General features: G+C 36.5%; 6 protein-coding genes and 1 pseudogene across 16 annotated transcripts; 2 read left to right on the top strand and 5 right to left on the bottom strand.

Annotated features, from left to right (window-relative positions):
- Positions 1 to 3954: 3954 nt before the first annotated feature.
- LOC148691439 (uncharacterized) lies at positions 3955 to 4644 on the bottom strand. The gene has a single exon (XM_088684026.1). It carries the CDS (start codon positions 4642 to 4644, stop codon positions 3955 to 3957), a length of 690 nt encoding a protein of 229 aa, XP_088540152.1.
- A 7336-nt stretch (positions 4645 to 11980) lies between these two features.
- Positions 11981 to 17163, bottom strand: LOC148691438 (uncharacterized; annotated as a pseudogene).
- A 4427-nt stretch (positions 17164 to 21590) lies between these two features.
- On the bottom strand, positions 21591 to 27980 carry LOC137713527 (exocyst complex component EXO70A1). The gene is made up of 11 exons (XM_068452837.2): positions 27651 to 27980; positions 27279 to 27374; positions 26964 to 27169; positions 26054 to 26290; positions 25128 to 25266; positions 24782 to 24994; positions 23765 to 23970; positions 22977 to 23171; positions 22789 to 22888; positions 22060 to 22289; positions 21591 to 21967 (listed from the first exon to the last, which is right to left on the bottom strand). Exons 1-11 carry the CDS (start codon positions 27807 to 27809, stop codon positions 21850 to 21852), a joined length of 1899 nt encoding a protein of 632 aa, XP_068308938.2. The 5' UTR covers positions 27810 to 27980; the 3' UTR covers positions 21591 to 21849.
- A 5446-nt stretch (positions 27981 to 33426) lies between these two features.
- LOC137713764 (uncharacterized) lies at positions 33427 to 41909 on the top strand. Of its 10 annotated transcripts, none has more exons than XM_088684434.1 (11): positions 33439 to 33578; positions 33679 to 33765; positions 33856 to 33921; positions 34224 to 34309; positions 34404 to 34480; positions 37207 to 37268; positions 38400 to 38472; positions 39110 to 39227; positions 39354 to 39513; positions 40030 to 40148; positions 41589 to 41909. In XM_088684434.1, exons 9-11 carry the CDS (start codon positions 39429 to 39431, stop codon positions 41700 to 41702), a joined length of 318 nt encoding a protein of 105 aa, XP_088540560.1. In that variant the 5' UTR covers positions 33439 to 33578; positions 33679 to 33765; positions 33856 to 33921; positions 34224 to 34309; positions 34404 to 34480; positions 37207 to 37268; positions 38400 to 38472; positions 39110 to 39227; positions 39354 to 39428; the 3' UTR covers positions 41703 to 41909. The 10 variants fall into 10 exon arrangements, with proteins under 10 accessions (XP_088540564.1, XP_088540560.1, XP_088540561.1 ...); XM_088684435.1 differs by having other exon boundaries at positions 33818 to 33921; XM_068453115.2 differs by having other exon boundaries at positions 33446 to 33585.
- A 575-nt stretch (positions 41910 to 42484) lies between these two features.
- On the bottom strand, positions 42485 to 43725 carry LOC148691437 (uncharacterized). Its single transcript, XM_088684432.1, has one exon. It carries the CDS (start codon positions 43662 to 43664, stop codon positions 42906 to 42908), a length of 759 nt encoding a protein of 252 aa, XP_088540558.1. The 5' UTR covers positions 43665 to 43725; the 3' UTR covers positions 42485 to 42905.
- Positions 43726 to 50797: 7072 nt separating this feature from the next.
- On the top strand, positions 50798 to 54645 carry LOC137712800 (mediator of RNA polymerase II transcription subunit). Of its 2 annotated transcripts, XM_068451963.2 has the most exons (8): positions 50798 to 51167; positions 51268 to 51433; positions 51738 to 52191; positions 52893 to 52952; positions 53036 to 53104; positions 53207 to 53250; positions 53326 to 53495; positions 54207 to 54645. In XM_068451963.2, the coding sequence occupies exons 1-7, from the start codon at positions 50879 to 50881 to the stop codon at positions 53477 to 53479; spliced, it is 1236 nt and encodes a 411-aa protein (XP_068308064.1). In that variant the 5' UTR covers positions 50798 to 50878; the 3' UTR covers positions 53480 to 53495; positions 54207 to 54645. The 2 variants fall into 2 exon arrangements, with proteins under 2 accessions (XP_068308064.1, XP_068308063.1); XM_068451962.2 differs by lacking the exon at positions 54207 to 54645 and having other exon boundaries at positions 53326 to 53625.
- A 2700-nt stretch (positions 54646 to 57345) lies between these two features.
- LOC137712632 (receptor protein kinase TMK1) lies at positions 57346 to 61276 on the bottom strand. Its single transcript, XM_068451744.2, has 2 exons — positions 58475 to 61276; positions 57346 to 58113 (listed from the first exon to the last, which is right to left on the bottom strand). The coding sequence occupies exons 1-2, from the start codon at positions 60840 to 60842 to the stop codon at positions 57605 to 57607; spliced, it is 2877 nt and encodes a 958-aa protein (XP_068307845.2). The 5' UTR covers positions 60843 to 61276; the 3' UTR covers positions 57346 to 57604.
- Positions 61277 to 71334: the final 10058 nt, after the last annotated feature.

The following is a 71334-nucleotide window of genomic DNA, read 5'->3' as shown; positions in this document are numbered from 1 at the left end:
AGGAGTGTGGGGTGAGCATAACAACTCTCTTTACAAAAAAAATAGTTCAAAAAATCAATTTCAACTAAGATAATAATTTAGGAAGTCAAACGGCTGTTTGCTCTTAGACAATTTGCAATTGCAAAATCCTTCTACATTGAACCATTACATTACAACCTCTAATTAAAAAGCTAAATCTGGCCTCCCAGCTTGTGCCACCTTAAGAAAATAAATAAATAAATAAACCTATTTGGGCTATTTGATTAAGAAAAGTCTGATTTAGTCAATTAGCACGGGAACCGAGCACATCATAGGCCCTCCACTAATCCAGCTTCCGAGCACATCATAGGCAAGAAACCAACCCTCAAATCCAAACATTGAGGGTTCATTATAACAAATTGTGTTCCCCACCAACCAGTCTTGTACGTCGCCCAAGCAAACATTTCCATGCTTAATTCCACAGCCCCATCTTCACGTTGCCTTTTGACCTCGTCCAACACCCATTCCTCCACAACTGGTTGATCATCATCTTCTAACGCCATTGTCGGTATCTTTACGCGCATCGTTCTTTGCTGCTTCAATCCCAACACAAATGGCTCCAACGAGTATGTCAGGACAACGTTATCTTTGTACGAAATTGAACCATCTAAGCGGTTAAAGCGCACCCATGAAACCAGATTAGGGTTCTCTATTGTGAAGGTTACGTCAAAGTGATGAAATTGAGGTTACACCATAAAACCAATTGGCAATATGAGGAGTAGTCCAAGATCATATAAGCACATAGCAAACCTTGTCCCTCACCGATGTGGGACAACTCTCAACACGCCCCCGCACGTGTGGCGGATTTTCAAGCCTACACGTGGACAACAACTGGGTGACGTGGAGCGCGTGTGGCCGTTTGGCTTCACACGAGGACAACCCGCTCTGATACCATGATGAAATTGAGGTTCCACCATAAAACCAATTGGCAATATGAGGAGTAGCCCAAGATCATATAAGCACATAGCAAACCTTGTCCCTCACCGATGTGGGACAACTCTCAACACAAAGTTGGCACCAAGCATTCCTCTTGAGATGTTAAGTTTGGACACGAAGAGCGAGTTGAGTCGGATTTTTGGGGGTTGTGGAACGAGGGATGTGGCCATGATGACGCATATCAAGGTGACTATCCCTAATGCGAATAACAAAACACGGTGAACAAGTACTAATTTTGATGCCCATCTCGATGTAATAGGCTGCGATATGTAGGGGTTTGAACTCGAAGGGCTGTGTGAAACTGGCAGCAGCTGAATGGTGACTGAGCGCTGCGCTGTTTTACTAATCCCCATGGTTAATAGAAGTTTATGCTTATAATATAATCTAGGCGGTTAGTAGGGATTTTTTGAGAGAAAGAGAGATGGGATTTGATGAAGAAATGGTCCAGGGAAGGAAAGTTAATATAAAGGAGAAAAGGAAACTAAATAACTACTAGATAGTAGAGGTCGTTATAAACTGAAATTAATTCGAACCAAAATTTACCAAAAGGGAGTAACAAATAACTAGAGGAATTTCTACACATGAGTCATTTGATAACAAATAAAATGATTAACTGCGCTACATATCTCGAAGTAGAAGGTTGCTGAAATATTGTTGATCCACCTACTTCATTTTATATGAGATAAAATCTTACCAATATATTTTTACATGACATGATCAGTTGTAAACGATGATATAAATTCATTTTAAACACTTTACATACAAAAGATCTGCGCATATGAAGTACAAGCTATAATCAATGTTTTAAAAATCACTAGGCAATAGTTGGACAGCGTGAAGGTCTAGCGTTTAGGGGTCTAGGCAGTTTTTATTGTTTTAATGAAAGTTATTGTACAACTATTGTCCTAAAAATTATACAGCCTATGTGGTGCGCAGGTTGAGCAACTAAGGAGCTAACTACATCCTTTGGTGGTATGTTATTGCACTCGATCCAGCGAATGTGTTGAATGCGATGGATGTGGTGTAATGCGCTTCTGATTCCTGAATCTAGCGATTTCGACTGAGGAAGTAACATTCTCAGCCTTGGATTCTGTAATTTGAAAACAAGGTTATGCAAATCACTGTGAAGTTCTGGATCTTGTGCACCGAATTCGGTGGCCTTGACTATATTGGTAAGAATATAAGTCCACTGAACTATATCAAACTATAGGGACAAAGATACTCAAAGAAAATGAATGTTTTAATTGTAAAAGTGATTCCACTGTCTGAAGGCCAAACTTTGAAAGTGACTTGAGAATATCCAATTATAAAATGCTCAACTTCTCCTAGAAGGCTAATGAAGTGATAGTTTTTGGTGAGAGAACCAAAGACTCTTTTCCGATGGAGAGTTGAGATAGTTAACCCGTCAAACTTGAAAAACTCGCCCTCTAACCAGACAGTCAAGACTCTTAAGCTAAACTAGTTCTACAACTCTGGTCTCATCTATCCAGATAGTCACCTTTGCTAGTTGCCTTTGAAAACCTCATTTAACCATGCAATGGTCGCCTTTGCTAGTTGCCTTCGAAAACCTTGTTTAACCATGCAATGGTTGTTCGGTGGCTGTAGTTAGTAAAGTAGTTAGGGTTTTTTTTTCTCAAAAGGGTTGAGAGGGTTTGCGAGCGTTGGTTTGTGTGTTGCGTTGAAGGTCTTGTCTACGTTACAAACCCTCTTGTATTTATATGAACAAATTTCTTTGACTCGAACTAGGGTTTATCTAACAACATTTGGATTTATCTCCATGAATAGTTTTTCCACCGGAATTCTACCGTTAACTAGGAATTTGAACCTAGTCCTTTCTCGTGATTAATTAATTCATTCCTCACCCAGCCACAAGTTTTGACCCTTACACAATTCAATCCAACGCTTATCAAAACCATCGTAAGTCCTACTCTAACCAGGACTCGATCGAATCGTGATCCATTCCTGATCACTAACAATCCCAATTCCTCTCGGACTCAGTTGAGTCACCAACATCTTGCTACTGGGCCAAATATTTCACCATTAAGCCGAGGTTCGCAGTCTTGTCTCTAGGCTAACTCCTTCTCGACCCAAATTTGGGATATCAAGCCTAAACAATAATGTATAAATTAAGGGCCTACTTATACTTAAAAAAAATTAAAAAAATATATACTTGTATTTGTAAATATAAAATGCAAATGAAAGGATATATAAATTATAAAGTATACAAGCTTCTAATGTTAAGAGTTGATCAACCTCCTTATGAGTGTGGTAGTTTTTATGTTTCCTATGGTTTTGTGTGCATGATAAAGAACTATGAGGAGGAAACTCAATTTTTGTAGAAGATGACTCATAGCAATACTGCTTTTCGAGAATTACAAGGTCATGAAAAGGGTGATGTGGTCTTTATCTCGTGGTGCCTTTACAGATAGTTCTACAACTTGCAAAGTTTAGTCCTCGTGAGTGTTATCTTTCATGTTGGTTGGAAGTGGATTTTCCATAGCTAAATTTATCATATTCCTAATGAATTTTTAATTGCGAAGTTGTGGTGCTTCTTTTGGCATGTTTGACCACTTGATTATGTTTGGCATGACTTGTTAATTTGTATGTTTATTAGATGTTTGTGTATGAGTTTTTGAATCATCAGCAGTTCATGTATGTATGAAAATGCAAGAAGAATTAAAAGTTGATCAATTGGTTAGCTCTACTGTTTAAGGATCTTATGTTTATTTTCTCTGTGTAGTGAAACTTGGTTTAATTAGTCCCTAATTAACTATATATGTACAAAGTATAGCCACAAATGTTCAATGAATTCTTTTTTTTTTTTTTTCCCTCAACACTTGTAGGATTCTTTCAACATATACACATGGTAAAGATTAAAGAAGGTTTACCTTCAACTTTGATACGTACGTTCATGATTTACAAGAATCTTCTACATCCATCAGATTGTACAATCTCAACCTATACCCTAGTACTAACTAAAAAAACAAATTTCCGATTTAATCAACTAGCATACGAACCAGTCGAGCAAGTCATTGGCCCTCCGCTAATCCAGCTACCAAACCCAACTTTAGGTAAGAAGCCAACTCTTAAATTCAAACACTGAGCCTCCATCGTAACATCTTGTGTTCCCCACCAACCATTACTATACGTAGCCCATGCAAACAAATGCATGTTAAGATTCATAGCACCATCTTCTTGTTGCCTTTTGATCTCTTCAAACAGCCCCGACCGACCTTCGTGTGACACCGTTGTAGAAAACTTCACCCGCAACCTTTTATGTTCCTGCAGTCCCAATTCAAATTGACCAACAGGGAATTTCGAGAGGGGATTATCTTCATATGAAATGGAACCTTCTATGCTCTTGAATTGAACCCACGAAACAAGATTAGGGTTCTCTATTGTGAAGGCCACGTCCCAATTTACCCCAAATGATGTGTTTGAGACGTTAAACTTGGACACAAAAAGCGAGTCAATTCGGATTTTGGGAGATTCTGAAATTATGGATGTGTACATGAACACACATAGCAATGTGAATGTACCTAATGCAAGTAATAAAGAGCGGTGGACAAGCACTAATTTCGCAACGCAGCGTGACGTGATCGAATGGGATAGAATGGGGTTTGCAGGGTTGTTTGAAATTGGGAGCAATGGCATTGTGGCTGAGTGGTGAGCTTTTGCAGTATTTTCCATGGTTGGTTCTTGTTAGGATTTTTTTTTTTTTTTTTTTTTTTTTTTATGTAAGAAAGAGAGATGTGAGTGAAGAAATGAGTAAAAAAAATTAAATTTAAAAGGGAGAAGGTGAAACTGAATACCTACTAGAGTAAGGTGGACATAACCTGAATAACGACTAAATTGAGATGGGAATAAAGAAATGTGTGGAGACGATTTGTGATGTGTGGTCGTTATTACCTGAAGTTAATTTGCAAACTAACATTTGCTAAAAAAGAGTAACGAATAACTATTATAAAATTTTATAACCAAAAAAATTAACTACTATAATTTCTAAACATTGTTAATTGTTAATTACTTAATTAAGAAAAATTAATCTCAACTATATAATTTTCTCTAAATGCTAAAATAAAACAAAAATAAATTCATGCACCTTAAAGCACAATACCCTCCCATGTATTGAAAACAGTAAATACACGAGAGAAATAAAATAGGACACCAAATTACGGTGAGATTACATATAAGCTCTACAAGTTATTAGAAGTACCTAACCACCCATCAAATTAGAACAAAGATATAACACATGCCCAACTTACAAAACAAGTTTGTGAACACTACTAAAAATAGCCTTAGTAATTAAGCATATTCAACTAGTTGATCTCTAGTCCACACGAAAGGAATAGTAATAGCCTCAGCATCTAACTTCTTAATACAATGACGATTGATCAATCTACATGCTTTGTACCAAGAGTGATTTTCATTCCGATCAAATCGGAAACAAGCACTCTAAAGCCAATTCATAAAAAAATTCAGGATAAAATATTAGTTCGAGTTTTGAAATTTTGGATTATCGAAATTTATTGGAAATTTTGGATCCGGTTTTTATTTTTCAGAATTTTAGAAACATAAATAAAATTTCCTACATTTTGCAAGACTTTGAAGACTTTCAAAATTTTATGTATCCACCATTGAATATCATTTTTTTTTTAATTTGTTCGATGTTTTTATGTTGTTATGTATGTGTATGACATAAAGTCATCATATTAGACAAGATAAAATAGTATGTATGATTATACTCTTCATGTTTAATATATAATAGTATCATTAAATATAATAAAATACGAAATAAAGCATATCTAAGCCTAAAAACATGATAAATAAGAATATGCATGGTTTTTTTATAGTACTAAGTTTGAGAAATTTTGGACCAAATAGGTACAATTCAATTGCCATCCAAATTTTTCCAAACTTTTTGGAATCGGAAATTTTCGAATTCCAACAGAAAATTTCGGTTCAAATTGGAATATTCAGTCCAACTTGCACACCTACTTCGTACTATTATGTTGTACTAGTTTATGAGAAATCTCAACAATTGTCTTGTTATCACAATGTAGACTCATAGCTTTCTTTGGTCCAAACCCAAGATCTTGCAATACTTTCTTCAATTACAACAATTCACAAACACCATGAGACGTGCTACGAAATTTAGTTTCTACACTAGAGCTTTACCAAAAGTAAAGTATTCAGATCTGAAACGCCTATCAGTAATTAATTAAGCCAAATCCACATTTGTATACCTTTCCATTGTTGGAGTATGCTCGAAAAGTAATTGACGTGACAATACATAATTGATTATTTGTGGCAACCCAATGTCAAGTCATCGACGACAAGGGCAACTTAGAACATCCATCAATCAAGACGTAATAGCGGATTAGGAAGATTCATTGTGAGTAAGATGATTCCAAGGAATACCTTAAGTTGTCGGGACAGGATTGCAAAGAAGTTTCAATCCCAAATATTGACCAACCATAGAAGTGTATGAACGGAAGATTATCTATTTATCACACTTCTGAGTTGTGAATGCAACTAGTCCTTAGATCTGAGAGATCACTGATCATCTCATGTTAATAAATGTGATCTTTGGCATATACACAGGGTAAATATCATAGAAGGTTTACCTTCACCTTTGATACGTTTATGATTTACAAGAATCTTTTACATCCATCAAATTGTACAATCTCAAACTACACCCTAGTACTAACTTAAAAAATAAAATAAAAATCTCCGATTTAATCAACTGGCATACGAACCAGTCGAGCAAATCATTGGCCCTCCGCTAATCCAGCTACCAAACCCAACTTTAGGTAAGAAGCCAACTCTTAAATTCAAACACTGAGCCTCCATCATAATATCTTGTGTTCCCCACCAACCATTACTATACGTTGCCCATGCAAACAAATGCATGTTAAAATTCATTGCACCATCTTCATGTTGCCTTTTGATCTCTTTAAAAATCCTCTCCTTCACCCCTGGCCGACCTTCGTGCGGCACGGTTGAGTAAATCTTTAATCGCAACCTTTTATGTTCCTTCAGTCCCAATCCAAATGGACCAACAGGGAATTTCGAGAGGAGGTTATCTTCATATGAAATTGAACCTTCTATGCTCCTGAATCGAACCCACGAAACAAGATTAGGGTTCTCTATTATGAAGATCACGTCCCAATTTACCCCAAGTGATGTGTTTGAGACTTTAAGCTTGGACACAAAAAGTGAGTCAATTCGAATTTTGGGGGGGTTCTGGAATTATAGACGTGTGCATGAACACACATAGGAATGTAAATGTCCCTAATGCAAGTAATAAAGCGCGGTGGACAAGTACTAATTTTGAAACGCATTGTGACGTGATCGACTATGATAGAATGGGGTTTGAAGGGTTGTTTGAAATTGGGAGCAATGGCATTTTGGCTGAGGGGTGAGCTTTTGCAGTATTTTCCATGATTAGTTATTCTTATTAGGGTTTTTTTTTTTTTGGGTAAAGAGAGATGGGATTAATGAAAAAACGGGTGAAAGAAAGTTAATTTAAAATGCAGAAGATAAAACTGAATAACTAATAGAGTAAGGTCGAAATAACCCGAATAACGACTTAATAGGAGAAATGGGAATGAAGAAATGTATGGAGGCCATTTGTGGTGTAGTGATCGTTATTACCTGAAATTGATTGCGAACGTAAATTTACTAAAAGAGAGTAACGAATAACTATTAGAATTCTATAACCAAAAAACATAACTACTAGAATTTCTAAACATTGATAATTGTTAATTAAGAAAAGTTAATCTCATCTATACAATTCTCTTTAAATGCCAAAATAAAACATAAAGAAGTTCATGCACCTTAAAGCACAGTACCCTCCCATGTCTTGAAAACAATAAAGACACGGGGGGAAAAACACTAATACTTTGTAACTTTATTGATGAGAATTGTGAATTGTAGTATTCTCTTAGAGAATACAGGTATATAGAGGGATTTATAAGCCTGCTATACAAGTAATTAGAAGTACAACAGGAAACCTAATTAAGGTAAGACTATAAATATGATCTACATGTTATTAGAAGTACCTAACTCGCAATACTACTCTTCAAATTGGAGTAGAGATATTAAATATGTCCAACTTATCAAGCGCATTAGAGAACACACTGCTAAAGACAACTTTAGCAATTAAGTAGGGAATTGTTATTGGCACTCCAAATTTCTCATTCTACACTCCAAACTTTCTATATTTAGAAAGAAAAATACATTTGTGAGGTGTATAGAATGAGATTTTTAGAGTGCCAATAACACTTCCTATTAAGTATATTCAACTAGCTGATATTCAGTCCACATGAAAGGAATAGTAATAGTCTCTGCATCTAACTTCCTCTTAATATAGTAACGATCAATCAATCTATCTACATGCTTCGTCCTAGGGGTGATTTTTTGTTAGATCGAATCAGAAACAAGCATATTCCAATGCCTATCCAAGAACGTTTCGGAATCAAATATTAGTTCCAATTTTTTAATTTTGGATTATCGAAATTTTCCAAAAATTTCTTAATCGGTTTTATTTTGAAATTTTTGAAGCATAATTCGGATCTCCAATATTTGGTAAGACTTTGAAACTTTTCAAAAAAAATTTGTATCCAACATTTAATATTTATCTAAATTTTTTTGCGATATTTGTATGTTGTTACCTATGTATATAACATAAATTATATTAGAAAAAGGTAAAATTGTAACTTTGATTATACTCTTCATGTTTAATATAGGGAATTGTTATTAGGACTCCAAAAATCTCATTTGGCACTCCAAACTTTCTATTATTAGAAAGAAAAATACAATTGTGAGGAGTGTAGAATAAGATTTTTGAAGTGCTAATAATAATTCCCTTAATATATAATAGTATGATTAAATATACAGATACAAAATAAAGCATATCTAAAATAAAACATAATAAATTAAGAATAAGAATGGTTTTTCTATAGTACTACGTTTTAGAAATTATGGACTGAATAGGTAAATTCCAATTGTCATCCAAATTTTGTGGAATCAGAAATGTTCGGATTCGGAACAGAAATTTCGATTTAGATTGGAATTTCCAATCCAACTTGCACCAACTACTTGAACTATATGTGGTTCCGGTTTATGAGAAATCTCAATATTTGTCTTGTTATCACAATGTATACTTGTAGCTTTCTTGGGTCAAAACCCATGATTTCGCGATAATTCTTCAACTACGACAATTCACAAATCCCATAAGACGTGCTACGAAATTTAACTTTTACAATAGACCTCCACCAAAAGTAAAGTACCAAGACGTGAACGCCTATCAGTAATTAATTAACCCAAATCGCATTTGTATACCTTTCTCTTGTTGGTGTATGGCCGGAAAGTAATTGACGTGATTAAGATGAGTCCAACAAATACCTTAAGTTGTAGAGATAGGATTGCAAAGAAGTTCCAATCCTAAATATGATGGTAGAAAGTAAGAAAAAAATATGACGGTAGAACGTAAGAAAAATTGAGGGTTTTTATTTTTATTTTTTTAACAAACGATATTATCTTCATTAAGAGGGAGAGGATGGGCTTAGTCTCACAATAGGCTAGCAATAATATAGTTCAAATTCGCCTTTGGCGAGAATCGAATATAAAACCTCTCACTTACAAGTGAAAAAGAATATCACTAGACCGTAATACTAAGTTATAGAAAAATTGAGTTTAAAGGGGAGTGAAACTTACTGTTATACTTAAACTTCAATATACATTACAGTTTGCATTGCTGATTATACGAGCCAATATTTTTTATAGTAAAAGGTCATTAAGAGCAACTCCAAGCCTTCCAATCCCCATTGCAATTAGGTGGTTATCAATCCACTTACACCAACAAAAAGTGCTCCAGCCCCCCTAAATCAATGGGCCTATTCAGTGGGCCCAACCCCCCAGACTAAGCAATCGGGCCATTCTCACTCGCTTGACCGATTGAGTGAATTTGACTTCAAACTGACGTCAGCCACATTTAAAATTTTTTTTTCTTTTTTTCTTTTTTTTTTTGTTTTTGCGCTAGGCATGTGGCCTCTATGCATGAGTGGGAGAGAGTGACGAACCAAAATGTGTCGGTGGGACATGTGTTGCAGGCCCACTCAGTTTCTTTTTATGTGGGCCATTGGATTTATTAGATTCGACGGTGCACATTTATCTGACTTTTTAATCAGAAAAAATAAAAAGAAAAAAAAATTGAAAAAGGTTAAGTCCACTTGACACAACTTGGCATGTTGGATTGCAAAAAATTGTAATTCAATGGTGACATGCCCGACCCTGATATCCTCCAAACACCAGGGTAGGCACGTGCTGACCGACACCCCGAATGTGACAAAGCCATACTAACATGCACAAGAACTATGAAGAAAGAACGAACATCAATACTACTTGTAAATTTAACTATAACTAATATGCAGTTGTGGAATGTGTTCAGAGCATACAACTAATCCAGAACATTTAAGAAGGAATTTTATACAAATATAAGAACAAAGGAAAGGATCCTACACCAAGAGAACTCGAAGATATTGATGCGGGAATGCCTTGACGTTTGGATTGTACGCCTCAATTCTAAGTCTTGAGGGGGCACAAAACAAAACATGAATGGACCAAGTTTATATATAAGTAATACTAAAATTGTTATTCTTCAACGTACTAACCCCAATTTAGAAAACTCATATAGTATAATAAGTAATAGGTTTTCCAAAAACCCTAGCATGCCATAAAACCTTGCATAAAGCATATATCATATATAATATGCTTAGTAGTGGTATCACAAGGCATAAATAAATCTTCATTCGCCCGAAGGCAGTTTCATTCACCCGTAGGCCCTACATTGCCTAACCAAAGCCATATAATGATATCATTTGCCTGTAGGTAGAAATAAATCTTCATTCGCCCGAAGGCAATATCATTCGCCCGTAGGCCTTACATCACTCGACCGAAGCCATATAATGATATGATTCGTCCATAGGCAGATCATATGAATAACCGCTAAGTAAGCACATAAAACATGAACATAATATTTCCAAAATATATATCTCAATCGAAGCTCAATTGCTCAAACATCATATCTTAAATCATATTCGTGAATATCTCAATAAATGTAAATCTAGTAAAGCATGATATTTTATAAAGCGTAAATCAAAATTTACTCATAAAAAGAACAAAGAGAGAAATAAGTAAATAGAAACTCATCTTTAAACATAGAGAGGTAAAACTGTAAATGCAAAGGCAATTAAAATAGAGAGCTGCTAAACTCACCCCATTGTCTTATTTCCCCACCCACTATTATTCCTAAAATGACCCTAGATATATAATTAGAGATAATATTTTCTCTTAAAAAAAAAAAAATATTACTCTCTTCTAAAAGCCAAAAAAAAAAAAAAAAACTGAGGTCTTCTAATTTTTAGACTGATGTACACATTTGGTCGAGATCGAAAATGGAGAAGCTTACTCAAGTAAACTATCTCTCAAGCCCGAACCCCTGGGTTTTTTATTTTTTTATTTTTTTTTATTTTTATTTTTTTTTGCAATGAACACATGTATGTGAGGTTATGCTAGATGATGATGGAGAATGCTTTCTAAATTTTCATTAAGGGAAGGCAGATAGGAGTTGTAAAGAGGTGGGTTCTGATTTAGGCAACCAAAATCCTAGGGATAATAGTAATTATTCCAGAAAAAAAAAACACTAAACTGTAGACATTGATTTGAAAAAACAGCACGAATTCTAAAGCAAAACAAGACAGAAAAAATCCCAATTCATATTCCTTGAGGAACAAACCAAGAGCAATTTAGTTAGAAAAATACATAAAACATCAAAACGCGAGAGTTTACTAGAAAAAAATATATAGTATGAACATAATCTGGAATTGTCCGACGCATAAGCATGGTGGCGCTGCTTACCAACTTCAATTTTTGTTAAGCTCCACGATCTCTCTAGTTATAACAGTAGACCCTGCAATGAATTTGAACAGTTGTATACGAGCAATGTACGGAGTAGCCCATTCTAAACACATGGTTCACAGTATCTTTCCCAATTTGTCGCTATAGGAGGAATTGGATGACTAGATTTCAAGAACACCTACATAAAAGTACAACTTAATTAAACTAGACTACAAGAAATTTATAACTTAAACTTAAAGTAAATGCATTCAATCCTTATAAGATCACCTGCAAAAATTTCCTACAATAAATCCTTATATCCATACCTGCACAAAATGATGATTAGTGAATCCGATGGCGATCTCCTTACTTGTTGCTAGTGGTATAGGTGTTGTTCTAAGAGGTAAATGTAAGACATTGTACATCCAATAGATGGATAAGTACCACACCATAACATGATGCAATAATATGGCCCATGTCTAGCATAGTCATCCACCGATCAATGTTTGCATGAGTTTCAAAATATCTTAATGCTTGCTTCAACTCATGGACCCTATTTTCAGACCCATATAGCTTGGAGTAGCAACTTGAGTAAGTCTCTAACTCTTGTAATAAATCATTTCGCACTTGTACCCATCCATCCTCATTATAACCCAATAATGGTGCAATTGCTCTGAAACCACAATGTCCATCAGTTGCCACATCTTTCACAAGAATAATGTATGGCCTTAATGCTACTGGAAATGCATTAGTTAACTCAATTGGCTTAACTGAACGAGCGCGATGCACCTTCTCCTTTGGTGGCCTCTTTTGTTTTTAACTCATTTCAGGATAAAGATCACCAAGTGAATAACTTCGTTGCTCAGATTCCACAATCTCAAACAATGACGGATCACGACGAGTAGATTTATCCGTCTTCTTACTTGGCCTACCTCTAGTCTTGGTTGTCACAGATGGTTCAACAAGTGAAGTAGTTTATGGTAATACTAACTCCATAAGTTTCCTTTTAAGGACCATTCTTGTAGTTGCATCAAATTCTATCCAACGCCTATGAAACAACTCAATCTCTGCATCATAACTGTACTTTGCTGCATTTCTTATAGGTGTACACTTCATGTCAAGTTTCCTCCAATGAGGATCAATGCTCTCAAGTGGAACTGGTCGACCATCTTTCATGTATCTGAGCACATGGTAATCCATGAGTGTCTTGTAAAACATAACCACATACCTCGGAGTCAATACCACTCATTTTGGACAACGCATACTCATTTAGGATCATATATGGTGCACTAATTGAGACAAAGCCACGAAGTTCTATGAAATCTGAATGTCTAAAATCATGATGCACCACTATCAAACTTTTCTCAAAATAAGCCTTGATTTCAGTGTATTGCAACCCAAGTAGAGCATGTATACTTTCCTATGATGTCTCAAATGTTCCTTGGCTACTTCCAAGATGTCTTTTTAATTTGGCATGTGAAGACTCGGCCATGTTAAAGTAACAAGGGTTTGGCAATCTCACTAGAAAATGAAAATGAAAATAAAGTAACAACTGATAAATGCTTACCTATTTGAGGTTGTATTCCCAAAGTGCATAAATTTATCGATCCATGCTGCAATAAACCTTTCTTTATACGGATTCAACCAAGTATCAATCACATATTGAAGCATATCTTGATACTTACTAAACTCATTGCATAGTTGTCTTGTCTGCCTTATGAAATCGGCTTTAGTAGAAGATGCAACCATTGTATTCCATTTCTCCAAAAATCTATCGCAATCTTCCTTGGACTTATATAATTTTTTGAACTTGGCTAGCACACTCTTATTGATGTGCCATCTACATAATAAATGCTTACTTGTACCAAATACAATGTTCTAAAAATCGGTGTAGGCGGTCACCTAGGCGTTGGTCGGTGAGGTGCCGCTCCGATTAGGTGCCAATCGGGGGAGAAAAACAGGGATGTGTTAGGCGCCCACCTGGGCGCTCCCAGGCGACCTAGGCGGTGTCTAGGCGGTGGTGCTAAGTGGTCTTGTCACCGTTCTCTCATTGCCTTCCACCTTCAGTTGCACCCAGACCTCAGATCTCCTACAAAATCCGACGTGGAGGGAATGAAAGAGAGAGAAAGAGAAGGAGAAAGAGACGATTCGTTGCGAAGAGGGACGGGGGGAGAAAGATAGCGCTGTAGAGAGTGAGATTGAAGAGAGAAATCGGCAGTTTGCAGATAAGATAGAGAGAAAGGTGGGGGCGAGTGCGGCTATATTCTCTAAGGTTAGTAGGTTTTTTATTAATTAAAAGTTTATGGACTTTGTTTCAAGATTTGTAGCAGGCCCAATTTTAATTTTTTAAACAAAATAAGACCCAATAATAATTATGGTCTTAAAAAAACTCTAAAGTTTTATACAATACTTATATTTTATAACAAATATTTATTTTGTAAGTTTTGTATTTTATTTTTTTCAACAAGTATGATTTTTGCATGTGTAAAAATGGACTTAGTTATATATTATATTATAAATTTATTTAAAATGTACAAATCCGCCTAGGCGCTAGGCGACAGCCCACCGCATGACTAGCGCCTAGTATTTTTTAGAACCTTGACCAAATATAAGTTCAATGGCCCTCATCAAAGCCATTTATCTATCTGTCACAATACCATCAAGCATAACAATACCATCCATGAGTCCTACCAATATACTCAAGGCCCAAACGATACCTATTAGTCTTGTACATACAATCCATAATCAAAATATGTGGAAATGCATGTAACAATTACAAACAAGTCGGGTGTGTCCAAAATAGTATTAGTCTTTGGGCAACTCCTATGCCACTCAGTGTACTTATGCTTAGATAGCTTATTTATCAATTGTTGCATTTAGGACCTCTCACCTTTCTCCAAAAGCTTCAAGCGTTGACGTGCATTATAAATTTTCCTCAATGTAGATACGTTTCGTTTGTCTCTTCATTTTAGTGTAGTCAAAATCTCCTTTGGTTGCACCAAACTTTTAGACAGATCAGTCAACAATGAAGTCTCTTTAGACGATAATCTACCAGCAAATGAATGACCCTCCAAATGGCATGCTGCTATGTGATTATGCACTCCAATAACTACCGTCAATATCCAATCATCATCAGTTGCTAGCTTTTTACCTTTTAATTGAAACAGACATCCACATTTTTTTCATTCTAGAATTCCTTCTATCCTCATCCTTTATGTCTTTTTTGTGAATTCGATTTACATATTGTCCATTCCTTTCACAACCGAATGTAAGTCTAATGCTCATGTTATCTTTTCCACCTTGATCGGATCGTAACGTCACAATAACAAAACCATTGATCTTCCCAACTTGTCGAGCCCATTGTATTAATTCTTCTCTACTCTTGAATAACTACGTACCAAAATTGCACATTATGAATAAACATACAAGAGCATAAGTAAATCAATTGCATAGTCAAGCAAATTTTACCTTATCTATGGTAAATTCACTAGTTCAGTCCACCATATGTGTAGATGCTGAATTATTACCATATTCAACTACCAGCTGCAAGCGAATTCCACCATACATAAATAAATGGGCATTACATCAAGTTGAAAATAGTACTAATTAAGAAGGGATTTTTGTGTAGGTTTCAGAGACAACACATGAAGTTGGACGATCTATGACAACCAGGACTAGAATTATTACCCTAACCTACTGAAAACGAATTCCAGTAATTCTCATAGGAAAACGTGAAACATAATCAAGATGATGACAAATCAAGTCACAGAGCTATGCTTCAATTGCACCCTAACCTAATGCAAATTCAAATAAAAAATCACAGAGATATGCTTCAATTATACAATGTCGACAAATCAAGATGACCCACATAAAATTATCTTTTACCTCTTCGACGGAAACATAATCATCTATTTTTTCCATAGAAACATCATCTTCTAAGTTCATCCTTTTTGCTTTCTCTGAATGAAAGGAGATGGGAAGGATGAGTTAGGGTTTAAGGGAGATAAATCATCTAAACATAGCGTGAGAGTTATCACGCCCAAACTTTTCTTTTTTTATTAATAAAAAAAAAAAAAAAAAAAGAGTAATGCAAAAAGGGGTAACTAAGGTCCTTATTAGTCATTTTACAAATGGACAAATTTGTAATTAAAAATTTCATAAAAAGATGAGTGAGAAGATAACAACCACGATTCACCTGCCTCATGGATAAATTTTGTCTCCTCTATGAAGTAAATAAAAAAGTTTCTCTCTCTCCAAAATATAGTCTTATTATTTGGCTTTATTTGTGATTTCTTTTAAATATATGGGTTCACATTACTGGAAATTTAAATTATACATAAAATGTATATGTAAGGGTCACTGCACGCCATTGTATATTGCAACGAACTTTCGATATAACTATAATGTTGCGCGCCAATTTATTATAACCGAATTTGTATCTACAGGGAAGTGTTATTAACACTTCAAAAATCTCATTCTACACTTCTCACAAGTGTTTTTTTTTTTTTCAAATATAGAAAGTTTGAAGTGTAGAATAAGATTTTTGAAGTGCCAATAACAATTCCCTAACTACATAACGGTTTGTATAATTAACAATTTAAATATAACGTTTGTATTGCCGCCAATGTAATTACTTTAATACAACCACCAATATCGCGCACCAATTTTATTATAACATTTTAAAACATAAAATAGAAAATCCTCAAAGGCATCATAAACCACACTTAATCTCATCCATAAACCAAAACATAAGCAATTACAAATTAAAAACTAGATGATCCACTAGACATTTCAACTCTAATTCAATATAACATAAACTTTAAAATAAAAAAAGACCCATTGTTCACCAAAAATTAAAAAATTATAAATAAAAAAAAAAAAAAACCCATTTAGTACTTCATCCGACTTTCACTCGATCTATGCTCTTCCATCTTCAACTTAATGTCAGTCCTCAATGTTAATCACCTCAACAACCTCATCGTCACCATTCCCTCCGCCAGACCTAGGTGGAGCTACGGCATCAACATTAAATGGAGCAGGGTTTCGAAGCTGTGGTGGGTTGGGGTGGGCATGATTAGGGTTTTGAAAACATAGAGAAGGTTGGACACTTGCAATTGGAGTCATAAGTCGAGGTCTTGCAACCGCATGGCCAATATGCGCAAAAGGAAGATGGCTTAATGGCGGTGGTGGTGATGATGGGACTGCCACCACTGGATGAATGATTGGCGTCCTGACCCTCGGCATTGAGGGGCCTGTTGGTTCGGGAAACCTTTGCCCTACACTGAGCTGGCCACCGGAAGCAATCATAGTTAGTAGCCTATGATGGTGGTGATGACAGTGTGGAGGAAGATTCATGGCGAGAAGGTATGGAGTGGAGGCGCAGAAGTGGCAAAGATTATGACCATTGCAGATAAAAGGATAGATGGAATCCATTCGTTGATTGATTGAACTGAAAATTTGAGCGATATGGTTAAAGAAAATTGAAATAATTAAGTTCAAAACTTAATTATATAAATGATGAGAGTTCAGCGACGCACACAAGGTAAATGACTTGAATATTGGTCGATTTTTTTTTTACTGGCCTTAGTTTTCGCCTTATTGCGTTATATAAAGAGGCTGAGATGAATTCTTCGCAATGGGGGTACAATGGTAATTTCATGAATTTATAACAAAGAATACAAATTGTACTCACAAAAAATGTCAAAAGAGTAGAGATCATTATGTTTTGATAATATCAAATCTATGCGTTTTGAGTATATATGGTATATAAGTAACTAAAAATTGTAAATCCGATATCAAAAGAGGAGAGACCATTAAAGCCTACGGATTTGCATGGAAAGTAAGAGTCATGGTGCATATCCTCAAAGAGGAGACAAAATTAAATGCATTTCTAAAAAGGAGCTATGACAAATACAATGTATGTGTTCCTGGCTTTTTTGTGTGCTTCAATTAAAATTGTGAAAATACTAGTGCTATTTTCATAAATTAATCATTAATCTCTAAACCTAGCTAGCTAGGCAATTTGTATTACCCCTTTGGATGTATTATTTTTAGGGAGGTAGATGATTTTTCGTGTTTACTGTCTTATGTTGTGACCCTTTCTTTTTCTTTATTTTCGAACCGAAGCAACAACAACAATTCATTAATAGGAAAAACACGATTACAACATGATTACATGAATGGTACCAACTAGGTGCATCTCCTCCAGTGACCTAATTTTTTGTCTGGAAATAGTAGTCACTCAACAAGCAAACATATTAAGACCTGATTTGGTACTGAGGTGATTCTGAAAAAAACTGGTATAAAAAAAAGCTATGAGTTGTTTTTGTGTTTGGTAAATATTCAGCTTCAGCATTTTTTCACAGTTTTGGGTAAAAAAAGCCAAAAACAAGAAGCTGCAAAACCCAGCTTTGAAAAATCGGCTTTTTTCACATCTGTTTTACATAAAAGTTTACCAAACACTATAATACTGTTTTTTTTTTTTTCAAAAGCACTTTTACAAAAAAGTTCACCAAACACTCTGCTGCTTTATTTCACAGCCGCTTATTCTCACAGCACAGCAGAATCAGCTTTTTTTCAAAGCACAGCAATACCAAAGCAGCCCTAAATCCCCTACATGGCACCACAACAAACACACAAGAACATAAGAACCATCGATGCATTTCTCCATAATAGTCTAGCGGTGACATATGTAAAATTGATGAGCACACAAGAATCAGTGCCACCACACACACCGTCAGGCGGCACAAACACACACAAATTACAACTAAGCCGAGAAGGAAACCACCTTCGTCTTGTCTCTTTAGCAAAAAAGGACACGCTCGTACTGACCATCTGCAACATTATCGTATCAAGATAAATCTGCAAAAACCACAACCGAAACAAGGGTTATATGTAACAAATATGGCCATGGAAGGCTATCTAGCTACAATATTGGTCATAGGTCTGACATGGGTCTGCTCGATCGCTGAATTAAGATGGATCCGCAGCAGTCATGACCCAGGTCAGATCTGAGCATAAAAGGCAGCTTAGTCGCTGAACGGCCGAAGAGCGTACAACCGTCATGAAAACCATCTATAGAAAGCAGTTTCGACCCCCCACAACCACAATACCAACCCTAAACATTCGGATCTAATTGCAAATATGAGTGTAGAGATTCATTCAGGAATGATTTTTCATCAAAAGCGTGAAGGGTTGCTCACAAAATAGTGTGTAAAGAGATGAGAAAAGGGGCACGCAAAGGTTGAACAAAAAGGCGTAAAGAAGGAAGAAAAAAATGTGGCCGCCGACTGTGAGCCGCAACAATGGGCTGACGATTGGAGTAGAAAAAATTAGTTTAATAAGAAGGGGAGGGAAGAGGTGAGTCGCAAGATGGCCTTTTAATGGCTTTCTCTAATAAAAGTTGAAATTATAATTGTTCGTGCTCACAGTCATACGTTAAGATTTTCTCTTATAAAAATTGAATAATTAAATGCAAATGTTTCGCAATAACGCCATATGACCGTGAAATCAAATTGAAGCCTAAATTTTGTTGTTATTTATATGATTTTTTTTTTTTTCTAGTAATCTGAATGTTTTAAGAAAAATGTTTGATTAGATAGGCATGTGTGAGTTCTGCTACTTAATAAGTTAGCATGTCAATAGTTTCGTATATGGTATTTCCCACACCTCCACTACCATTTAAATCAAGTCAAGTTTCAGCAATATTGTAGGCCGGGTCGGCCCAATAGAGCCCAATTCAATTTTTATATTGACCCAAAGGAGCCCGATAATAAGATAAGGAATGAGCTTTTAATTTTTTTTGTCAATTTTTATTAAGCGTTGTTCATCTTGTCTGCAACCATAGCGTCCTCTTTCTGCACACATTTGCACATTTTTGCAAATCCGCTCGAAGCACAAAATTCAGATTCGTTGAGATTGCAAAACCCATATTCGAACCCAAAACCCATACACGAATTGCAAATCCCAGATTCGACCAAATTCGAATTGCAAAACCAAGTTCATTCGAAGCTCTGCAAAACCCAGATTTGATAGGAAAACTTTGTGGCCTCAAATCCAAAAGGAAATAACCAAAACCAAGGGTGCTCTGCGAACCAAATTCCTTCTACAACTTTCGATCGAGAGAGATGGAGGTTCTAGATAGGGAAATTTTGGGGCACGATTTTTTTTTTTTTTTTTTTTTTTTTTTTTGATCCATTTGGTGCACTATTATATATGTACAAAGTTCCTTTGTTTTCGAGAGAATGAATGTAGTTGTCTAGAAAAAGGAGAAAGAAAAAGGAAAAAAAGATAATTATTTTTTATTATTTTGGTTATTAGTCTGATACTGCACCAAACGCTATATTAAATTAGTTCAGCTTAGTCTAGTCTAAACCAGTCCAGCTTAATTTCTGAAGTTAATCCATTCTGAAATAGTCTAGTGCAACAAACGCATCCTTAAATGATTAGACTCTCAAAAAGTTGTGTTAACTCTAGTCCCTAAATGATGGCTAAGCTCTCAAAAAGTTGACTTAGCTATAATGACTTGACTAGTTCTCGATGTGAAAATTGATTTTTCTTGTAACCTTCGTAAGGCCACTCGTGAAGGTGCGTGTTGGAGAATAAAACCTCACATTGATCATATGACAAACTGTGTACAATTAATATATGAAAGTTTCAACTCATTATATCTCTGATGCCTTTTGTGATAAAATCGAGCATCTTGTAATAAATTAGAAAAATATCAATGATGTTGGGGTGCAATATGCTGAGCATGAAAAAGTTTTATCATGGTTAAGCATGCTTTAGCCCTTGTTGTTAGCAATCAAATTCAACAGTACAAAATGTAGTAGGTGGATTTCCAATGACCTCATATCTACAATAGGGTGTGCTATCCACACATCCTTTTTTACTTCTCACACGCTCTTGTTAATTTCTGTTTGTTAATCTTCTTCAATTCATATGATTTGACGGCCAAAAACTAAAAAGGTGTGGGAAAAATAAAAAGGGGTGTGTGGATATCACACCTCTTCTACAATTACTTCCCTTGTGTTTATAGCTCTGATACAAGACCAAAAAATGTGTGGGAAAAGTAAAAAGAGGTATGTGGATATCACACCCCATCTACAATTACTTCCCTTGTGTTTATAGCTCTGATACAAGTCCTTTATTATGGAAAAGGATCCAAAGATCCCGCGATCATGACCGTTTATTGTACATCGTGTGGTCAATTTTCGTTAGGTACTATTTATATTTAATTTTAAATTTTAAATTTTGAAATGATTTCTGATTGCATGATGGACAATGAACGGTCACCATCACGAAATTCTTAGAATCTCTAGGAAAAAGATCCGACAAGGATCCTTGTCCCTTTATGGTATCGATTCTAGGTGAAAAGATGGTCAGATTTGTACCATCTCTGTTGAGGAATATTTCCATAACTTTGGCCGATAAAGCGTATGAACTCGTCCGATTATGCTCTAACTTGCCCGATTTCACTTTTAATACTCTGTAAGTCTTTAATCATTCAATCTCTAAGCAGTCGTACCCTTCCCTTTCCATTTCTTTTGCTCTTTTACCAGTTTAACGTTTATTTCAGAACCAAGACTTGAATAAGAATTGTAGATAAAAGTAAGGTCAAGTCGTATTCAGTTTCTTATTATTTGGTATGCACTAAGAAAATAATAAAGTCCTTAACAAGGCAAAAAAAAAAATCAAAAATGAACCAGTATCCAATTCATGACACAATTTTCTCATTTTAAAAAGTGCAATATAACTATTTAGAAGTGCTAATAACAATTATCTCGTATGTTTTTTAATATTTTCGCGGAAACGAATAGTTTCACATATCTCTCATTTGGTAGCTGAACAACAAAAGGTAAAAGAACTTGAACGAATAATTGAAAGCTTTACATGAGGCATATAACATGGCTTATTAGTAAACCTCATCTTAATTGTACAAAGAATACCATTGAAAGCTAAGTCCCTAGTTCTCAAAACAGGCACGTCAACTATCTATCGCTTCTGTTCTCCCCACGTCTTGCTCTCGAAAAATTCATTCAGCATCGACTCAATGGTCTCAGGGCGAAGCTTTATATACTTCCCCGGGTTTTTTCCATTCTCGATCATAGGCCTGCAACACAATGCATGCTAATGGTGATGAAAGAAATGCAAAAATTATGAATCATTTTCAAGGGAAATGTTTGAAAATATGAGAAAACATACCCAAAACGTTTGATGAATGATCTGTAGGCAGGCAAGAGGACTTCAGCAACAGCTAGCCTTAAAGACTCTCGCAATTCGCTGTCAGGAACTGTCCACTGGGATTGCCTTTGATGAAGCTCCTCAAATTGCACGTTGAAAGTCTTGAATCGATCTTTCACCATTGCTCTTGAAAGTGAACTGCTATCACCACCTGATGGATTTCCGCTCTGAACGGTAAGACACTGCAGAATCTGCACCACAAACATAAAATAAAAACACCGGAGCAGATGAGAATGATTTCAGCTAATGTCCCCAGTAGAGGGAAGAATTCGTGCATTATAATTTTAGATATAAATTATTGAAATATTGAGCCCATTTACTCCTGTTATAGATGATAAAGATGTTGCCATACTTCAACACCTTCTAATGGTATATTCGAAACATATGAATACCATAATCATCTATAATGTATTAAGAATAGACAGATTAAAAAATAGTCGAGACCAAGAGGATGGGGGAGTGGATCAAGGCCACGTGATCAAGTGTCCTAAGGAAAATATCGAAATGGATATACTGAAATTTTGAAATAAAAGGGTAAATTAGGGCTATGGATAAAAGGAAAACATGACCAGCACAAACAAATCCCTAGTGGTCAATATCTAACAAGAATTCAGAACAAGGGAACAAGGCAGCACTAGAAGAAAACAGAAAGAATATGGTGGAGAAATAGTATGATCAAAGAATCAAAACCTTTGCCCAAGAAACCCTCTTGTACTGATTTGCATGCTGCTGTACGATCCTTCGGTGTATCTGCACCCAGTCATCCCCCAACAAATCCTTTGCTTCTGACCTGTATATAATTTCTTATCAGCTAATACAGTATTAGCATGCAGATAGGATCAGTATCTTTTAAAGAGCAGGATTACTGTAAAACAAACCTCCGCACAGATCTCACTATATAGTGAATGTTGTTCATAAGAAATAATTGAGTGAGTGCAGGATCTTTATACTGCTTAGATTTTCCATCCAGGTTGTTCTGAAGAGCCTGCATAATCCTTGTAGTAACATTTGTTAACTGAGATTCCGGTTCACCATCAAACTCTTGAAAAAGTTGCTTCAGTGTGGATTGATAACTGCAAACATCAAAAACAGTCATATGGTGATGTTTGCACGGTTACTGTTAAAAAGGGCCCAGAAAAATAGAAAGAAAACCAAACTTGCAATTGGGGGAAAAGAAGAAATACAAAAAGGAAAATAACTTAGCTGATAGAGATCTAGATAAATTAAAGGCTTTCACCTATAAGCCCTTGATGACATCACACTTCAAACTCAAAACTTGAGAGAAAAAACCAACTTAGTTTGTAACGTCAAAATGATTTCACAACTAAGAATCAATTAGCGCATGACAAGTGGATGTATGAAGGGCTCTTAAAGCCAACTTAGTTTGTAACATCAAAATAGTTGTCGGGAAGTTTTTTCTGGTTTACTAATAAATTAAATATTACCCTCATAACCAGCCAACATGGAAACAAACAATCCAAGTAACTAACAATTCAACAAAGCAGAGAATTTACCAAAAGCTATTGGGGCAAAAATATGATACAGTATATCAGATCGCCCCCAAAGGCATCGGTAATCACGAATACTTGAAAGTTACTATATTTGCAATCACCTCAGACAGGGAACGAAATAGCATGAAGCAGAAAGCACAGGAATAACTACTTACTCAAAGAGAAACTTTACATAGTTTATCACATAGCTTGTCAAAGGATGGACGGTTCCATCAAGAACAGCAGTTTTGGTGGCATCCTTTTCAACAGCTTCTTCAAAATCACCAAAAGTTTCCTGCGCTGTTTGAGCTAGACGCTTTGTCAAACTTAATGCAGATTCCCGCATTTCCATGCAAGCTTTACTTCCAAAAAGGAATTCAATCTGAAATTAAGATCTAAGAATTATATTTTAAACCATTTATCATCTTCTTAAAAGTATTAAACTAACATTTGATGAACATATAAAGATAAAAACGATAACTAAACTAACATTTTGACCTTCAACGTTCTTCAAGAATTCTAGTTTCCTTGCAACGTAAATGTCTATGAAAACTCTGTTTGACATTATTACACTTACCCCCATGTTACTATTTTTCTACCTTATGGCCTTCAAGTTACTCCAGTGATCATCTTACAGAATTAAAGATATGACTTTGTGAATTATAATGCTACTTATTGATGAGTTCTAAGGTGTTGTCAGGTCTCATTCAAACTTACACATTTCTGCCGTGATTTAAGAAACCAAAACTAAGGTCTTAGCAAGGATTTATATCAGCAACATAGCATCATTTTCACATTCATATCGAAGCCAGAACTACAGTATGCATTATGTGCTACTGAACATCGGAACTATTACCGTGAAAAGTGAAATACTGAATGTTTTGTCCAAAATTAGCAAGCAACGGATGGACTTCAGAAACATTTTATGCAAGTTGGTTTAAGTGCTTTAACCAAAACAATTTTGTGCATAAACTATTGACTGTGAGTGTGTGAGTACGTGTGTTATCCATTCAAAAAATTGATTGCCATATGTCCATATCGAATAGGATATAAATTTCTTCCATGAATCCCTATAAATTATCCCCCACAATATGCAGGAAGAAACTCTCAAAATGTTTAATTAAGTAAACAACAATTTCACAAATTTGTAATCATACATGGTCTATTTTATGCAATAACTAAAATTTCAATACCTCTGACTGAAGTTCTCTCATTATCTCATACATGTCTAAAAGAACAAATAACTTTTCAGGTGACCTCTTGCTTCTGGCAATAGCCTCCCCAAAACTGAGGAGCACAGCCACACTGTTTGCAGTAACTTCAGCGAAACATGGATCCTTAAGTGACTCAGCACCTTCAAATATTTGATCGCAGATTTTCTTTTCACCAGTAAACAGCAGTTTCACCTGTTTTAAACAGTATAGCATTTGGGAAATAAATCAAGAAGATAATAATAATAAAACCGGAGATGAAACAAGCAACAGCAACTAACAAACAAGCCATTTACAATCAATTCAGCTAAAACTCACGAATCCTTACAGCTATCCGCATATAATGTATCCAATTCCCAATCTTAGCCTCTAGAACCTCCCACTGCATTTTCTGAACATCATCTTTACTAAGTCTCTCCACGCCTAGTTTCCTCAAGCTCTGCTCCAAAACAGAACCACGAGTGTCCCTGATAGATAAGGACCATCTTTGTCAGTTTATGAATAATATGTGAAACAAAGAAAGATTTGAATTCATGCACTTCCTCAACCAAGCCTTAAGTTCAAATAAGTGGGGTTGGCTACTGGAATCCTTTTTTTCCAGTTTTCCCTATCTATAGTCATATCCTTCGTTACATCTTTGGCATCTTATGTAGCAAAGAAAAAGACCAAACAAATTTATTTTTCAAAACTATTTAGAGAAAAAATCTAACAAGCGCAAATTCTCCTCCACCATTTTCTTCTTTTGGTAGTTTTCTGAGAGAAAAATGATGTAAATCATATATCCTAAAACCAATAACCTGTGTGTTGCTAAGAAATACAATGGACTAGTTCCATCCCATCAAGGTCAAAACATGACCAGGCAAAGAATTCATGGCTTAGATGCAATTTAGGCTGCATTGCATTGATTAAAAATGATTACGTATATCATTTCTTTACCTATTTATTATAATTCGAATAAAATAACTCAATCTCAGTCAGGTGTTTGGTAAGAATCAAGCGGTCAGAAAACCAATTTACAGAAAGGCAAGTACTTTCTAACTCATTTAGATCATCTAGATGACAAGGGAGAGAAGACGAGAGGAACTCTATGAAGAAAAAATTTCTAGTATATTCTTTTTTCCTAATGAATAACACCCTTTATTTAAAGATATACTTTACCTAGTAAGTTAATAACAGAAATTATCACATATGACTGACAATGTAAGCAATGGTGTAACATAAGGTTAAACCACACAAAAGAAATAAAGAATTCACCTGTAGGTCCTAAATAGCTGTTGTTGATGGCCAGCTAGAACCATTTGTTGGGCTAAATCATGCAGTAATGGCAGAACCCTTGGGGGAATAAGGGTTAGTGGTGTGTAAATGACAGGTTTTAAGCTTTTGTTTGGGTGGTCAGAACCCTTTCCACTAGCTTCATTTTTCTGTCCAGCTGGATCTGGCCGTAGAGAGTCGGGGAGACAATCAAATAGACGATCAGGCTCCACAGGCTTGCTGAAATACGAAAGAAAAAACATACTTGAGGGCCTATAATCTCAAAGTTCATTTTTTCAGACCTGATATTATAGCATAGGATTGGCATGGTACAACAGGAAATTTGGCATCACAAGAGAAACAGGAAATGAGGAACACGAAGAAACATTGAGGTTTGTTATGAGGTGGAAGGCCATGACTAAAAGATTGAATTTTACCAACAAAAACAAAAAACCTCTGTAACGTTTGAATTCTTCGATAAGTAAAACATCAATATTTATCAACAAAAATAGGGCACCAAGAATCTTACACAATCATGTTCTTATCAAGAATCTTACATAATCATTGTTCCTATCATGCCTTTTGGCTTGACAAAGGTGAAGTAAAATTCTTAGTGAATTCAACTTCCTAACTACCGTTTTCATTGTTTTAATCACTTTTTTCATATATTTGAGACAATGTTTCTGTACAAAATTTTACTTCCAGATCAAACATTACAGAGTATCTCCCTCAACCGAAACGGAAAAAGAATAACAAAAGAACAAAAATTTAATACGCTTAATGAGATACAATGGAAATAGTAAACAAAATTTCAATGCTTGCATGTCAATTTTAACAGTTGACTGACAATAGTTTGAAAGCAGGAAATGGTACTTGAAACTCAAAAAGATGTTTTCCCGTAGTTAAAACGAACCTGTAATTTGTGAGCAGCTGTCTAAACTCATCTTCGAGCTTCGAGATGGCTTTTGAAAGCAAGTTATTGGCATGGTGAAGCACCCCATCACTGCTCTTAACATTTTTGTGGCTACTGAAGAAGTGAATGATGCTTCTCAGCTGATCAATTGCTTCCAAATAGCTTTCTAAATCCTCATGTGGCCCTCTCAGTATTTTAGCCTCTGCCTAAACCAACACCGCCACATTTTTCCGATCAAATTCTTCAAACGTATCAACAAAGAAGGACAAATCACTAATTGCATTACATTAACGAAGCGAAAAAAGGGTGATTAACCTTTCGTGTGAGGTCGAATTGCCCCAATATAACCTCTACAGCCTTCAATGTCTTATCAATGTTCTCATGCGCCCTCCGAATCGAATGTGTCCTAATCTATCATCCACAATTACCACCAATTCACAAACAAAGACAAATCAAAATCCTAAATTTATGTCAATTAAACCTAAAGATCTCATCAGCTCCATATATACACATCATATTAAACCAAATGAAAGGCAAATTACACCGGTCGAAACGAAACACGGCGTTTGGAAACTGGTACATTCTCCGAAACACGATGAAGAAGGTAACATTTTCCTCAGGTTTCTCGGGAAACAAACAGAGAGGGAGAGAGAGAGAGAGAGAGAGAGATAAAGGGAGGTAATTGACCTGAGTGGGACGCATGGCGGTTTCGAGGGCGGAGAGGCGGTGGTCGAAGGAGCCGAGAATGGAGACCATGTTGTCGGTGATGGTCTGGCTCTTGTGCAGCGCGTCTCTGATAGACGAAGCTCTCGCTCCCAGGGCCTCCATTGCCTGCGGAACCCCCATCTCTCAAAATTTTCCCGCCGGATTTTCTCTGGCTTTCTCAGTGACTGTTTGGCAAGCGAGAAAATGCGAGATTAGATTTCAGAGCACGGGTTTGTTGTGAGGGAGAAATCTGACGAGAGAAAGGTTGCGTAATAAGTTGTTCATGTTTTTTTTCTCGTCCGTCGTCGAAATGCGGAGGGAAGACACCAAAGTGGTTATATAAGGCAGAAAGAGGATCGTCGTGTCAGACTGTCAGTGAAGGGATCTATTACGTGGGTCCCAATATCGTTCTGCCGTGGCTTTCCTAGTAAATTTTGCGCTCCATTGCGTTACATTCACATTTGCCTTCTTTTTCTTTTCTTTTTTCCTTTGTTTAAAGGACCATTTGGTGGCTTTAATAAGATTGTCTATTTTTTGGAGATTGAGAAGACTTAAAGGCATTTCAGTTTCTTTTAACTATCATAGTATGATTCATCAACGTTAGGCTTTTGATAGTAAATCCTTTTTTTAATAGGGTGCTTTATTAATTAGTAGTATAAAAGTTACGATTAACAAACATTTATCATCCGAACATTATAATCAGAACCGTCCATCCTCTTTATTATCATCCAAAGGTCTTATACGCAAAAAAAATTCAACTTAGAGATTTTTTTTGTCATTCATATGTATAAAACAAATAGACAGTTTATCACGAGAACAAGGTTCTAAAAAATATTAGGCGCTAGTAGGGGCGACGGGTTGGCACCTAACGCCTAGGTGGCTAGTCGGGGTCTAGGCGGGTGCCTAGGTGGATTTAGGTAAATTTTTTGTATATCTTGTAAATAAGTGCATATTAACACTTAAAAAAAAATTATACTTGTATGAAATCCATGAATAAGATAATAAAATAATGATAAAATACAAAAAGAATATCCAACAAGTCCAAAATTTAAAAACACATTAAGCATATATGTCATATAACTATAATGAGGAATATTCTAGGATAATACGGGGGCGTTTGTTTGCCCTCACTAACTCGGATTGGACTGGACTGGACTAGCTATTAGTCCAATACTGTGTTTGTTCCATGCTGGGACTAACATTAATGAGACTAAAGGGGACTAGCATGGACAAAACCCTTCACTAAGAGGTCTTAGTGAGACCCCCCCCCAATAACCATGGGACTAGCTAAGACTATCCTCTATTTCTCGTCCTTGTCATGCTCAACGACCACTCCCGACAGACTCCTCGTCATCGCCGGTTACCTAGATCAATCATTAACTTCCCGGCTCTCTTTCAGATCCATTTCACAACCAACTTTCATATAAAATATACCAAATTGAAGCTGGGAGTGACAAGATTACGATTTTACTTGAATCGAGGCCAAAATGTGGTCGAATGTGGCCGAAAAATGGCCTGGAAGTCTCGGCCTGTTTGGGCTTCTTCAAATCCATGACAAATTCGAGCATGCAAAGCTAAGATCTCGGTCCAGGGATGGTGATGAATTTTTTGGCGGTGCTAACTTCATCCAATTTAATGAGGGTTGGCCAAAAAACACATCGGGAAAATTGGAGCCGTGAGGTTCCGTTCGAACAACGCATAGCTAGAGAGGGAGGGAGGACAGAGAAATAGAGACTGGAATCAATAAGGAGTTTGACCAGGAATGAGAAAGAGACATGAATTGAGAGGTCTGAGAGGAAAAAAAGAGGGAGAGGGTGGGACGATGAGAGAAGAGGAAAAGAGTGGGACGGAAATGGTAGGAAAAGATGGAGAAAAAGATAAGATCATAATAAAATATTAATAATTTATATATTAAATAAAATAATATTAGAATTTGTTATTATCCAGCTTCTTAGTCCAATACTGCACCAAACGCTTCACTAAGTTAGTCCAGTTTAGTCTAATCTAAGCCAGTCCAGCTTAGTCCTTGAAGCTAATCCAGTCCGAGATAGTCCGGCGCAACAAACGCCCCCTACATATATAACAAGTTCATAATTTTAAACCAGTTAGACTTGGATAGGATTATATATATACAATTTCATTATAAAAAATTAAAAATAAATAAATAAATAAATAAAAAAGAGTAGCAATTTTTCTTGGGTACCCCACGGAACCAGCCAATAATCTATATTATTGAGGGAGAAGCCCTTATGAATAAACATTTATATTAACCCTAAAATGGCCTTTGTTTATAACTACTAGATAAAAACATAAAATACATATAATATGGACAATATCGTAAAAATGATGGACAAAATTGAAAACCACTTGATAAAGAGATGAGCCTCAAAACGAAAAAGTTTTGCAGGATGAGGATGAGAACCGCCAATGTGGGATAAAAACTTTAGAACAAACCTCCACATGGTGCAAAACTACCAACCAGATCAGAAGCAATTGAATTGAACTCACGACTTCCTGTCAATTCAGTTAACGTACGGTAGTTCTCTCTTCTTCTTTTTTGCAAAACTGCCAACCAGATTAAAGGCAAATTTGTCTTTCTCGTAGAAAAGAAATTGGAGTGTTAAGACTGAAATGTGGTGCATAATATGACATAAATTTGGTGAATGAGAAAGAAGAGCAATAAAAATGAAAATAAAACCTGCAACTTGATAAATCGTCTCTCTATCAAAACCTCTCTATCTGAAAGAGCACCAAACCATAACTTCAACGGCACAGCTGGAACTTGCTAAGGCTTGGGCTGGCGGCACCCTCTCCTCTCCTCCTCCTAGCCTCTTCCCCACCCTCCTACACCTTCCACAGCCGTCTTTATCATTTTCCTTTTCTTCTTTCTTCCTCTCCCCCACCCTCTGTTGTGATGGTCTAGGGTCAATATTCGGCTTCTATGGAGGACCAAGCCACAGTGGCTCATTTCTTGGCCCCTATTAATTGGTTTAGGTCCACAACACACAAGGAAGCTAGTGGTGATTTATTGCCATTGAATTGAATGTTTCCTCGTAGTCTAACCAACTTCAAGAAACCACAAGTGTTGCTTCATACCTTGCAATGCCAATACTCGAATCTGTAAAACGCTTAAGTTAAAAGAGTGTAATAGTTAATGTCAAGTGCTATTAAGAGCTGATTCATTTGTCTAAGAAGGACTTAATTTCTATCAGTCTCCTATTATTTAATGAGTCTTTTAATTTAAGGTATTCTTTATAAAGAGACTGTACAAAATAGGATGAACAAGTCCCACCCAAGCCCAAACCGAGATCAAATATCAAAGAGAAGAACAATCTAGAAGAATCACACTAAGGGTAATATCATTCAATGTTTTAGACCTACAAGCCCACAAGGAAGAAAAAAAAGATTGTCCTAAGGTGAAGCCACGGTGTCTTCTTTATTCTAAAAGTTTCCCTATTTATACTCCACCAAACCACTAAAAAGAAAAGCCAAAAAAGCACAGTTTCACAGGATGATCATATCTTGTTAAAACCATTAACCAAAAAGAAATTGCAGAGCAAAGAGTAAAAGTTTCTCGGAAACTCATTAACCTCCCTCTTACTAATTTTGTTTACTTTCCAATGAGTCTTTTAGGATTTCAATGAGCCATTTAATATTTCTAGCAACCATTGAGAATTATGGTGAAAATCTTTTTGGAAACATATTTTTGGAAACAATCCTTAGTAAAATAGTTTGGATGTGCTTTTAAAATGACTATAAGCGCTTTTGGTGAAAATATTTTTGGAAACAATCCTTAGTAAAAATGTTAGTAAATCCTGTAAAACTACTTAAAGTGCTTCATGGAAGCAGCACATAACTGGCGTTTTTTGTAGAAAGCACTTAAGGTGCTTTTGGAACCCAAAAACATTTTCTCTAAAAGTGTTTCCGGTCATTTTAAAAGCACATCCAAACGAGCTCTTAATAATCAATGTGTATGCTAGAAGTGTATTGTTTAGTTTTAGATAGTAACTAATGCGTATGGTAAGGCTTTATATGAGGATAGCAAACACCTAAAAAAATCCTTGAAACTACAACCTGGGATGAATGTATAGCTACATGCACGGAGATTTAGCAGCAATTACCTACTAGTCAGATGATCAATTAAAACTACTATATTGGCATTGGCATGAAGCCAGAATTGAAGGGAAAGAACAACTTATACAATAAAGTGAGACCAGTTTCAACAATATGTCCGTGTCTACGTTCTCCTACTCCATTTTGCTGTTGTGAGTGCATGAGATTTTCTACGCAGGATGTCACACCATCAGTCCTAAGTATTTAGATTGTGAGTGCAAGAGATAAAAATAAACAGACGCTACGAAACAACCCCAAAATAGAATGAGTAATATAGCAAACATCTAGAGAAACAAAATGTTGATATCAGAAACAATTAGCAATAAGATTTAAAGATGTTTGAAGCTTCACTGACACAAAGAATCATCCACAAAATTTAATTGTCAAAAATAAAAAAAAATAAACCCACCAAGAATTTGCTTTTATATGCTTGTAAGACTATTAGTGAAATTGCCAAAAATTACCAAACTTCATTTGTGGGAAGTAACTGGACAAAGCAACCACTTCTATCTTCATATCAAAAAATGAAGTACCAGAGACAATAGCTTTGACTAATAAGAACATTATACAAAGCAAATATGACCAGAGAGAAGAATATAAGAGATCTCACAGAAAAAAATTCGCTCAAGGGGGTACTTTTATGGGCTTGGGGCTTCGGTACTCCATTCCATAGCTGCAGAATTTACAATATTTAAAGATGTATGGGAAAAGGAATAAAGTATAAAAGCAACATAGAGCTGAAGAAAAAATTACCTTCTGTATATCTTTCCTTAGCACAGGTTCTAGTTATTCAACGGTGGATATTAGCAGTAAGCACAACTCGGCTTACAAATTTGAAAATAACTTATATTCTTAGTCCTAGTATGGAGGAAACAACTAAGCAAGATAATGCAAAGGAATCATGGTTACTGGGTCCTTTCACACCTGATATTTTTTCATCATACGTAATAATTCAAAAGGAGGTTTAATGTATATAAAATATGGGAAGAAGGATTGGTAGGATATTCTGCAGACTACTAGGGTTGGACTTGAAGGCAAGAAATCACTAGAATTTCAGTATTGATTCTGGAATTTGGGGCAGCAACTGCTCCATAATTTTTTTTTTTTTTTTTGTGTCATGGCGATTAAGCCAAAGGCTATCAACAAAATCTGAGGAGTAAACATATGCTTTCGTTGTTGTTTGTTTTAGCCGGAAGGTAGGATGCTTTTGTTGTATTTGTTGAAAAAAAAAATACAGTAAAGTATCTTCTACATTCTAAAAAAATTTAAATCAAACGAACAAAAAATTCATAAATTGGGTCATATCTTGGTTTGAGGATTTAAAACTTCAAAATCACCATCCATTAATAAAAAAAAAAACTTATTTTTCTCTATGAGGGCTATTAAGGTTTTAGCCAGAATGAACATATGATAGACAAAGAGTGATCGTAAGGTTTAATTATAGTGTTTGAGTTTATTGATAAAATTGACTTTTATTATTAATTTCATTTTGTACTTAATAGTAATTATGCAATAGAATAAAATAGACAATTAACATTTAAAATTTAAGTTGAATGTAAAAAGATGTTAAATAAGTTTAAATAAAATTTCTCAATTTTAAAACAAAAATACCTCTTATCTTTTCTAATATTTACACCATCGGATCATAAAACAAACCCTAAAATTCTATCTTTCTTTCCATCTTCTCTGCCGCTGCCTTGTTTCTCCCAGTTCTCTCGCAACCTTCCTCCTCATCCTCTCCCTTAGCCTCTGTTTTCTCTTCCCCACGGAGTGGAACTCAAAGCTCTGCATTTCCAGGTTCCAGGTTCGACCTTGCTCTCTGTAGATCTTTGATTTTGTGTTTGGGTTTTACTTTTTTGTTTTCTTGATTTTTCCATGGAAAATTTCAATTTTTTAGGAGAAAGTTCCGAACACTGCTGCTAGTGGGGATGGAAGCAGTAATGGAACATTCTTTAGAGCTCTTCTGTTAGTTCGAAGAGGAAAGGTACACTTTACTGTTCTGTTAGTCATTAATACACTGTATTTGCGTTTAAAAGACCTATTCTATTTTGTTTTCTGTTGTTTCCGGGCACAGTATGATGAAGCATGTGAGTATGTTGAGAGAGCTAGGAAATGTTTGGCAACAGAGCTTGCTGCTTTGGTGAGTCTTCTATAATTTTTTTTTTCATTATATTATGAGTTCATGTGATTGAGTTTCACATGATGGGGTTGAAGCATTCAGTTGGGATTTAGAAATAATGACCATATTGATTTCAATGCTAATATGTTGTCTATGTCTGAATGGTTCTGTATGAGTGCATGAAACTAAATTTACTTAATCCAAAGTAAAGGTTTGTGGGTTTCTGAGCTTTACAGAAAAGGGGGTTAATCTACCAGTTTGGGACCTTTGCGCTTAATGTGATTGATATGAAACATTAATTACTTGTCTTTGTGGATTTGCAGATGGATACCAGTGAAGAGTTCGAAAGCGTTTTTCTGGAAATGTTGCACAGGGAGATTTGTGTTGGCCAATCCTTACAAGTTCAGGGGTAAATTGATGAATACCTCTATTTTATATGATTGGATGAATATCTAATTGGATGTGTGTTTAATGCATTATGTGATTGGTTTTTTTTCTTGCAGCTGCTACACCAAAACAAATTAGAGCGTTAGTGAAGGTTGATGGGCTTACTAATGATGAAGTCAAAAGCCATTTGCAGGTTTGTATATGTGATTACCCATCTGTTATTTGGTTGATGTGAATAAAATTTTACACATACATGACAGAAATTGGAAGCCATTTTGCATGCTATTAGTGATGAATATTTTTACACATACATATGATTATCCTCGTTAAATATTTTTGTTTAAACATATGTTTCCGTATTAAAAAAGGGCACATTTTGAGCTTTCGCACTGGGCACCAAAAAACTCAGGACCGGCCTTTGCAGCGTGCCTGCAGCAGCCGTGGGGCTGTATTCGTAGATAGTGCGTCATGTTAAAGTAACAGGGTCGAGACATCTGTGTTGGTAATTGTTCGAAAATTACAAGGTCGAGTCATGTGCATTGTTGATTGTTGGATTTAAATGGATTAGGAATTTTTGGGCAAAAATGCGAGTGTTGGTTCCAGTTTTGGATTGGTATTTCTGTTGTGGTTTCGAATAATTTTGTATTCATTGTCGCCAACTTTTGCTGAAAAAAGGTTCGTTGTTTGCTTCTCCACTTTTTCGTTGTTAATTCGTGGAGATCTAGATTTTGGTTTGCCTTTATTACCCTTTGGTTCAAATTTTTTTCCTATTTTTATTGTATGTTTGTTTTTGGTTATAAAATTAGACTGCTAATTCATGGAAAACATGTTCCATGAGGATAAAATTTTTTGGTATAAAAGCATCCTGCCTGACCAGGCAAAGGACTCCTAGGTTTATGCCGTGTGTGTGCATGAAACCATCCATCTTTGAATACACACATACATCTGTACATAACTAACTTCGGTCACACATTGGACAAAACTCACCCACCCACCACCTGTATGAATAGACCTGCACCGTCACCAAATATATAATGGGCGTGCCATTTTTCTATTGCTGATATCATGTATAATAATGGTCCTCTTTCTCAATAAAAACCCTTTCTATCTTATGAACTGAGGCATATACACAGATGTAGACCTTATCTAATATGACAGTCATTGAGGGTTCAAACTGCACACCAGGACGTACTGTACGCCAGTTATTTTTGTCTGTGTGCTAACTAATTCAATGATAGTCTCGCCATGGGAATTCCTAAAATCCCGAAATCTGGAAGAGCTATTTGTAGAATCAGGAAACTTCCAAGTCCCTGCAACTCACATGTAAACATATATATGTCTAATCAGGTCAAATGGAAAACTTTGTAAGCTTAGTTTTAAGGTTCCATTAATTTCTATAGTAAGGTGCTTGAATATAATATCGACTATAAAGATAATTTGGGTTTGTGCCAGAGGACACAAAAAGAAAGAACTCATGGAATTTTGAAAGATCCATTGTAGTTAGTTATTTATGCATACCGTCATCCAGAGGCTTATGCTGCATCATACATTGGGATAGAGTTCGTTATCAGGCTATATTTATAATTAGAATTCCGATGTACACTTGGTTTTTTAGGTCTGCTGCCATCTCTGTTGCTTAGCTATGCTTTGTAGTCTTTGTTGATTAGCATATTCTAGATAGATTTGTGGGCAACTTTGCTCCTGTATTGATCTTTTCTTTTTAATGACATTATTTTTCCTGAGGTTAGCAATTGTAATTAAGATAACGAAAAGATTTGGACTGTCAAATACCTAACAATTCAAAGAAATATACACTAAACCCAACAACATTCCTATGTTCTGTTTAACCGGTTATTGAGTGACACCATATTTCAAAAATATTTAAAATGAGTTGAGGTAATAGATGCTTTGAAAATAATAAGACCCTTGAGATTTTCTTATTGATGTTTAGTCCCATTCATCTTTTTTTTATTCTTTATAAAAAAAAATATTTGGACTGTCAAATACCTAACAATTCAAAGAAATATACACTAAACCCAACAATATTCCTATGTTCTGTTTAACGGGTTATTGAATGACACCATATTTCAAAAATATTTTAAAATGAGTTGAGGTAATGGATGCTTTGAAAATAATAAGACCCCTGAGATTTTCTTATTGATGTTTAGTCCGATTCATCTCTTCTTATTGTACGAAGACCTTTAACCGAAGTAATAGGGGAGCTCTCAAGTGACAAATGTTTTCTCTTTGTTATCTGTTTTAAAGTGCCAATACCTTTAATTTTTTTCTGTATCTTTTACAAACCGTAAGGATCTTGGCATTTCAAGTTTTTTTCTTGGTTTTTACTGTTACTTGAAAGCAACATTAAAAGCATGTAATAATTTGGTTACAAAGTGTGAGATTAAGTATTCAGAATAGCAAGGTTGTATAAAGAAGTCACTTATCCATAGAATTTTTGTAAGGTAAAGGATGCTTATTGGGGTCAAGAGATTTTAATAGTTCTCTTTACAGTCTATTTGTGGTAGATATTCTGTATTGTTATAGTTTAAGAAGAACTAAAATGTGTTAGATCATTTGGTTCTTGATAGTTTAATTTAAGTTTTCATTTCTTTTCCTAGTTATGCAGTGCTTTCAACGAAAAAAAGAAAGATTATTATGGTACTATTTCTGTTTTGTGTATCCCATTTGTGGCTGCATTTTCCATTGCAGATCATTATCAAAGCGATTTATATAAGCTACAAAGTGCTTTTGCTGAAATTGAAAAAAAAAATGTTAGCCAGCTTTACTAAAGTATTGTTAAGTTTACAAATTATAAATTTTTATTAATCGTATTGATAATTATTGCTTTAAATAAAAAAAATGGATTATTACAATGCTGTTGTTTTGTGTGTCTTATTTATACTATGTTATCTATTGCAGATTATTGTCACAACAATTTATATAAGCTACATAGTGATTTGCTAAAATTGGAATAAAAAAGGGTAAGTGACTGACAAGTAGCGTAAACTTTAGAATTTACAAATTTTTGTTAATCATGTTGATAACTATTTGTACATATATATAAATATGTTCTGGTATTTGTATCACCTTTTAAAGATTTATTTATATCAAATATCATCATGTGTTAAAGTTGTATTTGTATTTATGTCTTTTGTACTGTGATAAAGTCGGTTCTTTCTTTTTTACAATGAGATGTGATTTGTCTTTTTTTGCATGAAGGAGTAGGTATTGATTGATGAATTAGTTGTGTATTTTTCTGTTTTGATTTTTCTTTGTTCTTCCCCCTCCACAACACTACCACCAACATCACTTTCACTAAATAAGGGTGGAGATATTTACATACATATTAAGATGCAAGAATTGTACTAATAATTTGGTTAATAAATTTAACCTTTTGATACAGATGTCGGGGATCTCTACCATCTCCTTTTACATTTGGTTAATAAATCTAACCTTTTGATACAATGTGTTTACCAAAAAATTAGTGTAGCCTTTTGTAATCATTGCTTCATTGTTTTCACACTGATTTGGGAATACATCTAGATTTTGCTTTACACCTATGTTCTTAATATGTTTTGACTTGGATAGTTTAATTTAGTGATGATATGCGAATTGAAACTGAAAAATGGTCAAAGTTGGGGCTTGAACTGCTTTTTGGGTTTTGTGGTCAGTTGTAGTGTTGTTGAGACCTTGGAAAGGAATCTGAGTTTTGGATTTTCAATTACAGAATGGTTTTCAAACATGAACTTGAGCAACTCCTGAATTTTGGGCACTTCTGCAAAAGCAGGCCAATTTCAGAAATTTGAATCGCAGATTGCATAACAGACCTCTTTCTAATATTTGAAACACTATTTGATATTTGAATTGATACTTGAACCGAATAAACATCAGATAGGCCAATCAATTTGAATATCAGATTTCATTTTTGTATTATGTTTCTCAATATCATATTTTAATCATCATTATTGGTATTAAATGTGAGAATGAAGCATTATAATCAGTGCAATGTATTATCTAATATCATGTTGATTTTGTCATCTGAGTTTCTTAGAAAGCTCGCAGCTCGGTTACTTTTTTGATTAGGGTTTTGATTTTTTATTTGTATTTTTCAGGAAATTGCAGAAACCTCGCATTAAGATTTGGTTCTTTCAGCAGTAGGACCTCAGGATTGAAGACTGAATTATTGTAAGTTTGTTTTCTTTTTCTGTTGTTTTGGCAAGCGAAATCTCTATTATGGTCCACTATTGTTTTATAGTGTTTTTGTTGATGTTGGTACACTCATATTATTGTAAAATGAGCTCTTTATCTTTGTTTGTTTGGCATATGGATAATTTTAACTACTCTAATTAATATGTCCAAGTTACAAATGAGGATTATTAGGGAAAAAAAACATTAGTTGTATAATTCCAGGAAAGGTGTAAATGAGAACTATCAGGGAAAAGAATAATAGTTTTATAATTTCAATGGTGGTCTTCCATTTGTTACAGTTGAAGTCATCGAATTTGATTATTCTCCTCCCTCAATCATCCTCATTTTGTTGTAAGTCGCTCACAATTACTCAATCGTTTTAATCCATATCAAATACAATTCCTACTGTTTAACATATTTTTCTAATCTTTGGACGCTGCTTGATGTGGTTTGTCAAATGGTGCATAAATTTTCATACCTGCTTTGTTAATATGTGTTAGACCCACCCTACTTTTGAGGTTTTCATATGCAATGCTGAACCATTTTGTGCTCAAAGTATACAACATTTGTCTTCTCTTTCAAACTTTTTGGTAAACAATTTTACCATTTTTTTTTTTCTTCTTTTGTGTTGCAGATCTCTTTGGATACAAAGTGTAGAGTATCAATTTAACATTCTAAAACAGCAAGAAACAACGCAGCAGCACTGCACGGGCACTACTGCTAGTTAAAACTGATAACTCAGAAATACCAAGGTAAACGCCAAATTCTTCACTTCTACCGATAGCCACCGAATCACCCAAACCCACGACCAGCCCACCTCGCCAACGACAACTCCGTATATTCATAGACGCCGACCAAGTCGCCTCTCTCTCTCCCAGGATTTCTTGTTTAAGTGAGAGTGTCGGGGATCAGTTGAGCGTGCCCTCGTAATCCCTCAATCGAGACAGCCAGTTATGTCTTCAATGGAAGAAACACCTTCCCCTCCAAAGCGTCGATTGTCGTGCGCCACCTGCTTCGACGCCCTCTGGTTTTGCTATTGTATGCTACTCCTTCGCATTCTCTTCCTCTTTCATTTATGTCGAATTAATTTCACAATTGTACGGCTGGCTTTTGCTACAGTTTTTCCCTCAAATTTGTGTACTTTTCAGCTCTTATAACTTTAATTTTAATTCAACAGAAACATGGGTTTTGCATAATTGTTCATAACATGTTTTATATATGGTCGATTTCAATTTTTACTGCCAATTTAATTACTGCCCACAAATGAAGTTTGGTAATTTCTGGCAATTTCATTGATAGTCTTACAAGCTTATAAAAGCAAATTCTTGGTGGGTTTATTTTTTATTTTATTTTTGACAATTAAATTTTGTGGATGATTCTTTGTGTCAGTGAAGCTTCAAACATCTTTAAATCTTATTGCTAATTGTTTCTGATATCAACATTTTGGTTCTTCTAGATGTTTACTAAATTACTCATTCTATTGTGGGGTTGTTTTGTAGCGTCTGTTTATTTTTATCTCTTGCATTTAATCTGATGGGCACCTGTGTTTGGCAGCTCCGGTGCATCAGATGCAACAGTATTATAGACTTGGGTCACTTGATAACTGTTCTGGGAAATGGACTTCTCTGGTTGATTGCTTGGTTTTGAAGACGAAGCGGTCATCTGAAGTGCAGGTTTGATTTTGAGTTCGGCTATATATTTCCATCTTTTTTCCGTGCGTTAATGTATTCCACTTAATTAATATGTGTCTTTCCATTGGTAATTGTACAACATGCACTTCGATATTTTCCTTTGGCTTATAAATCAGATTGCTTTATTGGGGTTTCCCTTAATTTAAGGCCTATTTTGAGAAGTTGATGTCTACCAAAATCTAAATACTTAGGACTGATGGTGTGACATCCTGCGTGGAAAATCTCATGCACTCACAACAACAAAATGGAGTAGAACATAGACACGGACATATTGTTGAAACTGGTCTCACTTTATTGTATAAGTTGTTCTTTCCCTTCAATTCTTGCTTCATGCCAATGCCACTATAGTAGTTTTAATTGATCATCTGACTAGTAGGTAACTGCTGCTAAATCTCCGGGCATGTAGCTATACATTCATCCCAGGTTGTAGTTTCAAGGATTTTTTAGGTGTTTGCTGTCCTCATATAAAGCCTTACCATCTGCATAAGTTACTATCTAAAACTAAACAATACACTTCTAGCATACACATTGGATTACTAAGGGCTTGTTTGGATGTGTTTTTAAAATGACCGGAAACGCTTTTAGAGAAAATGTTTTTGGGTTCCAAAAGCACTTTTAAGTGCTTTCTGCACTTTCATAATTTATTGGTTACCCACATAAACTTGCAACATATTTGTATGTATTGTTTTAAAATCTTTTGAAAAATAGCAGTAGTGTGTTGGTGTTGGATCCCCTAGAGAAGTGTTGGTGCTTTCTGCTTGCCCTTTCATTTAGTGATTGTCAGCAGTGCAAGAGCTTTGTGGCGTATTTGGAATATTTCCCTTCGAATTACCCAAGAGTTGTTTTCATTTACTTCCCCATCTAGCACCACACCCAGTGTAGTTTTGGCAGAAGTTTGTGGGGGTGGACAACTTGGAAGAGCCATCCTTCAATTTGTCTATATGAATTCTGATGTATCTTGAGTCTTTGAAGTTTGTTCATGTTGGACTGTAGTCATTCTGGTTTCATGTTCTTTCAGTTGGTGTTTTACCAGTGGGGAAGGGGTTGTGGCTTCTTATATCGGGTCATGGGAAACTGTCACAGATCCAATTAGTTCCTTCCCCGCCTGTGGTAATTGCAAATTCATGTATATGGTGCAAATGTAGGAAGAGCCATCTATTCTATTTATTCTCTTTCTCCATGACTTGTCCCTACTTATAATTCGACCTTCAAGAAGATCCCCCCCTTTTTTTTTTCCCTTACACTTTCCTAAAGAGCTTCTTTAACCAGACCTGGTAAGCTTCTTGGCGATCTGCAAAATTTTCTTTTAAGAAATTTACATGTATTTGCCACCGAGGGATATGACTGAAATTTAGTCTCGGTTGTCAATCGATGATATATATGTGTTTCAGGCAATTACAAACTGGACTTTTTTTAATGCAGGAAATTTTGGAAACTCGGGAGAACGGCAAATCTCACATCTGGACTTTTCGAACTCCAGAAGAAGCATCGGTTAACTGGAAAGAACAATTTGGAGATTTAGATGAAGTGGAATGACTGAGATTCAGTCCAGTATTCGTCTTTGCTGCCCCTCTCAACTTTTTCCCTACAATCGGCGAGAGATGTGCGCTTACAATATTATTTTCTTGTAGAATTTTGTTTATTTTTGTCAGGAAACTCAAATGATTAATTTGAAGACACAAACGGGACGCAGATAAACATTTTTGATCTTTGGTAGCAATAATATCAAATATTTTTTCAGTACGTAGAAAGAGAGTGATGCCAAAGATAGCATATTATCTGATCAAGTTGAATGGATTTTCCTATTACACTTGGAAATCATGCAAAATCAGTGCTGCGTTCCCCATGATGAGTATTGCTCACATGATGCGGTTTTGTCTCTTTTTAGTCAACTTGGGTTTTTTACCCAATTTTTTATTTAATGCGGTTCAACTCGGTGTTTAGGTTTCTTGATTTTTTAATGCGGTTCAATTCGGTACTATTTATTTTTAACGAAAAACCTCATCCCTGATATTATTCATTATACTTTTATTTATCATTTTTTGTTAAAACTAAAGTTTTTTTGAACTTTTCGTTAGCCTTCGTAAAAAAAAAAAAAAAAAAAAAAAAAACCTGCGAATGGATAATGACACAATAAATCTAGGGACGTGATATCCACCTATTCCATTTTATTTTTCACATACCTTTTTAATTTTTAATCGTTGAATCGGATGAATTGAAAAAGATCAATGAACATAAGTTATCAAAGGTATGTGACAAGTAAAATACGGTATATGGATAACACACCCCTAAATCTGAAATTACGTAAGTATAAGAGGTTTTAGCTGCTAATTCTAGTTTCTCATTAAAAAATATCTGGATTCATACAAAGCCATTCTGGTTAGGTAGCGTGGAGCCCCTCCTCGATGCCACAAACGACTAACCACTAACCACTAGCAGCTCAAATTGTGATCGGATGGGAAACTAATCCAATCCATGGATTACCAAAACCAAACCCAAATCCTCTTCCAAACATCAAATAGGAAACATTGTCCCTGTCTAAACAGCTACATTACCCCCCAAAATCTCACCTCCAATTTCCTAAAACGACATCGTCCCTTTGACACTTCCGCACCATATACACAAAATATACACACTTAAAATTATGTCATAGTCAGGTATACCTTCCTTATCGTATACCCAACCGCATACTATCAATCTCCCTATCACCAATCAAAAACCCAGAAGACCGCGACTTTTCTAGTCGGACCGTTTAACGGGTCGGGAAATCGGACCCGCCGGCGACCTGAACCCGAAAGTCACAGGGTCGTAAGCGCACCAGTGGAACCCGACTTCTCTCCCCATCTCGTTCGCCCTCGAACACTCCTCGCACAACGTCACTCCACTACGGCGGCCCAGCACAATCCCGAGCCCATCGGCCCGTCCCAGCCCCATGTCCGTCAAGTACCTCTCTTTCCCAGACTGCTGCTCCCTGGCCCCACTCTCGTACTCGACCCGACCCGCAAAAGGCATGGTCAATCCGGCGGCGTTTCCGTTTTCGATCTCCATGCCGCGTTTTAAGAGCATAACATTCTCGGGATGGAGATTCTTGTTGATCGGATTTTGAGCTCCAAACGACACCGTGTTGTGGTGCTCGTCTTCTTGGAAGTCTTGGTGGTGGTGGACATGGTAATTGTGATTCTTCCGCCGCCTCGACCGCTTGAGCTCCACGAGGAAGCAGCAGTTCTTCTCGCGAGAAATCGCGCTGAAGTTGACCTTGCCGGTGATGGGGATTCGCTGACGGGTCTCCGGCGAGGATAAGAAAACAGTGAACTGGCCCGGCAAGATTCCGATCTTGTGGCTCAGAACCGACAGGAACCGTGGGAAATCAAGCTTTGGGTAAACGACGAGGTCGCCGATATCGGTCTCGGTCTCGCCATCGGAGAAGACGACAGGGAACGAGACACCTCCTTCGGCCTCCATCATCTCTACTCTCTCCCGTCTCCGGCGAGATGACATCAGATTTTCCGGTGATTAAATTCGTCAGAGATTCAGAAATCGAATTGGGGATGTTTGGTGGAGGGGTACAAACGAACGAGAGAAGGGGGATATATATTATATACATGTGTGTGTTGGGGTGGGGTGGTGGTAAATAGGGTAAGGAGGTAGGGGTATCTAGGGAATTCTGTTTTTGATGTTGACACGAATTTATTGTTGTCTGTTTTTCAGTTTTTCATTAGTTACAACGTAGGAACTAGGAAGAATTTTGAACTTGACTAGTCAAGAGTCAACTGTAGTATCAACCGCCCTCCTCCCTTCATTTTGAAAAATTTTTAGTTGTGACGGGAACACAAATAGTAGGAATGGTGAAAAATTTTATTTTTTAAATTATTAACATTTTAGCACATATATCTTACTATTTTTTTAATGACAGATGATGTACTATCCCGTGTATCGGTCACATTGAAAAATCACTCCGTCAATTGCACCACTACCGCTAAAAGTATAGATTCGATGTTTTCGAACTCAGGTGCAATGGCACAAACACTCTGCATTTATAACCCACAATTAGCTACGAAGTTGTTTGACCTTTGAACAGATCTCTTTTTGTAGACGTACAGTACACAAGAAATGTGTGATATTCGCTCCCTTTTAATTCCTCTGTAAACTTGAAAAGGACCTTAATTGACTTTTTGGGTTTCCATATATTTCTAGTTGTATTTGATCATATAAAATTACGGAATTACTGATGTACATGTTTTTTTATGATTAAGGCACAAACTCAGTCTGCACCTGAGTTTGAATCTCCTTCTCGTAAACAAGAATAGTTTACAATATCGTGTTGTAAACAAACCGTCTTACCTAGTGTTTGCATAAACGGGGGCCAAAAGGAGAGCATCATTGGAATGAGGACAAGAGCACGAAAATCACTTCCAAAATCAGATTGAAAAATTGGAAATAAGTTTTATTTCAAGCTTTTATAATTTAACAGACATGTCAAGATTGTTGTCAAAGAAATGAAACTCATGGTACACATGGACACAGTCACAGATATCTGTGACTCATGGGACAATGTGGTTGGTTTTGTACACCAGAAAATATTCACCCCCACCAATATAATTGGACGCCAATGCCTTTCCTGCCGATGTTGGTTGAGAGAATGCCAGTTGAGAGCGTTCGAGGACAAATCCCATGCAGAAACTTTTCCTGTGAGGGCGTTGCAGTGGCCGTAGTGCATCATGTCGAAGCAGCCGTCCATATAAACCCGCACGGGTCTGTTCTTCTTCCTCCGCCATCGAAGTCCCAGAGGAAGATGAGGTCCGCCGCGTTCTTGTGAACCCAGAAGCGACACCCCGACGCCGACCCCCACCGCCACCACCACCCCACCGACGAGACACGTGGCCAGAAACCTCGCCCAGCTTCGCGCGTTCTCTGAGTTCCCATCTTCCAAACCCATCTCGCAGCTTCCGAAATTTCCCAAATAAAATCAAATGAAAGTGATAGCTTCAGTCATTTGATACAACCCAACATTTCTTTTCGGGTATCGACTCGGGAAATCGAATAAAGTCGGGCACTTTCTGATTTGCAAATTGTCGGGTTCGGTTCGGGGTTCTCCTCACTTTTCTCTCCCTCGCTCAATTTTCTCACTTTTTCTTTTTCATGTGCGGCGGGTGATTCTTGGTCTTGGGCTGCAGTCCAACTCAAAGTTTTGATTTTTATTGGGTCAAAAGAGATTCTGAGTTGGACTTTGTTAAGCCCATTTTTCCTTCTTCAAAATTAAGTTAGTTGCGCCAAAAAAATAAATTGACTAAATTTTGGGAAATTTTAATGAAAAGTTCTCAATACCGTTCATTTTAACAAAAGACCACTTTTTACACTAAAAAATCAATCATAGTACCATTCACTTTACCCTTTATTTTGTTCTTATCGTTAAAACTCAAAGTTTTCAAGCATTTTTTTTCCATTAGTTTTCCTTAAATTTTGTAAGTTATTATTGATTTTAGGCATTTTATTCAAAATAGTTCGGAGATTGATATAACTCTTCACTTTGGTAGCAGTGGTCTGAGTTTGTCTACTATCAATCATTTTGGCCATTTGTTAAACATCTATGTTTCTATAAGGACCAAAATAATAAGAATATCCTCAAATTAGTAAACAATATACCAAAATGATTTAACAAAATCTAAGAGTATTTTTTAATTATTTTGGTCTTATTTAAAGGAGACTTCTCACGGAATGACCAAAATGATTGACGTTGGACAAACTCAAGAACTATTCCTATCGATTTTAAGTATCAGAAACCAAAGTGAGAAATTATGTCCATTTTAAAAGTCATTTTGGCTAAAAAAAAAACCTTGAATTTAGTCTACAGACTCGCTTGGATGTACTTTTAAAATGATTGAAAGCGTTTTTTAGAGAAAATGTTTTTTGGTTCCAAAAGCACTTAAAGTACTTTATACAAGAAGTACCAGTTATATGGTTCTTCCAGGAAGCATTTAAGTGTTTTTTGATAATTTACTTACATTTTTATTAAAAATTAGTTCTAAAAACATTTCCACCAAAAAATGATTTCAATCATTTGTTGATTGATCCATTCACCAATTATCAACATCAATTTATTTTTATTAAATTGCGATAAATGTTATCACAGATCATCTTTTCATCTCTTCATCAAATTCATAACGATGTTTTAAAAAGGAGATAAGGAGGGGAGATTTGAAAACTTTTCCTGTGATGGAGAAATAATATCGTTTCTTTGTCTGCAGATGTAGATTGAAGACTTATGTACGGCTTAAACTTTATGGCCCCAATAAGATATTGATGATTATAATAACAACATAACAAAATTAGCAGCAGCATGCAAACCAGTTAGTAGTCTTCCCGATTTTAAGAAAACTTAAAAATACCATTTCCCATGAGCCAACATCTCTCTAGTTACATGGCAAAAGCGACAAGCATAGCTCCAAGCGGGCAAGAGCAGTCTTGAGCTTGCCCTTGTCCTCTAAAAAAAACTGGTTCCTCCGCAGAATATCCTCAAAGCTTTGAAGAATCTGTCAATGAAGCAATTGTTAAAACAACCTTAAAAGTTCTCCTTAAACACAAAAGAGAGCGGTAACACTGAAAGATTCGAGTTCATCCAAAATTTAGACTCATTAGCATCCAAAACAAAAATATTAATCACATAAAGATAGGGACATAACATATACATGCACAAAGGACTGAACCCTCAATGATTGATAGGAAATAAAGCAGTGGAAAAATATAAAGGCAACGAAACAAACAAGCTCACGCACCCACCAGGGATAAAGATTCAATTAAGAATATCGGCATATAGGAATAACATGCGTAGTGGGAAAAAGTGGGAAAAAGTAAGAAAGAAAGAAGACGACAAGTAACCATCAAGAGAAGAGACCAAGAATCACAGAAAGAGCAGAGTCTTGGAGAAAAAGAATGTTGTTGAATAAGGCCTCAATCCATAACACAAGACCACAAAGTAGCAAAAGTCAGTCGTAAATTTCCAATATCATCTAGGAGACAGTGTGGAGTCTCAAAATGATGATGTAACTCCCAATCTTTGTGACAGGTACATAACTACCAGAAAATGCCCAAAGTCCATTCCATTAGAATAAAGCATAGGAAAATAACAAACCATGTAACAGTTCGTAGTTAATGACCAAAACATAAGAACAATTGCTGCTCTGATGCCACACTCTGCTCGGGAAGAACAATTGCTGCTCATAGGTAGCAACCACTATTCAGCACTCATTAAGAAACTAGTTCACTACGATGTTTGATTATTTCAACCACCACCGCAAGCACCGACGCACAACTCTACGCCGTCGATTTCGATTTCGGTTTCGGTGTGTTCCGTAACCGATCCCGTTTCGGTTTTTACCCTATATGTGTCTCAATTCCTCCCCTTAAACCGGTTTGGTTTCGGTTTTTACCTTCAATGAACACGCTCGATTTCGGTTTTTACTCCCAGGAAACTGATCTGGTTTCGGTTTTACCTTCAGAAGAAACGGTTCTGCTTCGGTTTTGTCTCAGACCTCCCCTTTTTCTTTCGGTTTTACCTTCAGAATAATCGGTTCTGTATTGGTTTTGCCTCAGTCCTACCCTTTATTTCGGTTTTTTACCTATATAGGAACCCATCGGTTTCGGTTTTGTCTCAGTCCTCCCCTTTTTGTTTCGGGAGATTGTAATTGCTCTTCCGTCGAGCCGGACCAATGATTATGGCTATGCTGAACCAGCTAGAGCAATCTCTTCCCGCCTACTCAGCCTTTTCAGTTCTGGTTTTTGCCTTCAAAATGTTCGGTTTCGGCTTTTACTCTCGATCTGTCTCTGTCACTCCCATCAATCCGTTCGGTTTTCGTTTACCTGCAATTCGGTTTTGTTGTTAAAATAATCGGTTCGATTTCGGTTTTCTGCCTTAAAACAACAGGCGTTGTTTCGGTTTTAAAGCTTAAGACAACGGGTACAAATGCCCTTTTACCTTATGAAAACCGGTGCAACTTCGGTTTTTATTTAAACGAATCGGTTCGGCTTCGGTTTTACCCTTCAAAGAGGGATACCATTTCGGTTTTTAACTCAAAGAACCGATCCTATTTCAGTTGCTACCTTCTAGGCTTGTAGGCTTCTTAGTCCAATAGACGACGGTGCAGCAACAGCAACCGCAAGCAACAACGCACAACTCCACGCCACCGCAGCATCCCTTTGCGGGTCCACTACTGTAGAAGCGCCGCCAAAACAGGTGTCGCAGGTGATGGAGCGGCTTTCTCACGCCGGCCGCCTTTTCGGGGACATAAGGCTTGGCGCCATCCGCCTCCTCGAAGCCCTGTTCGCGGCCGCTCAGCCACACCAGAGCTCCAAGCCTCTCCACTTGTTCCTCACCGAGGCTTAAACAGTTTCGATTTCATTTGTACTTTCAAAAAATGGGTTCGGTTTTTACCTTTAACATGGTCTCAGACTGTCAGTTTTTTCCTCTTCAACTGCTTCTATCACGTTTGTTTTTCCCTCGAAATATCGGTTAGTTCGGTTTTTTAGCTAACAAATTTCGGTTTCGGTTTCTACCTTTAGTGTCGTTCGCTTTCAGTTTCTAGTAACCGGTTGAGTTTCGGTTTTCATCTTCCGGTTTCGGTTTTTGTCTTGGTCCTCCCCTTTTTCTTTTGGTTTTACTTTTGGAAAAATCGGTTTTGTTTTCGGTTTGTCTCAGTCCTTCCCTTTTTCTTTCGGTTGTAACTTGAGAAGAATCGGTTCTGTTTCGGGTTTGTCTCTGACCTCTTTTTGTTTCGATTTTATCGTATAGGAACCTATCCGGTTTCGGTTTTTGTCTCTGTCATCCGCTTGTTCTTTCGGTTTTACCTCAGAAAAATCGGTTATGTTTCGGTTTTGTCTCAGTCCTCCTCTCTTTATTTCGGTTTTACCTCAGAAGAATCGGTTATGTTTCGGTTTACATTAACTAACCGCTCAGATTTCGGTTTTTACCCTTATGCACTCTGTCTCATACTCTCTCCAGCTATTCAGTTGGACTCTCACTGGATGCCGCACACACTAATCGACCCGTTGGGGTCCGACGACTTCATTTGACGCCGAAATTTTGACGGATTCCGTCACCTGCAGTGGTCTAGCGGAAGAGGGAGCTAAAGACGACGGAGGTGTTGCGGTGGTCTAGTACCACAGACGACGATGCAGCAACAACAACCACCGCAAGCAACAACCTATAACTCCTCGAATAAAATTTGCCGTTTCAATTTTCTGATCGGAATTAGACAATTAGGGTTTTTGATTACCAACTACCGTAGATCTAGCAACAGATTTGAATTTTACATTCTGCAAAAGGAGATCACTTGTTTTACTGCTGCAGATTCTGTGCAACGTAAACTTGCTGTTCTTAAGGTACCGTTTGGTACGTGGGACGGGACGGAACAGACAGGGACAAGGCGTTCCGTTCCACGTTTGGTGCGCCTAAAACAGGTGGAACGAGTTGTTCCACGGGACGAGTTTTGGGTGAATTTTCGTTCCACCTCACCCCCCTGGAACAACTCGTTCCACATCCGTGGAACACAAAATTATAACCTCTCCGTCTCCTTCTTCTTCCTCCTTGTTTCCATCCGAGGGCATCTTTGCTCCCGATCCGTTCCGTTCCGTCCTGTCCCGTTCCGTCCCGTCCCATTCCGTTCCGTCCTGTCCCGTCTGTTTTGGTTTTTCCCTTCACAATGTTCGCTTTCGGTCCCTCCCCGTAAACGCTTTCGGTTTTTGGTTTACCGGCAATCGGTTTTGTTGTTAAAGTACAAGTTGATTTCGGCTTTAAGCTTAAGACCGGATTGGTTTCAGTTTTGAGCTTTAAACAACCGGTTCGGTTTTGGTTTTAAGCTTTTAAAAAAAAAAAAACCATTTTCTAGACTCTCCTACAATTAAATGTTTTATGAATTCTCTGCCGTCTCATCATTTTGACATAATATTTTATAATATTGGTATAAAATTTGATGTTAAACAGTAAGATGATAGAGAGTTCGACTTCTGAGGAAGACCATTAGCAATCTTCTTGAGCTTAAACAACATGTTCAATTTCAATGTTAAGCATAAAACAAACAGGCTTTTGTGGATTCTTTCAAAATTAGATTTTTATGAACTCTATCTCATCCTTTTAACATAATACAAATACGAAATTTAAGTTAAATAATAAGATGTAAAAGAGTTCACGGGAGTCTGACTTTTGAGAGAAGGGCGTTAGCATTGCTCTTGAGCTTAAACAATAGGTTCGGTTTCTGTTTCAAGCCTTTAGGTACCGTTTGGTACGTGGGACGGGACGGAACAGAGTGGGACAAGGCGTTCCATCCCACGTTTGGTACGCCTAAAACGGGTGGAACGAGCTGTTCCACGGGACGAGTTTTGGGTGAATTTTCGTTCTACCTCACCCCCTGGAACGACACGTTCCACATCCGTGGAACACAAAATTATAACCTCTCCGTCTCCTTCTTCTTCCTCCTTGTTTCCATCCGAGGGCATCTTTACTCCCGCTCCGTTCCGTTCCGTCCTGTCCCGTCCCGTCCCGTCTGCATACCAAACGATAAAACAACCGGTCCAAATTCGGTTTTACCTTATCGGTTTTTATTTAAAGAACCGGTTCGGCTTTTGTTTTAACAAGAAGGATCCCGTTTCGGTTTTTATCGCAAGCGAACTCATCCGATCTCATTTTTTACCTTCTAGTCTTCTAGTAACCATAGACGACGATGCAGCAGCAGCAGCAACAACCGCAAGCAACGACGCAGAACTCCACGCCGCCGCAGCCTTCCTTTGCGGGGTCCACCACGGCGGAGGCGCCGCCAAAACAGGTGGCGCAGGCGATGGAGCGGCTTTCTCAAGCCAGCCGCCTCATCGCGGACATTAGGATTGGCGCCGACCGCCTCCTCGAAGCCCTGTTCGTGGCCGCTCAGCCGCACCAGAGCTCCAAGCCTCTCCAGTTGTTCCTCAACGAGGACGCCTCCATGCGCCAACACCTCCTCGACCTCCGCTCCGTCGGTACCTCCTCCTCCCTCTCTCTAGGGTTTAATTCACAATTTGCTATCTCGCATTGAAAAATCCTCGAATTTTTAGGGATTTGGCGCTAATTTTTTGTTAGGAAGACAGCTGGAAGAATCTGGAGTTTTGAACGAGTCTCTGCGATCGCGGAGCAATTCTTGGGGATTACACATGCCGTTGGTTTGTCCGGATGGCGCTGTGGTTGCGTATGCTTGGAAGCGGCAGCTCGCCGGCCAAGCTGGTGCTTCTGCAGTTGACAGGACCAGGTTGGTTTCGAGTTTCATAGGATTGGTCTTCCTGCTTGTTAGCATTGCCTCTCTATTTCCTTTACTCGAAAATTCATGATTGAACGATTTTTTTTTTTAAATTCAAAAGCATATGGAAGCTTCTGTTCCCGAAAAGTATAGATTTTGAATAATTTTCACTGTAAAAAACATGGAACCAATACAAGTTTCATAATTTCATAGCAGGTTTCGAATCTGGTTTATTGAGGATTATATTTAGTGCTTGTGTATTTTGTTGTGTTGACCTTTGAAGCCATTTCTTGAATTCTGTTATTCAATGTTTTAGGCTAGCTCTCAAGGCATTCACTGATCAGAAAAGGCGATTTTTTCCTCACCTTGATGATGCATCAAATGATCAGTGTAATGAATCAGCTTCGAAGAAGCAACGCATTTCCCAAGCACCCGCAGCACATAATCAAGAAGATGGTTTAGATTGCAAAACGCTATCAGAGGTTTTACTGCGTATGGAAAAGGTTCCTAATTTGAAAGTTTCCATTTATGAACGATTGGATTGGTTGAAACGAGCATCTTCACTGCCAGAAAATGAGAGTTCCAGTGAAACATTAAAGGATCATGGTTATCATAGTTCAAGTAAGTTACGATCAGGTCCGCCTGATGTTGATCCAGATAAGGTTGCTGTCATTGAGTTGCTGTTTCCTTCTACCTTCAGAGCTGTAGTTTCATTGCATCCTGCTGGTTCTATTGACCCAGATGCAGTGGCATTTTTTTCTCCAGATGAGGTGATCTTGGTTACCACCATGCATATTTCAGTTGATCAAATTACATAGTCATCCTATGATAAACTAGCTCCAGATGCTACTTAGGTTGTATGATATTAGAGTTTGTAGTACTATCCAATTGTACAGTGGATCTGTCAGGCTGTAACCAACCGTGCGGTTGAACATCCTGAAGTAGCTTATAATTACATTTGTGTTCAATTGACGATATATCATAGACTCTGGTTTTGATGAACTTAAATCATTTGTTGTTCAACCTCAAACATATATATCCCAGTTTCATGCTATGTTAAAACGTGTCATGTATCCTGTGTTCTGTTACAAAGCTTTTAGATTTTCAATCCCCCCAAAAGAAAAGAAAAAAAATTGCGCTGAGCATTTTTGTACTTTTCCTATATTTGAAACTGATCCATACCGTACGATTGAACTTTACGACATGCTTTAGTAGAACTGATACTTGCATTCGTGTTCAAAAGAAGATGGTATATCATAAACTCTGGCTTGATGAACTTAAATCATTTGTTGTAATCATTGCTTGTTCAACCTAAAAACACATTTTCCAGTTTCATGCTTTGTTGAGGTAGCCTCTGTTCTGTTACAAAGCCTTTAGATTTTCACTGGTTTTCGGATCCTATAGGAATGTGTTTCTCTTCTTTTTTCCTCCAATTATTACGGAGCATGATTGCATTTTCATTCTATAACAGGGAGGCAGCTACATACATGCAAGAGGTGTTTCAATTTATCATGTCTATAAGCATATCACGGTAAAAGCTTTAATCAACTATTCAAGTTTATTTTAGTCAAGTAATGGTCTTTCTATTAAATTGCGTATCATTTCTTCTTTCAGGAACATGCTGCTACTGCTTTGCAGTATTTCATTGGAGTTCGAACTGAGACAGCTTTACATTGTCTTTTGGTACCATCTTTAGCATGTCTCTGTGAACCAACTATCTATTAAATTATATGCGTGCACCAGCTTATACACATTAAATTCTAACTTTCTGTGTTCATTCTATAGCATTGGATCTGCAGCTATCAAACTCTCTTTACAAAAGTTTGCAGGTACAACCTTCTCACTTTATATGTCTGAAATCTTTTACTTTCTTTAAAGTTATTGACGTTACATTTTTGATGCAGCAAGTGTGGACGGCTGCTAGCAATGGACCGGAAATCAGCTCAACTGTTACCGCCAGTTTATCGTCCTTATCGGCAGTTCACCACATCGAATGTGTCATCAAGTTTGAATGTTTCCGGGGCCTACCACGTAGGTTGTTTCTCAGAGGAATTGTGATCTCCACTGTTGACAGGTAAAAACTGTCTGTTGTCTCAGATATGGAATTGGCAAGATAAAGAAATTATAACACATCATTCAAAGAACTCCCACTCAAATGTTGAATTTTACGTCTTTTCTTAATTTGTTTGATCGCTGTGTTGAAACTGGGTCGTGAACTTTTCATTTATGATGTTTTTTCAGTATTTCAGGGAGATGGTTATAATCAAATTATCTGCACTATAATCTATTTTCTAGTCTTGTGACAATGCATAAAATGAACAAAAGTTTTCTTCTTGTCTCCATCATCAATTGGCCTTAGCAAATTCTACAGCCATTTCATACTTCATGATGGTCTTATCAGTTGTATGTGTTAGCTGTATTGGCACCTATGGACTGGTCTGACAGTTTTGTGTTCTGTTGAATACTAATGATATGATTGCGTATCATGTAATTTACCATGAGGCTGCCTTATTCTCTTTTTTGGTTCATACTGTTGAACCAGCCGTTATCTTGGTCTTCGGTTTACTTAATCAAGAAAATTATCATAAGAAACATGTTGATCACTAGTTAGAAGTCGTACTCGCTTTTCTTTCTAACTGAATTGCCAATGCTGCCTTTCTTCCTTTTCCTTGTTATGGTTTGATTGTTTTGTATCTGTAGTACTAGTAAATGATAGGTTGTCTTATTTTTTTCGAATATTGTGTTTTTGTTGAAGTTTACTAGCATGTGTGTTCCTCCGATTCAGGTGTTATTATCTTTAATCGGCATAAGTCTCAGTTGTGCTATGGGAAATTGCCCCTCTGATGTTGCCCAATAGATTTTATTTGTAGAAAAAGATGCAAGCAGTGCCTAGACAGAATTCGTGACATTCATGTATGTGATCACACTTCTAGAACAAGGCCGAGTGGTTGACATTTGAGAAGAAAAACTTATAATTATAGTTTGCTACAGCGGACCGTCGTAATTCCATGTTAGGTTAAAAGGAAATTCGATATACCTGTTGTGGGATTCGTTGTTCGGCTTGTAGGATGTATACCGTTTACTCGCAAGAGTAGATGTCACCTACATGCTGTTCTATCATCATTTTGAGTGCAATAGTTGCATACTTGCATGAAGCGCGCTCGGGTGTAAAGTGATTGTAGTTGGACATTGAGATCAGACTGAAATATTTACGTTGTTAAGCAGGTCACGTCCGAAAATGGGTAACGGGGACAAAGGGATTGGGCCAATGTGCATCCTCAATTGCCTTGCCAATGAACTTTCTCTTTGACATGTACGAAGTTACAACTTACAAGTGTTGTTCCCTTGAATCTCGCAAGCTTTTTCAGAGTTTGCTAATTCGACTACAAAATATTATGGTGTTACAAGTTTAGAACTTGTGGCCGTGTTTGGTACACCTCCTTAGGGATTAGGAAGTATTGTTTTAGGGCTCGTTTGGAAGTGTTTTTAAAATGGCAGAAAACATTTTTGATGGAAGTGCTTTTGGAATCCTTAGTAAAAATGCAAATGAATTTCGGAAAAGCACTTCAAGTGCTTTTAGAACCTAAATACTCACCAAAAGCACTTTCAATCGTTTTAAATCACTTTCATACGGCCATTCAATACTACGGTCTGGTGGTATTCCTCTTCACTTGGAAGTGAGAGATTTTAGGTTTGAACTTTGTTGATGACGAATTCGATATCAAATTAGGTTGCTCATTGTGTGATTTAGCCGAACTTTTCCTACCTTTAGTGTAAAAATGTATGTACCAAAAAAAAAAACACTTTCAAACGAATCCTTAAACAAGACCAATAACCCACACTTCTTGTCATGAGTGACTTGGTTATATGCGGCTATAGGCCTTGTTTGTTCGAGGGGATTGGATTAGGTAGGATTATACACAATATTTAAGGTATTTTGGAGGAAGAAATAAATGACAATTGTGGGGATTAATAGGATATCTTTTCTTCATGAGTAACCTTCAATCCGGGCAAAATGAGGAAGTCGTCAACTATTTCTTTTTTCAAAATACTTTCAACATGGTGAATAGCCATATCCAGGCCAATCCTCTTAATAAACGATACCACATAGCCCGTGTTTTCTGAAATGTATTGTGTACCGGCATGTGTGGGTACTTAACTAAACAAGAACATCGCAACACTAGGAAGCGAATCCAAAGGCTCTCCCTGCGTCGTTCTCCTTAGTGGTGCCAAACTTAATAGTACTATACGTTGTTGATGCATTGTGGGATTCATATGCATCAATGGCCTACACATCTCAGACACGCGTGAGCGGCTTACAAGACCAAACCAACAAGACACTGGCACCTGTGGATAATGAAAGAGTGATTGGGTGTCAAGCAACAGCAATCATGTCGGGAACTCACTTGCGTTGGTTGGTGTTACTAGCACTAAAATGCTGACCACCGCCACCACCACGCCTTTGGCTCTTTCGATTGGTCATGGCTTTCCGCGTTATAGAGAGGGGCCCACGAGACATTGTCATCTTCCTCGATTTTAGGGACTGATTGAACCCCCTAAAGTTCCCACTTGACAGTCCCATGACCAAATATGTAATTCCAGTTAGGGCCCACAAGCATGAACAGCGTGGTGGGCTCCGTGTGTTCTTTCATTGATTCCAAACAGTTAATTTTAAGGAAAATTAATGAAAATAACTTAGAAATTTTGAGTTTTAACGATAAGGATAAAATAAAGTGTAAAATAAATAGCATCAAGATTGACATTTTAGTGTGAAAATGTAATTTTTCGTTAAAGTTCCTTTAATTTTAAGATTGATGAGGTTTTGTTCTTTTTTTTTTTTTTTGATATTGTTATATTCCTACAAGCAATAGAACTACTCTATGCTTTATTAAGGCAAAAAGGAGAGTTGGAACAAAAAAACACAGTGGGTTGAAGGGAAAATGTCATATTCACTAGGATAATTCACCACTACAGTAACAAGACTGTTTAGACATTAATTTTTTAGTGCCTTAATTGAACCAAATTCAATACACTAATCTTGGTTCATTGGTTATATGTCACCCTCAGTTGAATTAGATCTTCAACCGCATCTCAGCTTCTGACTTTAAACTCAATGTAGCCAACCAGCTATCAAATTACTTCAACCTAACCTTGTCTGTTGAAGGAAGTTTGATCAAACAGAAATGATTTCTGCACACTTTCTTTTTTTCTTTTGCCTGCTCCGGTTACTCTTCCCCCTTAGTTTTCTTTTAACTTTTTCAGTCTAAAGACCTGAAATAAACATGCGTGTAAAGGAGAAGAAACATGACGTTCGGTAATCACTTCCCTTTGATCTGATCAAATCATATATTATCCTAAAGTGAAGCAATGTGACGTTGTGTGAATATATTTTATTTCTTCCTGGCTTCCTAATTATTCCTATGTCAACACTAAATTGTTTGGTGAGATTACCATCCTGAATCAACCAGATTTAAAATTGGTTTCCAAGAAGCTCCCTTCTCATCAATTTTAAACTGGCACAAATCATATATAACTTTAGTCTCCAACCTACACAAGATAGCAGTTGCGAGCCTTGGCGCAATAGAAGGGTTGCTCCCTTGTGACCGATGGGTTACGGGTTCAAGTTGTGGAAACAGCCTCTTTGCAAAGCAAGGATAAGGCTGTGTACTATAGACATTATCCCCGACCCTCGCAAAGCGGGAACCTTGTTGGCTTGGGGTCTCCCTAGTACCAAACCTATTGGTTAACTTCAGCCCTTACAATCAAATAAAACGCCGGAACATTCAGATTTCCGGTTACAAAAATGTTGTTACTTTCAATCTGCAACTTGGGTATGTTCTAGTTCTGGACATAAAAGTCTTCACAAGACTCAGAACAATGCAAACATTTTCATGAAACTCAGATGCCGAATTTAAAGTAAAAGATTAAGAGCAAAAGGAACCAGTTCTCGTTCATAATTGCGCTCTATCTACAGCATTAGCGCGTAAAATCTTAAAAGCGGAATATATCATAGCTTACACGGGAGATCTCTACCAAAATCTCCAACTCAAAACCAACATCACAAAATATATATTGACATTTAATCCCCAAGCAGATATCATAACACAACATACTATCTACACCTAACAGAGGATGGAAAAACAACCTCTAGAAAGGAAAATGAAGCGAACAAAAGTACCTCCTTTACCGACCATCAGCGGAAGTAAAAGACTCTGCAAAGCCAGTTGGCCTTGCCGGTATACTCCCCTTGCTGTCTTCCAGGCTCAGATAACCGGAGTCCTTTCCTTCTGCGTCCTGCCAACCCTTCACCATCTGGTTAAGCGGCTGGCTATAATCAATCCCAGAATACTCCTCATTCTCATCATCGACAGGTTTCCATTTTTCAACAAGTGGGGACAATACATTCACGGCATGGCCCATATCCGGTCTTTGGCTGGGTTCCCTTGCAGTGCAGTGCCCAGCGAGTTCTGCAATTATAGCGATGGTCTCAAATGTTTCTTCTTTTCTATCAAGAGTTGGGTCAATAGCATCCATGAGTTTCTCCTTATTCGATTTTATGTGCCAGAACCATGCAGCCAAGTATTGGCTTTCTTCAGGTCTATCCTCATCTAGTGCCATCATTCCGGTTAATAGCTCCATTAACACAACCCCGAAACTGAAGACATCTACTTTTGTTGTGATTTTTCCCGTCACTGAATCAATCAGCAAGTGAGGTGGAGTTAGCAGGATTGATCACAAGCATCAAAGGAAGACAACAGAAATTAAAGAAGTATATACTGCAGAATAAAGAAGTTAAACCTTTAACTCCTACCAAATTGTGTCATAGTTTGATAATAATTCACAAACTCTAATATTCGTTCCCAAGAAACATATATTTCGGAAGATACATTAAATTCAATTTATATATGATCAGGATAGCATTTTGTGCGGAGGGTAATGCTGCTAAACTCATGTTGTGTCAGCTATACTATTTGAATTGGAAGAAACATACAAATCATATGTATATGAAATATCAATCAGTAATATAAGTTGGAAACGTCTCAGAAAGCTTACCAGCATACTCTGGTGCTAAGTAACCAAAAGTCCCAGCAAGCCTGGTCACAACAGATTTTTCACCATCAGGAGCCAGTTTCACCAATCCAAAATCCGAAACTTTTGCTTTAAAATCATCACCAAGTAAGATATTTGATGATTTAAGATCTCTGTGTATGAAGCTTTTGTGAGCTAGATTGTGAAGATAATCCATCCCCCTAGCAACATCCAAGGCAATGTTTAGCCTCCTCTTCCAAGAGAGCGGCTCTAATTCGAAGGTCTTCCAATGGAAAAGATGCCTGCTCAGAGCCCCTTGAGGCATATATTCATAGACGAGCATTCTCTCATTTCCTTCAACGGAATAACCCAAAAGTGATACCAAATGACGGTGTCTAACCTTTGACAGAACTGCAATTTCAGACTGGAATTCATCCAACGCTTTGTTGCTAATCACACCAGCCTCCATTCTTTTCACTGCTATTTTTGTCCCGTCATCCAATTCTCCCTTATAAACCACCCCAAAGCCACCACGGCCTAACTCATTTTCTGGGGCAAAATTCTTTGTCACATTTCGAAGAACTTGAACCGATATGATGAGATTCCCAGCTTCAATGACATGAGACTCAGCTCTACCACTACTGTTTCTGCTTGCAGAGCTCCCTGTAACCGTAGAAGCGCTTCCCTGGGTATTATCGGCAACAACAACCTTAACCATATTATCCGGATCAGATGGATCTCTCGGGTGAATTACAAGTGAACTTGAATTCTGGATTGCGTCTCTTCTCTTCTTACAGCAGTACATAGATAAAGGAAGTACAAGCAAAACAGCAATAGCAGCAACACTTGCAATCGGAGCTACAATAAAAATAATGCTAGACCTTTTCGATCCTTTTTGTTGGTTTGGTTCAGAAGTACCGTTGACACGAGAGCCTGAGCCTGTCGACGAGGAATGGTTACCCTTTGGTGATGTCGATGAAGACGGGCTACCCTTTGGTGCAGCACCCGCCGCAGATGGATTACCATTAAACAAAAGATTCCCATCAACGGAAACTTTGACAGTGCTACTGAATTTCGGCAATGGAGGGGAAATATTGTTCCCACTAAGATCCAACTCAGTCAAGGATTTCAAGCTAGTCCAATTGTCAGGAACAAAACCTTGCAAATTGTTATTCTGAAGCCTAATTTGAACAAGAGATTCTAAGTTCGCAACCGAAGGACTCAAGGTACCATTCAGATTATACTTGGGCAGATTTATAACAGACACCTTCCCATTGTTCCCACAACTCACTCCCAACCACGACCCGCACGGATCATTACCAGACCACTTAGAAACAAGCGTTGAAGGGTAATTCAACCCGTCAAGGAACTCGATGAGTGCCATAACCTCCGCGGCGCAAGGAACCCCGGGAGTAGATTGACAAAACGCATTCATATCAACACTCGCATTGCGAGCTTTGAATTTCGGGATTGGACCCATCAAATGATTATTGTTCAAGATCAATCTATCAAGTGCCAAATTAGCCAAACCATCAGGAACTAAACCAACAAATCGGTTTTGATTAAGATTGAGATCTTTCAAAGAAGTTAAATTACCAATGCTGTCCGGAATCACGCCGGAAAACTGGTTCCCGTGAAGCCACACGCTGTTGAGCTGCACCATTGTGGTCAGAACATCAATCGGACCACTCAATCCGTCGCCGATTGGGTTGTTCAACCAAAGAATCTGCAAATTAAGGCCCTTAAAGCTCGGCGGGATGCCGCCGGACAGTCCGTTGCCCGACAGTTGCAAAACCGTTAAGGACGACATGTTCCCGAGAAAATCGGGCAACGGACCGGCCAAATTACAACTCATGCAACTAAGATTCTGCAACTGCGCCGAGTTCCCCAGCTGAGGAGGGAAATTCCAGCCTGTCGTGGCATTCAAAGTGTTGCCGTCCAACGCCAAAACCTCAAGAGAATCGAGGCCTTCGAAGAAGTCGACAGGAATCGAAGTGAAGTTGTTGAAATCCAAGTAAGCAAACCGGAGCTTGGACAGCCCTTTGAGGGAAGGGATGGGCCCACTGAACTGGTTCCTCTGGAGGCCAATGTTTGAGAGCTCAGTGAGCTGGTTCAAGTTCTGGGGCAGAGGACCCTTCAGGCCAAGGTTCTGGACTTGAATCTGGGACACTCTCGAACCGGCGCAGAAGACGTGGGGCCAACTGGCCCCACATGGGTCGTCGCCATTTTCCGGCCACTCCAGGAGCTCTGGATTTTGCAGGTTTTTTCTCAGCTGGTTGAGGATTGCTAGGTCGTTCGGGTCTGTAGCGCTCAGAGCAAGTGAAGCAAGTGAGAGAAGGAGGAGGAGGAGTGAGAGAGCAAGCTTTGCTGCAGCACTATGGTGTTCTTCCATGGCAGATCTGCAGCTTCAGAAGTAGCATTGAAGAAAACCCAGAAAGCTGTGGAGAAGAAGCTTTATGCAAGCATCAATGGCGGTTTTGGTGGACTGCCCTTGTGAAATCTTGGAACCCAATTGACAAAAAAGGCGAAGGAATTCGGATTTTACTTGAAGACCACGACCAACTGCGAGTAGTTATTGGAAAATATTGATTAAAAATGGAATTAAAAACCCTAAAGGTTTAAGCTTTAACTTTGTTTTCTTTTTTTTGCTTTTTCGAACGAAAACAAGACAAGCTTTCAGAGCAAGTTGCAACCACCAAAGGCGGATCTTTATGAAAGATTGGAAATGTTGGATGCATGTCTTAATTAGGATTAATGTTTCCTTGTTGTGTTTGTGCATGTCTCATCCATACTGGACGTTTGACGCAGAGGTGGATTGTATGCCCTTCATTTTCATACTCTGCCTTTACTCTCCTATAATGTGTGATCACGGTTAAGCCACATTAATATTTTATATTAATTTTTTATAGAAATAATAAAACAAAAAGTAATAAAAATATAAAATGTTGACGTGATTTAACCGTGACCACACAAACAAAAAGGCATAGAAAGAGTATGGAAATAGAAGGACAGACAATCCACTTCTGTTTGACGTACACCACACTTTCCTTTTTCCAACTGCCAAAGAGCGTTATTGTCCTTCAAACATATGCTCAATGCTTAAGCGGTGTTCGCACACTACTTTTCTTTTCATGCACGTTTATGTTTATTTTTACATTTAAAGTAAATAAGTTAAAGAAATTTAAGATGCTGAAATAAACAAGAATCGTGTGAAAAGAGAAAAATAGTGTGTAAAAGTTATTTTCGCATTTATAATTGATGATTGATATCATTTAGTATATGAGCATGCATTTAGCTACTCGTACTACGGTTTAATGTTCTTTTCCAATCGTAAATGTGAGATTTTAGTTTTGGTTTTTATTGGTGGTAAGTTCACTACCTAATTGCATACGACTAGCTTATGTCTCAAGTTCAATACCAAGAGCTTATATTTAGACCAAAATAACTTAGGTATGACATCTGCCACAACAAAATATTGAACTCGCTGCAAATAAAACCCTAAATTCACATTCATGTCATGAGAAGTTGAATCTACCCCAACCTAGTATAAACAAACTAATGTTCGACCAAATATTAGTAGGTGGAACTTTGACTAGTTAATTATAAATTGTAATTCTATAGCATACTATGTTAGACTAAAAATAGTATCAGATTGTGTATCATGTAAAAACATTTTTCTTTAATTTTGTTTTCTGTTTATGTTTGTGCTGTTGAGCCGACCCAAGTTAATTACTAATAAGATGGGAACGAGACTTATGGTTGGTTGAGGCCGTGAGGGCATAATTACACATATATGAATTAATAATTGATTAACCTATCAAACAAAATATTATAATAAATAGTTTAATTTATGGTTAATTAATTTTGTCTGGAATTTTGTGGTGGCTTTGGACATGAAACCGATCCCATATGCTGATATGCATACATGACTGCTTCTCATTCCATGACCTGGATTTTGTCTGATATAAACTAGAAAATGGTTATATAGATTAGAAGCTAATCCACAGGTTCTGTCTGATACAAGCAACCTTTTTAACCTTTTTTTTTTTTTTTTTTTTTTTGGAATAGATGATATTGCATTAGTAGTTAGATGTTAGAGTAGAGAATTAATGAGTTTCGAACCCATAGAACAGATCATATTTTTATCATTGTAATAAAGTTCCACTTGCAACTTTTAATTTCATATTTTGTAGGAAATTTTTAGTGGTCAATTTTATTTTATCTTTATACTGTCATGGCAAATTGTTTTATTTTGTATTGTCATTTTAAATGGATAAAGATAAAGTCATTGCAAAACTTGCGTATTGTGCTCAAAGTTGTAAGAGAAGGTATCTGTTGGTTTATTGACACGTATAGCTATCAGCTTTCAATAATAGGAAGGGTGAAAAAAAAGAGAAGACGATCTATCCATCAATTATTTAGTGACCCCTTGTCTATATCATGGATTTATTTGGTAACATCTGTAAGAAACCCTAATGCTAGTGAGTTTCATCAGGTCACATATGGGAGAAATTTTAGTTGTAACAGAAACACAGATGATACATCACGTATTTTTATATAAGTTGTGGGAAATTTTAATATTTAAGTTATTAACTTTTTAACACATATATCCTACCATTTGTATAATGACACGTAGTGTACCATCTCATATTCCGATTACACTGAAAAGTCTCTCTACATATCGTGAAGTAGTTTCAAACAAAATGGTTGTATTTAATGTAGACTTCTAAGCAGTAAAGGAGTCAAGATTTTATGTATGAGGGGCTCTAATTTACATAGGTAATTTGAACTCTACATGAGATATTGGAGTAATTGCATAAAAATTCAAAGACCCTAAATTTAATAGAGAACTAAAAATATTGCACACATCCAAAAACCCAAATATGGGGTAAGGAGTAAGAGTTTTAAAAAATATAAATTAAAGCCAACGAAAAGTTGATAGAATAAGGAGGGGAAGTGAAGATCGCAATAAGGCGGATGCAGAGAAAAATTAAGCCTAGCCTGAAATGAAAAAGAATTTGAATTGAGAATACACTTGAATTTCAAGGATTTAAACTGATATGCAACAACATCTGTTATAGTAGTAAGAAGAAAAAAAGGCAGGAGCATGCAAGAATAGTATGCACCGGATCAAAGTCATATTAGAGGGAAAACAAATGAATTTAATTGTGTGAATTAAGTGGCAGTTAAAGCCACATAAAACTGACTGCAACTGCATCCTTAATGAGTGGATGAGTAGCAACTGATATAAGAACTTATTGGTCTCTCTTCTCGGGTAGTTACTGAGATCTCCTTTTCGGTAAAGAACCAACCCACGTGTGTTCTGGGATCTAATTTGTGTCCAAGAGAAGAGAAAACAAGTTCGATCATGGCTTCAATGTCTTCGACTACAAGTAAGAAGCCTTAACTACAAAACTGTAACCCTAATTATGTTGATACTGCACTTAATGCAGTACCATGCAACAGACATTACAAAACTGTCTTCTAGGGTTTTATTATTTTGATCCTTAGTTAGCTAACAATATCATCCTTGCAAATCTCATATTGTAAATCAGTTTTATTGTTTCTAGTATTACGGTTTAGTATTATTGTTACTGTTTGAGAAGTTTTTGTTTAACTCCATTAATTTAAATAGTGGATTTGATATCAAATTGATACTGGCCTATTGTACAGATCAACTTAAATCTTTGCCTCACAAATATTATTGGCTCTATCAAAACTAAACATTTAGCTATTAGGTGGAAAAACTTGATAACGATATGCAACTATATTATTTGGCACTTTTAGCCATGTGGAATTATTAGTGGTGTTCAATGAGTGACTCTTATGAATGCATGTGGGTAGTGATTCAACTTTCAGACGATCGGGACTTATAAGTTCTTTTTATGTTTGTGTGTGTGTGTGTGAGCGCGACAGATATAGGTGTTGATTATTATTATTATTATTATTATTATTATTATTATTATTATTATTATTATTGCCTAATTGGATTAATAGTTCTATGGTGATAGGATAGTTGGAAGATAGCCCCTGTGATTAAAAAAAAAAAGGATTTAAGCCATGTGGTAAAGTCTGTTAGGATTTATACCCAAAATTGAAAATTCCATCAATTTTCTATTAATAATTAGCATGTGAGCCGTACATATTAGGCTAAAACGGAACTCTCGATACACATATTAGGCTAAAGCGGACCTCTCTGTTAATTGTTAACACGTGGGGATGGCTCACGTGTTAATAATTAATAGAAAGTTGATGAACTTTTCAATTTTGGGCATAAATTCTAACAGGCTTTACCACAAGGCTTAAATCTAAATTGTTTTTTTTTACCACATTGGCTATCTTCCAACTATCATATCACTACGGGAACTATTAATCCAATTAAGCATTTTTATTTTTATATATTGTTGTCCTATTAAATAGTAAATTTAACCATAAATACATAATTTTACATTACAACAAATTATATAACTACGATATAAGTATTAACGGCAAGATTATATATTGTTATTGGTTAATATTCTTCTAAAATATATATGAAAGAACATTCACTCATCAGTCCGCTAATAAACTAAAGTATTAGGTTTTTTATTTAGAAACATCTGTCCATCCAGGCCACGTAATCGATTTCCGTCTTAATTTTCCAATTTTCCAGTCAAATATTGATAGAAAACTAGATTGTCCAAGCTTTGTATAAAATTATTCTGTTTTTCCCCCTATATATATTGAAAACTATCTAGATTGTCCAAGCTTTGTATAAGATTATTCACTCATCAGTCTGCTAATAAGCTAGATTTGTCTAGACAATGTTGATTGCTCAATCTCTATTCAACTGCCAACTCATAGTCCATAGATGAATGAATCAATGCATGACTCACGAAAAAATCCAAGAACATCACGTGTACACAAGTTTGAAGACTTTCACTTGAAATCAATAACAAAAAAAAATCACGAAATTATAGAATACTTACATTAAAAATCTGAGGTCTGAGATGTAAAATCATTGACCAAATAGTGTGAAAACCACCAAATTAATTCTGTCAATTTTCTTAGGAAATTGATTATTATTTCGTACATATGTGAATAACAAAAATAAAAACCGGAAGAATGAATTAAAGTTGGTATATTTAACTTTCTGTGTCCTGCGTTCAAATTCCTCTTTTTTTCAAAATGATTTGAAAGGAGTAATGCCAAAGAGATTAACTTTATAGATAGAATTTTGTAAATTAAATAACATGAAAGTTGATGATTAGAATATTACTTGAGCTTTGATAAAAATGTTTATTTTCTATTGGTGACACATCATTTAGTTTGTAAATTTTGTCTACAAAATTAATCTTCCTAGCATTATCCATTTCAAAAAGAAATATCGCTTATATTCAAGATTCGAGCAAGATGAAAATAGTTTGTAATTCAATTGGTTAAGAGCATTACTTATTGCGCTCAAAATTTCGTATTCAATTTCTTTTCGGATAATTTAAATAAATTTTAGTGTATATTCCTCCATTGTTGTAAAAAACAAAGCCGAGCAAGTCAAAAGCTAATAAAAAAAAATTAATTAGAAGAGTCAATAATCCTGGAATTAGGGTTAGAGACTTGGCCACGTATTGAACGATAATTACGGTGGACGGTGGCATAGGTACCACGCACGCACATCACTGTTGAACAGATCAGTATAGTATTGACCAGAGAAGAAGAAACACTAAATACAGCTGGGCACGACTTGTCCCCCAGATTTTTTATGAATGATAATATGTCCACCCCAATATCTTATATTCTCATCCATCTTATATTTACATCCATCATAAAAAGTGGAAAAATACATCAACTTTTTTCCCACCCATCATTATTTCCAAAATAACCCTACATATTTCTTTTTCAATTTTTTCTTGCTTTAAAAAAATTATTACAAATTAAAAAAAAAATAATAATAATCACTAAATGAAAATACCCAAGAACTCCAAATACCAGCAACAGCCCTCTCCCCAAAAAATTTACAAAACAGTCACTACCGACTCCCCAAATCCCCAACACCAAGCACCCCTCCTCTATCGCCAACCAGCGCAGCACCACCATGTCTCGAAAACCGCTCCAGTACCCAATTTCTATCATTTCCAATTTGAATTTAGACCACACAAGAGAGAGTGTGATTAAATTGGAAGAGCTTCACTCATAGTTTGGTGCTGCATTGGCTTTCCCTTACATCAAATTCCTTCAAATTCAGTATATGGTAGATGTCCAAATTGTTCCAAAACACCAAACACGATCGGAGTTCAACGAGTGTTGGATCCGTGAGTCCCCTAATGTAATATGGACTATGAGCTTCTCTCCTCATCTATCTTAACATTATAATAGTCTTGAAGACTAACTTGCTCTACTCTCTGGTGAAGCTTGATAACACCTTCCACAACATGCGCTTTATTGCGAGCCTCAAGGCTTTGCTTTGTCAAGTCCGAATTCACCCTCTTCTTGATAAGTTTAATCTCTAAACTTCCTTCCCCAGGAAAGCTTGTGGGGTTCATTATATTTTTTTTCTTTTTCTTATTTATGATATTTAGGTTTTTTTTTTATATGGTTGGTTGGTCTTTAGGTCTTTAAAGGTTATTTTATACTAGGATAAATTTGTCAATAAGAGTATCATTTTATAGTGGGTGTGAAAATAAGACACTGAGGTAGGCTTAACAGCACTCTTTTTTTTTTTTTTTTTGGCTGCCCGCCTCTCCCCCTGCCTCCTGAGGATGTATCGCAAGTAGCAATGGTGGCCACGTTCGACTACTTGATTAGCCTTAATGTCGCGTAAATCCCGTGAAAGCAAATTAATGTTAAAGCTTCTAATTAAATAAATCGGGTTGGCTTAGGCAACAAAGAAACGGGAAAACAGTGAACAAAATGATGGCTTGGCTGTATATCTTCATGCAGTACTATGTATATATGCAGATTTCATGCCTTTTGCCTTCCTTGAAAGAAGTGCGCAAATCATAATTATGATGTTCTCCCACAATTTCAGTTCAAGTAATTCATGTAGTTTTGTAGTAAACATCTATTCAAATTAAGATGTTCTCAGTTAATTCTTCTTCTTTTTTTATATTTGTTCTGTGTGTGGATTTTGTCACTTGGTATGTTATTATATTTGTTTATTTTACATGCGATCTTTTACACTAACATCATTGATTGAGTTATAGAGAAGATAATTTGAACTTGATTGTTAAAAAATATTGTTTTAGTCAACTTGATTAAGCTCAAGTCTGCTTAATTCTACTTGTTTATATTCTCATTTTGGGATTTTACTTTTACTAGTTAGTAGCGTTTTTATCTTTATAGTCACAAGTAATACTACATGCCATACTCATTCACTAAATTTTGATAACCAAACAATTTGTTTCAGTCTATAATTTAATAAATTTATATACATTGTGAAAACTCATTTCTTAGGGGGCGTGTGATAATCAGTTCGTATTCAATTTTCACTTTTTTGAAAATTAAAATTTTGTTTGTTAACTACTTTCAATTTTCATACTAAAATAAATGAAAATGAACAATCAAAAAGTGAAAACTCAATGCTAAACTTTGAAAAGTACTCAATGAAGTAATTTTCAGTTTTATGTTTTGGCAATAATTTAATCAAGTTGTATTTTTGCTAAACCTTTGTTTAATTTGTGGTTCAATTTGCTTACGAATGGGTTCCAGCAAAACAAACACAAATTTAAATAATTAATCATATTATTAAAAGTGAGAGTCACATCAATACATCATGCAATTTTAGGAGCATGGGCATTGCAAAGAATGAGACACCAAATTAACAAAATGCCAAAGATACTGCGATCTTGGACATTATTAATTACTAGCCTCCATGCACGCATTCATGTCACATTCTGGCTTGGGTCCTCACCACATCTCGGCCTGGGCCTTCATCACATTCTGATCTCGACTCTACCGTAGCACGATATTGTCTGCTTTGGGCCCCTACCACACCCTCACGATTTTGTTTCTAGGAACTCACACGAGAACTTCCCAGTGGATCACTCATCATGGACTTGCTCTCGCGCGCTACTTGCTTAACTTTGGAGTTCCCATGGAACCCAAAGCCAGTGAGCTCTCAAAAAGTCTCGTGCTAGGTAGTGATGAAAATATGCATATAAGGCTTACATGATCCATTCCCCTGGGCGATGTGGGATGTCACAATTCACGTGCGTGCAGAAGACATTTTTTGAATTACGACGTGCTACGCGCGACTTACACGTTTTAAATATACATATATATATATATATATATATGTGTGTGTGTGTAAATTGACAAAAGGAAAGTCAAATATTTGAAGTAAATGAATAATCTTAGATCATACTAGAAGAAACTCCTCATAAACTAATTAAAGCAGCTGAATTCACATAATAAAATCGGTCTCTATAGAATTTAAATTAAGAATAGAGAAAATAATATTTAATAAACAATTGATTGAATCACATTATTGCTAGCATATTATGAAGCTAAGCCAACCCCCTCCCGCTTTAGTGTAAATAATATGGTTTGTTAAAAAAAAAAAAAAAACCAATCATTTAACAACCAATTTAATTTCAGTATTATCCACATGTGAAAGACTTTTTTTTATAACCAGCGTTACACGCCTCTTAAGATGTTTTGAACGTGTTTAAAATAGAGAAAATAATATTTAATAAACAACTGATTGAATCACATTGTTGCTAACCTATTGTGAGGCTAAACCCACCTCCATCCCCCTTAGTATAGATAATTTCATTTGTTACAAAAAAAAACAAAAATCATTTGACAACTAATTTAATCACATTATTATCTGCATATGAATAATCTTTTTTTATAATGGGCATTACATGTCTCTTAAGATGTTTTGAATGTGTTTAAAAATAGATAAATTGAATCACATTATTACTAGCCTATTGTGAGGTACTAATTTTAAAAAAAAAACCACAAAATAATTTAATTATTAAAAAAATACTATTAAAATGATGAAAATGCCTTTACCTTATTTGATGCATTATTTTGAGATGTCTTTGAAGTTTTTTGTTTTGAGGCCATTTGTGTCCTTCTATTTGTTGAAACTTGGTGACACCAAAATACTATCCACCTTTTCTTCTCTCTTTATGGGCAAGAATTGATGTCTTCTTTCGGGGGTTGGCCTTGTGCCTTTGTGCACACGGTATAATAAAGTGTACTGCATATTTATGTGGTAACGACTAAAAATCGAGCAGTTTAATCCAATGAACATATGAGCAGATCTAAATTACATTGGTTTTAACATATGCATATTAGGTTTTACTTTAACAATTCAGTCCAAGTAAACTAAGTAAGTTGGATTGAATTGAACTCTTAAAAGGAATGAATATTGGATTTAAAGACCTCAAATAGGGTTCTTTATATTTGAATATTAATTGCTTGTAAAGGGGGTTTTCTTCTCACAAAACCGAGAGATTTTTCAGTGCAACCGGTACACAAGATGTTACACCATGTGTCATTATATAAATGATGAGATATGTATGCTAAAAAGTTAATAACTTAAAAAATAAAAAATTTCACCACTTCTATTAAAACACGTGGTATATCACTTGTGTTTACGTCACAATGAAAATTTTCTTCACAAAACCGGTCACATAACGAAGATGTGTGAATAGTTAGTCTTCGACCAGTTGATACATGTAAAGTTGGTTTGATTGTGTTAAAAGTTACTGTGAGCCTAATAATTGCATGTAGGAAAATTACTTTTCGCAATTTTAACGAGATAATCTAATGTGTGGTCATGATTCGTGTAGAGTAAAAAATAATCCAAAAAATTCAGAAGATGATACGTGGATTTTTTCCTTAAAAAGACAAAATTACCCTCATTAAATAGGCAGGGCACACAAATATTCTCACACAAAGTTTAACATCCCTGGAGACTCGAGCAATGTCAAAGACATTAATGATATGATTAATTATTAAATTCTATCTTTAATACCTTTCTAATTGAAGATTAACTCAAACAAGCAAGGAATCTTCATCACAATCAATCAATAATACTTATTTGCTAATCCCACGATATTATCTCCTAATTAATATCTTAGGATAATTTTTTCCTCATCCATTCTATAAATAACACAACTTTGGCCAATGGGACCCCATCATGTGTAGAGAAAAACCCTAACCCCATGGCCGACCACCTCCCTTAAATACCTCATTTCCACCATTTACTAGTAAGCCTTAGGCATCAAAGATCCATTGGTCAAACCCCCTCTCCTCCCCCCAGATGGATTTTTGCTACCACAAATTGATGTTTTCATTGAGAGACTGATTTGTTACACTTGAAGAAGACTCTCGCATTTGGTCTTCGGAATTTTCTATTAAATTGAATAATCTGTAAGATTCTAGCCATTGAATTTTTTCTAGAAAAGTCCTTCATCAGTCTCTGGGGAAAGGATGCAATGATAAAAAAAAAATTTGAAACCATGCAAACGGAACGCCCTACTTAGATTTTTCCTAGAAATGCTCCTTGATCAGATTGTTTATCATGTAAAACATATTTTTTTCATTAATTTTGTTTTCTTTTTATGTTTGTGATGTTCGATCGACCCAAGGTAATGACTAATAAGATGGGAATGGGATTTATGTTCGTTGAGGCCGTGAGGACATAATTACACTTTAATAATATGAATTAATAAGCTAACTGTTATAAACTTCTTATTTAAGTGTGATTGTGTAAATGCTAGATTAGATTTGATTCTAGTTATTCTTCCCTATTAGGACTTGTATTCCTTAGAAGAGAAGGATTTCTTCTCCCTCTTATTATTATAAATAAAGGCACTGCATAGGGGGAATAACAACATCCTCTACACAACCCTACAAACACATTTCTCTCTATTCTCTCTCTGTGTCGTCGGCCC

This window comes from Pyrus communis, chromosome 14 (genome assembly GCF_041283825.1).
Source record: "Pyrus communis isolate YQ-2024b chromosome 14, ASM4128382v1, whole genome shotgun sequence".
NCBI lineage: Eukaryota > Viridiplantae > Streptophyta > Magnoliopsida > Rosales > Rosaceae > Pyrus > Pyrus communis.
Note: the sequence above shows the minus strand (reverse complement) of the source record. Positions and strands in the feature narration are given on the sequence as shown.

Bases quoted from the DNA above. Each gene is read 5' to 3' on its own strand.
- LOC148691439 (XM_088684026.1), bottom strand. From the start codon at position 4,644: ATGGAAAATACTGCAAAAGCTCACCACTCAGCCACAATGCCATTGCTC.
- LOC137713527 (XM_068452837.2), bottom strand. From the start codon at position 27,809: ATGGGGGTTCCGCAGGCAATGGAGGCCCTGGGAGCGAGAGCTTCGTCT. The intron at 26,291-26,963 runs GTTCGTTTTAAC...TTCGTATTTCAG, and splicing joins CAGCTGCTCACAAATTACAG to CAAGCCTGTGGAGCCTGATC. The intron at 23,971-24,781 runs GTATTGAAATTT...TCTTAATTTCAG, and splicing joins TGAGAGAACTTCAGTCAGAG to ATTGAATTCCTTTTTGGAAG.
- LOC137713764 (XM_088684438.1), top strand. From the start codon at position 39,429: ATGTCTTCAATGGAAGAAACACCTTCCCCTCCAAAGCGTCGATTGTCG. The intron at 39,514-40,029 runs GTATGCTACTCC...TGTGTTTGGCAG, and splicing joins CGCCCTCTGGTTTTGCTATT to CTCCGGTGCATCAGATGCAA. The intron at 40,149-41,588 runs GTTTGATTTTGA...TTTTTAATGCAG, and splicing joins AGCGGTCATCTGAAGTGCAG to GAAATTTTGGAAACTCGGGA.
- LOC148691437 (XM_088684432.1), bottom strand. From the start codon at position 43,664: ATGTCATCTCGCCGGAGACGGGAGAGAGTAGAGATGATGGAGGCCGAA.
- LOC137712800 (XM_068451963.2), top strand. From the start codon at position 50,879: ATGCAGCAGCAGCAGCAACAACCGCAAGCAACGACGCAGAACTCCACG. The intron at 51,168-51,267 runs GTACCTCCTCCT...ATTTTTTGTTAG, and splicing joins CCTCGACCTCCGCTCCGTCG to GAAGACAGCTGGAAGAATCT. The intron at 53,105-53,206 runs GTACCATCTTTA...TTCATTCTATAG, and splicing joins CAGCTTTACATTGTCTTTTG to CATTGGATCTGCAGCTATCA.
- LOC137712632 (XM_068451744.2), bottom strand. From the start codon at position 60,842: ATGGAAGAACACCATAGTGCTGCAGCAAAGCTTGCTCTCTCACTCCTC. The intron at 58,114-58,474 runs GTAAGCTTTCTG...TGATTGATTCAG, and splicing joins CTTAGCACCAGAGTATGCTG to TGACGGGAAAAATCACAACA.